The 61,585-nt window shown below is 39.1% G+C and overlaps 5 protein-coding genes across 5 annotated transcripts; 3 read left to right on the forward strand and 2 right to left on the reverse strand.

Moving 5' to 3' along the window:
- Positions 1 to 1,187: 1,187 nt before the first annotated feature.
- Positions 1,188 to 11,319, forward strand: LOC148215686 (vomeronasal type-2 receptor 26-like). The gene is made up of 6 exons (XM_088142380.1): positions 1,188 to 1,234; positions 4,147 to 4,438; positions 5,069 to 5,923; positions 6,689 to 6,916; positions 9,790 to 9,916; positions 10,397 to 11,319. Exons 1-6 carry the CDS (start codon positions 1,188 to 1,190, stop codon positions 11,317 to 11,319), a joined length of 2,472 nt encoding a protein of 823 aa, XP_087998506.1.
- A 482-nt stretch (positions 11,320 to 11,801) lies between these two features.
- On the forward strand, positions 11,802 to 20,984 carry LOC148215687 (vomeronasal type-2 receptor 26-like). The gene is made up of 6 exons (XM_088142381.1): positions 11,802 to 11,818; positions 14,092 to 14,383; positions 15,013 to 15,867; positions 16,675 to 16,902; positions 19,455 to 19,581; positions 20,062 to 20,984. Exons 1-6 carry the CDS (start codon positions 11,802 to 11,804, stop codon positions 20,982 to 20,984), a joined length of 2,442 nt encoding a protein of 813 aa, XP_087998507.1.
- Positions 20,985 to 21,466: 482 nt separating this feature from the next.
- On the forward strand, positions 21,467 to 31,859 carry LOC148215688 (vomeronasal type-2 receptor 26-like). The gene is made up of 6 exons (XM_088142382.1): positions 21,467 to 21,483; positions 23,739 to 24,030; positions 24,660 to 25,514; positions 27,219 to 27,446; positions 30,330 to 30,456; positions 30,937 to 31,859. The coding sequence occupies exons 1-6, from the start codon at positions 21,467 to 21,469 to the stop codon at positions 31,857 to 31,859; spliced, it is 2,442 nt and encodes an 813-aa protein (XP_087998508.1).
- Positions 31,860 to 33,899: 2,040 nt separating this feature from the next.
- On the reverse strand, positions 33,900 to 45,269 carry LOC148215689 (vomeronasal type-2 receptor 26-like). The gene is made up of 7 exons (XM_088142383.1): positions 45,265 to 45,269; positions 40,770 to 41,061; positions 39,544 to 40,398; positions 38,602 to 38,829; positions 37,046 to 37,172; positions 35,863 to 36,757; positions 33,900 to 33,948 (listed from the first exon to the last, which is right to left on the reverse strand). Exons 1-7 carry the CDS (start codon positions 45,267 to 45,269, stop codon positions 33,900 to 33,902), a joined length of 2,451 nt encoding a protein of 816 aa, XP_087998509.1.
- A 917-nt stretch (positions 45,270 to 46,186) lies between these two features.
- Positions 46,187 to 59,148, reverse strand: LOC112543117 (vomeronasal type-2 receptor 26-like). The gene is made up of 8 exons (XM_088142385.1): positions 59,088 to 59,148; positions 58,087 to 58,270; positions 55,842 to 56,133; positions 54,481 to 55,335; positions 53,541 to 53,768; positions 51,986 to 52,112; positions 50,803 to 51,697; positions 46,187 to 46,220 (listed from the first exon to the last, which is right to left on the reverse strand). Exons 1-8 carry the CDS (start codon positions 59,146 to 59,148, stop codon positions 46,187 to 46,189), a joined length of 2,676 nt encoding a protein of 891 aa, XP_087998511.1.
- Between the last annotated feature and the right edge of the window lie 2,437 nt (positions 59,149 to 61,585).

The following is a 61,585-nucleotide window of genomic DNA, read 5'->3' on the forward strand; positions in this document are numbered from 1 at the left end:
TTTCTCCCACCTCCTGTGCCTTCCACTTCACATTCTTGGTTTCCATGCCCTCTCCATTCACAAATACGTCAGCTACAGAGTCACTCTGTGCCCATCCCATTCTCAGACCAGGCAGTGTGGGAGTTCAACTTCTATATTCCCATATCCCCTTTTCTGTGCAGATCTTGTTCTCCAGCACGAAAACACCCATCATCCACATGAGGATCCAGGGACCATACTGATGGTTTAAAACCCTTTTGCAGACTCATTATCCAATATGGGCTGACACTAATCAATGTTTATATACCTACCTTACTGAGGTGGAAAGATCCTGCAGGCTACAGTGAAAATTGGACTAGCCTCAGCCCCAGGAGGATTTGAAGTGCAATGCAGGAAAGGCTGGATGACTGAAAAGATGTTTTGAGGAGAAGGGAGAAATCTAACTGAGCAATATAGATCAAACCCCAACTTTCCGGGCTGATGGAGGGAGAGAATGAAAAGGAAGAAAGGAAGGCAAGGGGGTTGGAACAGCCCAACTGTACTAAGAGAAAGCTCCCAACTGTACTAAGAGAAAGACTACTTGTGGGTAACGGATGCAGGCATGAAGGCACCAGGCTTGGTGAACAAAATTCAGGGGGCAAGAGAGGGACCACCTGAAGATCTTGCAGCTCCCACAAACTTTGATCCTTGCCCCACTGACCTTTTTAGGGTGGCATTTAATAGGAAATGAGTTGGAAAGGGGAAATTAATAAATACATCACCCTAAAGTCATCACATTAACATTCTATTGTAACTCAATATAAAGAAGATAAAATCTTATTGAATAATTAAGATTAGCTTTGGTGATGCCACCCACTACATTTCTGAGGGTAGTCTCCAGCTTATTAGTCAAAGACAAACAAGTCCTCAAGCTGGGAAAGGTTGTGCACAATTTTTTCCTTGATATTGTGTGTATGTGAAGCTTCTTACACCACAAAAGTAGAGAATAAAGACATCTACAGTATTCCTGAACAAAAACCCCTTGACCCATTCATTGTTATCTCTAGAGAAAAATGTGTAGGAATTAGGCCACTGTTCATGCTGTCCTTGAGATTGGATCATTCTTTCTTCTGACTAGCTGCTCTCTGGTGATCAGCTCTGGTCTCAGTACAATAAGGTAGCTCTTGGGCAGGAAAGTGCAACCTAGTAAGCGACCACATGAGGCCAAGATGGAGAAGACCTCCACGGCGACCATGAATTTCCCCTTGGTGCTCAGGTAGGTGGGCACAAAGGACACCCAGGCACTGCAGAAGACCAGCATGCTGAAGGTGATGAGCTTGGCTTCATTGAAACTGTCAGGCAACTTCCGGGCAAAGAAGGCCACCTTAAAGCTGACAATGGCCAGAAGTCACATGTAGCCCATCACAACATAGAACATAATTTCTGAGCTTTCATTGCATTGCAGTAAGAACTCATCCAATTGGGAGTGCATGTCCAACTCTTGGAAAGGGGGAGGAGGACAATTAAAGGCTTTTTTACTGATGGCTTGGAGGTGACATGAAGGCAGTAACTTGAGGCTATCACAGAATACACATTTTGCTTGGATTCATTTCTTGCAATAAGGCCAAGAGTTGTCAAGGTGGTATAATGGTTAAGACGTTAACCTTGGATTGTGGAAAGCCACATTCTAGTTTACCTCCGTCACTGAGATTGGCTTGGAGCCTTTGGCTGCCCCCTCCCCCCAATCTTCATCAAAGTATTTGATGTTGTAAAGATGGAAAAAGGAAAGAAATGAAATCTTCTTGAAGTCCAACCATGAAAGACAAAAGTACACATGGTCTAGAGTCTGTAAGCAATTTTTCCAATCATAATAAACATGATAGTGTTCTTTTTTTCCAATGAAGCAATTTTTTTTGTAAGGCTAGAGAACCTCATAGGGGACTATGAGAAAGGACCATGGCAGTTAGCAAAACATGAATTAAGCAAGGGAGTGGAGGAAGGGGTTACAAAGGAAGTGACTTCAACTTGACTCTTGCTGTAAAGAGGAGGGAAAGAAAAATGCTTTCAGGCTTTCAAGATTCTCATGCTGGATCCTACATCCATATAGCAGAGTTCTAGCATTTCTTGTGTTATCTGTTTCCTGACCTACCCACCTCCAATGGGTTCACAGAAATAAGCTTAGCTTAAATGATAAGTCAAAGCAAGTTGGTGCTATGAATAGATATTTCTCTGTGAAATAAGGGAGAACTTATCAGTCATAATGGCTACAAATCTACCACTTCTTGATTTAACCAACACTTTTTGTTGTATTTGGAAAGAAAGACTCAGTTCCCAACACCTGCTACAATCTCAAGGGAATCAATGCATGTCTCTCTTCATCTGATGAAGAGAGACAAAAGAAAAGTTTGGACCTTATAATTCTCCTAATTGGGAAAACAGCTTTCATTATCTACATCTTAATTACCAAAAACAGAATGATTTAACTTGTTTTCTGTGGAAGCCCAGAGGCTAGTGAGACTTACCAAATGTTAATGCTAACAGCAATCACGTGGTGCTCAGTATGTTATTTTATGAATCAGTCTGGTCATAACTATTAGAGGGCCCATAGAGATCACAGAAGGCCAATCGAGCTTCTATTCAATTGTTCCAGAGAAAGTGTAGTGACGAAGATGTGGCTGCACCACTGTGTTTGGGGCCAAATGACTTTCACATTCAAAGGCTGGGTATTTCTGCTCTCCCTCCTCATCTTGCCTCAGACTTCTTTCAGCAAGATCCTTAACTCTATGTGTGGTAGCAATCCAAGGTTTCAGTCTTATTCCCCTGCCCCTTCGAGTGATTTTGTCATTGCAGAATTTGTGTCTAGTGTATTTCCTGAATTGTCTTCTTTCAACTTTATGGAGCACCCAGATGGATCCGTCAAAGGATGGCAAGTAGTCCTTTGAAGAAAACAATGATCTGTATTTCAACTTTGCTTTACTGTGATTGAATTCAAGGGAATGTTGTCAAAATTCTTCCACTTTAGATGAGAATTAAAACTGGTTTAGACATGACTCTTATTTAATTTTCTCTCCTGGTAATCATAACACAGCTATTGGAATATTCCCTGATTTTTGATGTGAATGTTGCTATATATGAATTACCTGCTCATGGAAAAACTCCCAAGTCTAATTTTAATAACATTTTCTTCTACTTTTATTTTGTATGCAAAAAGAAAAGAAAGGAACTCCAACAGAAATTACAATACATAACTGTTAATCTAATCTAGTCATATATCTATCTATATCCTGCTATATAACTACACTCTTAACATTTATATCACTTTACTTCTCAAAGGGAAGAAAGAAAAAGATTGATATGGTAGAATATCAAGCTGAAATACTAACCATCATCAATTCTTTTCAGATAAATAAAAATATGTTTTCTTAAAACCTTTGTGTTCTTGATGAGAAAAAAATTCATTTCCTCCCCAGGATGTTGTTTTTACCTTCAATATCTGTTCCTGCTGCCATCTTATTAATTCATAAAAAGTTGCTATTGTGTTTAAAAGAAGAGAGACATCTACCAAATACAATTAATCCACTAGAACATAATTAACATTTCAAATTACTTCTATTTCAAATTGGGTTTATCCATAAATGATCCTCCGTAGCACAATCTCTCTTCATCTTAATGAATTCCTGTAACATCATTGTTTAGACTTATTGAATTTTTATTACCTTGATATTATTTCAGAGTAACTTTCACACTTTTCCATGATTATTGGATGCATAGAAAGGTGGGATATATTTCTGCTTAACAAATGGCATCATTGTCCAAGATACATGAAATAGTTATTTCTGTTGATTGACCTGTTTTAAATGTAGACAACCATGAGATAGATAGATAGATAGATAGATAGATAGATAGATAGATAGATAGATAGAGAGAGAGAGAGAGAGAGAGAGATTCAAATGGTTTTGCCTGACAGGGTTGTGCCATTCCCTCCGCCTCAACCTCTCATGTACTCTGTTTTAAACAATTAGGGCTTTCTCTGTTTCATGAAGTGCTTCAGAACTTGAGCACACACTCTGCTTCTCTAATATTTATTAAAACATTCAGGATCACACAAAAAATCACAAAAGAAATCTGTATAATGAAAATACTTGTCTTATTCTCAAATTTTAGAACTAAAAGAAACTCTTCTTGTAGGTCATTGCCTAAAAACTTCCAGCATGTGCTAGCCTTCACCTTTGCCATTCAGGAGATCAACATGAATGAGAACTTGTTACCAAACATCACTTTGGGCTTCAGAAACTATGACACTGCTTTTAATACATTGAAAGCCAGTGGGTATCTTTTGGGCCTCCTCTCTGTGGAACCCCACTGTCCTGCTAATTACAGGGGCAGAAAGAACCAGAAAGTCATGGCTGTCATTGGTGACCTCCCCACTGCAAACACCATCCAGATGGCCAACATCTTAAATGCCTACAAGATCCCACAGGTATCTGGGCTCACAGTAATGCACAGGAAAGAATAGGGTAGTGGCTAAAAAACTATATGAGGACAAAAAAAGGGGGGAACCCCTCAAAAGCAGCTGATGTAATGGGGAATTCAGTGGGATAGATTTTTTTTACCCCAGACAAATGCTAAGTAACCATTACCATGACAACAATAATTAGTATGTAAGAAACAGTGTAACTGTCATAGTTTCCATGTTGCCACCACAGTTTAAAGATGTTTATCATTACCGCACAAGATATCTTATGCTTATAACATAAAAAGCCAGATGAAAGTTATTGGACTGTCACAATGGGTAATCAATACTCTCAAATTCTTACTGAATAAGAATCCTCTCTTCCTATTCAGTTCATTCTGCTCTCTATTTCTGGTTAGCACAATCAAAGCCTGAGACGGCTTTGTCCCAAAAGTGCTGAATGGAATGCTAATGGGGGTCTGGTTGCAAAAGTTGTGGGGATGGACTTGTTGCTCCCCAAAGTTAGCATGTATCTCTCCCCACCAAGACTAGTTATGGAAGCAAGAGCCAAAAGAATTTGCTTACTCCTTCCTTTTGGTGTGCCTGCTGAAACAGATACCTAGTCTAAAGTACATGATTATTATTCCCAAACTGCAGCTCAGTTATGGCTCTTTCGACCTTGCCTTGAGTGATCAAATTCAGTTTCCCTCTTTCTTCTGGATGACTCCAAATGAAAGCCTCCAGTATGTTGGGATTATTCAGCTCTTGAAATATTTTGGATGGAATTGGATTGGCCTCCTCATCCCGGATGATGTCCCTGGAGAGAACTTTTTCCGAACTTTGAGACCACAGCTCCTCCAGAACGATGTGTGCATTTCATTAATTCTATTTCTTCCAAGAGTGAATAGCTATTTTTCCAATACTGTCCTGCAGAAGCAACTAGGTAGCATTGCAGCTGCCTTATGGTTCAGTAAAACCAATGTAATACTTGTTTATGGAGACATTCAGTCTATGGATGTTTTGCGAATGATTCTTGAAAGTCATGAAATTCATAGCAAAGTTCCATTAGAGAGGGTTTGGATCATATCAGCTCTGTGGGATGTCACTTCTGTCTTTGAAGCCCATAGGTTCACAGGACGTTCCTTCAATGGCAGCTTATCCTTTGCTCTACACACAAATGAGGTCCCAGGATTTCAGGAGTTCCTTGAGAACCTAAATCCACATGACTCTCAAGTGTATTTCATACATCAGTTCTGGTGTTCTGCATTTATCTGTTCACTTCCAATGTATAATATAAATGTGCCAGGCAAAGGAATCTGCACTGGGGAAGAGGATTTGGGGAGCCTCCCTGGGACAGTCTTTGAAATGCAAATGTCTGGCCAGAGCTATGCTATTTACAATGCTGTGCATGCTGTGGCACATGCTCTCCATGCCATGGATTCATCCAGAGCCAGACAGAAGACAGCGGAAAATGGAGAGAAGTGGAATTTGCTGAAAGTCCAACCTTGGCAGGTTAGTTATGGTGCCTTTCAATGGGAATGTAGCTGAAATAACATACTCATTTCAACTTATACAAACATCATTTCAATTTATCCAAGCGTCTATAATTTTTTTACCTCATTCCCATCCAATTTATCTGGAAGAGTCTGATTGAAGTAAACATGGTTTAATTTCAATTAGGCATGCAAGGAATAAAATCACCAAGCTCTTCATTGAGCTGCTCCTCTTGAGTGGAAGAATTACATGTGTAAGGTATGTTTTAAAATTGCTCTTCATACTGTATTTTTCCATGGTGAGTAATAGGATGGCAATACTTGTCTTACTCTAAGATATATCTTAGTATAAGCCTTTTCTGTCCCATGCCTGAAGAACAACTGATTTAATCAGCTGAACCCACAATCAAGTTTTCTGGGACAGAATTCCAACAAATATGATGTGACCTCCATTGTATGTACTGGCCATATTGCTCTGGAATTGTGGGAAAGCTCATTTTTGGGCAATCGGAATGCTTCGGGAGAAGTTTTCATTCTCTCATGACGTACAAACTTTGCTTGGGGAATCTATCAGACAAAATGTATTATTATTATGTTGTTGTTGTTGTTGTTGTCCTGCAAGGTAGAATTTTAGATTTGGAACATAGAAAACACTATTAACTCAAAAGTTTGGATGTTCATAAAAATCAGGCTGAGCTCAATTTGGAAAGTCACAGCATGGAACTGTTAATCCTGTTGCCTACTATTAGCACCAATTTGTCACTTCTATCTCTTCTCTTTTTAGCTTCGCTTATTTCTGAAAAACCTCCACTTCAACAATAGTGCTGGGGAAGAAATAGCTTTCAACGAGAATGGAAACGTGGCAGCAAAATACGATCTCATCAATCTGGTTACATTCCCCAATCAATCTTTCCAGAAAGTCCAAGTTGGAGGGATCAAGCCCCAGCGTTCTCAAAGGGAAGGGTTCAGCATAAACACATCTGCCATTGTCTGGAACCCCAAATTTAAGCGGGTGAGTTGAACAAACCAACTAAACAAAGAGGAGTTACTTTCTCAATTCCTAACACTCAAAACAAGTGATCTGGGAGTGGGGCTAAGGTCACTTGCTATCTTCCCACTGAATTGTGAATATCTGTTGCAGCCTAGAAAAATTATGATGACCTCAATGTTACATTACACTTTCAGGCCCTAGGAAAAGACACCTCTACTCACTGGACTTTGGACCTCCTGGGTCTAGAGGCCTCTGATGAGCTTATGGAAGTGGATGGTTCATCCCTTGAAAGCTGACACTAAAGGGAGGGTTTATCCTTTTTTCAATAGTAATTGTATTAAAAATTATTGTTACAAAGATAAAAACTAATACAAACTAAAAAAGAAAAAAAATAGAAGTTGAGAAAAAGAAAAATAGAAAGAAAAATACAAAAGGAAGGAAAAATAAGAATATATTATATGTATATGTATATGTATATGTATATGTATATGTATAAAGAAGTGACTTCCCTCTTCAGCACAAGTATAAACAATTTTAGCAACTTGTCACCTTCTCTTAAAATACAACAAATGGTCTCCTCTTCCCGTATCCCATTTCTTATCTGTAAACAAATCCTTAAGGCCTCATCATTTCATCGCCAAAAGTCCATTCAGGGTTACCAGAAATAACAACATATCTGTTTTAGCCTTCATCAAATAAACCAACTTTATATTCCTTCCTTATACTTTTAACAATCTTCAGCTTTAGTCCCTTCAAATAATGTCCTAGAACTTGATTTCTTTTCATTTTTTCTTTCTCCCTTCTCACAAAATTCTTCAAAGCTTTAACAAGCCTTTTTTGTAAATCCAATATAGGAAAATTATCCGAGTCACTCTTTTGTTTTGTTATTTCTATATATCCCTTTTAATTCTGAAGACATCAGCCAGTTTCTTTAGTCCAAGATAGCATCTTTTTCCATATCACTCTTGTAGCTGGTCATTGTTAAATCCACTTCAGATCAGCCTCAATCTTGTCACCTAAAAATTGTTCCTCTTTCATAATGTCTTTTAAACACAGTCTATCAATAGAAGCAGACACTCTTAAAATTAACTTCTGGGTCCATTGTTCAAAAATATCCTTCCATATGTCCATTGTTAAGATTTTTTCCTTCATTTTGTCTTTGTAAGTCAGATTTAAGTGTTGTTCTCATTTAATTGTAATTTTTAGTTCCTTCTGGATGTTTCTAACTCTCATCCTATCATGTTATTTTAAGAGAATTCAAAACAAAAGCTTTCCCCACAGGAAGGATTCTTATAATCAATTCCAAATCTTATTTCAAATATATCTGGACCCTTAGTGAAATTGTGACTTATCAAAGTCAAAGAACTCATCACCCTTTTGCTGTTTATTCTAAAAAAAAAAAAAGTCCTTAAACTTGTATTTAAAACGTCTTTCGCTAGGGATTGAAGGAACCTCATGCTGTAAAACCTTTTGATGCAAAGGTTCCTAATAGCTGAAAAGCAGTTAACAAACAATTTCTGAAAGTGATTAGAAAAGGAAGTAGGCAAACCCAATGTCCACCCAAGGTGCCACCGTGGTTTGAGCAAGATGGCTATTCCCTCTTGTCCCAGAGCTATAGCTCTTACCACACTTAACGATGTTACCCATAATGTCACTTGCTCATTTGCCACTTTGGTATATGCGAGGCTGTGAATGATGACCTATTGTGCTCTACATTGGAGAAACCAGCCACCTCTCTAATGAATCAGTGAGCACAGAACTGAAATCTGAAATGGCAATGTTGAAACAAGGAACCCTACTTCAGAATTTGAGTTCTCCTCAAATCTCTCCTTCAGCACTCTGCCTCTGCCTATCTGGTGGGCATCCTGGAACATGGGCTTTCTAACTGTGGGACTCACAAAGTCGGGAAACGCCTGTCTTCTACGGGCTCCCTAGGACACTGCCTTTGTCTGGTCCCCAGCCCATGAGTGAAAGTCATCTTTGTGTTCATGTGAAAATAGGGGTTTTCTCCTCTTCAGCTGGCCGAGACCACTGCAGTTCTAAACCACTCATGCATTTATCTGACTTTTTAGTCAATGGTTGAATCAGTTGACCCACAGAGCTTGGAAAAAATCCGAGCACTTCTTTTACACTTCAGGCTCATTTCAGCATCCTACTTCCCTGAAGTTCTTCAGGGGAGACTTTTCTGAGAGGAGTCCCTTATTGGCAAATAATGTCTTGCTTTAATTTTTTTCAAATACTGAAATATTTTTTCCCTTTTGGGGAGCATTTGCTCCATTTATATTCCGTGTTAAATATTTGTAACCCATAATCAGTTCAAAAATTTAGAGAAATCCTTCATCCGAACCCGAACAAGAACAATGTAAGTTAACTTGTGTCCCAATAAATCTGCAATATTCATCAGTCAATACAAGTTCTGGATTCAATAAAGGGTTAATATACCACACAACTCCATTTCTCTTTTTGGTATCTGCTGAAATACATTCTTCTCTCAAAGATTTATAGGTCAGATATTTTCTAACTTTTTTCTGAGATGAGTCTCTTGTAGGCAAAAAAAAGTCTTGCTTTAATAGTTTCAAATAATACTTTTTTTCCTACTTTGGGGGAGCATTTGCCCCATTTCTATTCCATATTTAACTTTTGAAATCCATAATCCATTCAGAAATTTAGAAAAATCCAAACCTGTCCTCATTTTGAACGTCTGTTAGAGGAGAATTCGGGGTTCACCCCGCCTTTGACTCAATCCAGCAAGCAGCCCTTCGGCTCCAAACTGTAGTATTATTAGAAATTAGAGGAAGGTGGTTGTTTTAAGGTTCATACTGAAAATGACTGCTGACTGAGTAAAAGCAAGGTTAGAATCTATCTTTATTCTTTATTTTTGCCATTCCCATTAGACACCACCTTCTGCTACCTGTGTGGAAAGTTGCCATCCTGGATACCGGAAATTACGTAAGGAAGGGAAACAGGTTTGCTGCTATGACTGTGTCCAGTGCTCAGAAGGAAGCATTTCCATCATGACTGGTAAGAAAAAATGATCTATATTTCTTTAAAAAGAAATGGTGCCCTGCTCTAAAGTTTGGGTTTTCTAATAGAGTTTTACAGAAAAGACTAGATTGATTGGGATGCCTCACCTGCTTCTTGTCTTAGTCCTTTTTCAAAGTAGGACCTTTTCTTTATCCTGGTGCGTAATGTGTTCTTCAGGAAATGTGGTCTATTGACAATTCTGCTTTAGGAAAACCTTTCTAAAATTTATGTTTCTCAAATAAATTTTAGAAATCTTTTCCTAAAGCAGAATTTTCAAAAGAGGGTTATTCAATTTATATTAAGCCAACTCCACTTACCAGAGTCACCTTTCAAAGAGCTAGCAGGGAAATCTGCTCAGAATACATCCACTCCTTTATGTGAGAAAATTCCAAAGAGAGCTGCAGCAAGGAATCCTCATTAAAACATGAATTACAGTTCAGTAAGTAGAATGTTTACCATCTTATTTATGGCTTACAGATTCCAACCAATGTGAGAAGTGCCCAGAAGAACAATATCCAGATGAGAAACAGCATCAATGTATTCCCAAAATGATCACCTACTTATCCTACACAGAAGTCCTGGGAGCAGTTCTAGCAACCTGTGCAGTATCTTTTTCTGCAATCACAATGGCGGTGATGGCCATTTTCCTTCACTACCACAACACTCCCATTGTCAAAGCCAACAACCGGGGCATCACCTGCACCCTGCTCTCCTCCCTGCTGCTGTGTTTTCTCTGCTCCTTCCTTTTCCTCGGTTGCCCAGGGACAGTCACTTGCCTTCTTCGGCAGGCAGTTTTCGGAGTGGTCTTCTCCATCGCAGTGTCTTGTGTGTTGGCCAAAACCATCACTGTGGTTCTGGCCTTCATGGCCACAAAACCAGGGAATCAGATCAGGAAATGGGTAGGGAAAAGGCTGGCCATCTCCGTCATTGTTCTCTGCTCCTTTATTCAAACGGCCACTTGTGCTGTGTGGCTGACAACCTCTCCCCCTTTCCCAGAGTTGGGCATGCACTCCCAGAAGGATGAGATCTTGGTGCAATGCAACGAAGGCTCAGAAATCATGTTCTATGTTGTGCTGGGCTACATGTGGCTTCTGGCCATCGTCAGCTTCACGGTGGCCTTCTTTGCTCGGAAGTTGCCCGACACTTTCAATGAAGCCAAGCTCATCACCTTCAGCATGCTGGTCTTCTGCAGCGTTTGGGTGTCCTTTGTGCCCACCTACTTGAGCACCAAGGGGAAATCCATGGTGGCCGTGGAGGTCTTCTCCATCTTGGCCTCAAGTGCTGGCTTATTGGCTTGCATTTTCCTGCCCAAGTGCTATATTATGATGCTGAGACCAGAGCTCAACACCAGAGAGCAGCTAGTCAGGAAGAAGCATGCTTTGATCTCAAGAACAAGATAAAAGATGATTTTGGCACTAGATATGGCAGTTAATGAGTCCAAAGATTTCAGTCATGAATAGATATTTTTACATGTTTTTATGATGCTATTTTTCAGGTACACGCATTCACTAGTGAAAGACGGGTGCATTATTTTTTCTAGGCTGAGAACCTAGTCTACTATGATCCTTCGGTTAGGAATCTTGCTCAAAAATGTGATGGACAGATGTGGAGAGCCATATTCTAGTTCACCTCCATCACTGAGACGGGCCTGGAGCCTTTGGTTGCCCCCCTTCCCCAACCTTCATCAAAATGTTTGATCTTGTAGAGATAGAAAATGGAAAGAAATGAAATCTTTTTGGGGTCCAATCATGAAAGACAAAAGTACTCATAGTATGGAGTCTGTCAGCAATGTTTCTAATCATAATAAATGTGATAGTGGGTTTTTTTCAATAAACCAACATTAATATATTTTAGGTAAAGCTAGAGAGCCATACAGGGGACCATGGAAAAGGTTTTGCAGTGAGCAAAACTGAATTTAGCTAGGGAAAGGAGGAACGGGTTAAAAAGAAAGTGACTCCACCTTGACTCTTGGTATCAAAAGGAGGGAAAGAAAAATGCTTTCAGGCTTTCAAGATTCTCATACTGGATCCAACATTGATATAGCGGAGTTCTAGCATTTCTTGTGTTATCTGTTTCCTGACCTACCCACCTCCAAAGGTCTACAGAAATAAGCTTAGCTTAAATGATAAGTCAAAGCAACTTGGCGCTATGAATAGATATTTCTCTGTGAAATAAGAAGGGAGAACTGCCGTGGTCATACTGGCTACAAATCCATCACTTCTTGATTTAACCAACATTTTCTTGTTGTGTTTGGAAAGAAAGACTCAGTTCCCAGCACCTGCTACAATCCCAAAGGAATCAATGCGTTTCTCTCTTCATCTCATGAAGAGAGACAAAAGAAAAGTTTGGACCTTATAATTCTCCTAATTGGGAAAACAGCTTTCATTATCTACATCTTAATTACCAAAAACAGAATGATTGAACTTGTTTTCTGTGGAAGCCCAGAGGCTAGTGAGACTTACCAAATGTTAATAATAACAGCAATCACATGGTGCTGAGTATGGTATTTTATGAATCAGTCTGGTCATAACTATTAGAGGACCCATAGAGATCACAGAGGGCCAATCGAGCTTCTATTCAATTGTTCCAGAGAAAGTGTAGTGACGAAGATGTGGCTCCACCACTGTGGTTGGGGCCAAATGACTTTCACATTCAAAGGCTGGGTATTTCTGCTCTCCCTCTTCATCCTGCCTCAGACTTCCTTCAGCAAGATCCTTAACTCCATGTGTGGTAGCCATCCAAGGTTTCAGTCTGATTCCCCTACCCCCTCCAATGATATTATCATTGCAGAATTTGTGTCTATTACGTTTCCTGAATTGTCTTCACTCAACTTTATAGGACAACTAACAGCAATCTTCAGAGGATGGCAAGTAGTCCACTGTTTGAACAAAACAATGATCTGTATTTCAACTTTGCTTTACTGTGATTGAATTCAAGTGAATCTAGTTGAAATTCTTCTACTTTAGATGAGAATTAAAACTGGTTTAGACAAGACTCTTAATTAAATTTCTCTCCTGGTTAATCATAACTCAGCGACTGGAACCAGCTTGTAAACTCCTGGTTTTCCATTTGGATGTTGCAATTTATGAATTACCTGCTCATGGGAAAACCTCCCAAGTCTGATTTTAATAACATTTTCTTCTACTTTCATTTTGTATGCAAAAAGAAAAGAAAGGAACTCCAACAAAAATTACAATACTTAACTGTTAATCAAAAGTCGTTATATATCTATATCCTGCTATATAACTACATTCTTAACGTTTATATCACTTTCCTTCTCAAAGGGAAGAAAGAAAAAGAGTGATATGGTAGAATATCAAGCTGAAACACAAACCCATCATCAATCTTTTTCAGATAAAAGAAAATATGTCTTCCTCAAACCTTTATGTTCTTGATGAGAAAAAAATTCATTTCCTCCTCAGGATGTTGTTTTTACCTTGAATATCTGTTCCTGCTGCCGTCTTATTAATTCACAAAAAGTTGCTATCGTGTTTAAAAGAAAAGAGAATTATTTTAAAAGAGAATTGTATTAAAATACAATTAATCCACCAGAACCTAATTAACATTTCAAATGACTTCTATTTCAAATTGGGTTTATCCATAAATGATCCTCCGTAGCACAATCTCTCTTCGTGTGAATGAATTCCTGTAACATGAATGTTTAGACTTATTGAATTTTTATTACCTTGATACTATTTCAGAGTAACTTTTGTATTTTTCCATGACTGTTGGATGCATAGAAAGGTGGGATATAGTTAAATAACTAAATGTGTTAAATTTTGAGGACCTGCATTTCAACCGTTAGCACAACCCATCAATTTCTGCTTAACAAACGGCATCATTGTCCAAGATACATGAAATAGTTATTTCCGTTGATTGACCTGTTTTAAATGTAGACAAGCATGATATATATCTATATCTATATATATTCAGATGGGTTTTGGCTGACAGGGTTGTGCCATTCCCTCCTCTTGAACATCTCATGTACTTTATTTTTAGCAATTATGGCTTTCTCTGTTTCATGAAGTGCTTCAGAATTTGAGCACACCCCCCGCTTCTCTAATATTCATTAAAACAGGCAGGGTCACACAAAATATCACAGAAGAAATCTGTATAATGAAAATACTTGTCTTATTCTCAAACTGTAGGACTAAATGAAACTTTTCTTGCAGGCGATTGCCTAAAAACTTCCAGCATATGCTGGCCTTCACCTTTGCCATTCAGGAGATCAACATGAATGAGAACTTGTTACCAAACATCACTTTGGGCTCCAGAAACTATGACACTGCTTTTAATACATTGAAAGCCAGTGGGTATCTTTTGGGCCTCCTCTCTGTGGAACCCCACTGTCCTGCTAATTACAGGGGCAGAAAGAACCAGAAAGTCATGGCTGTCATTGGTGACCTCCCCACTGCAAACACCATCCAGATGGCCAACATCTTAAATGCCTACAAGATCCCACAGGTATCTGGGCTCACATTAATGCACAGGAAAGAATAGGGTAGTGGCTAAAAAACTATATGAGGACAAAAAAAGGGGGGAACCCTCAAAAGCAGCTGATGTAATGGGGAATTCAGTGGGATAGATTTTTTTTCCCCAGACAAATGCTAAGTAACCATTACCATGACAACAATAATTAATATGTAAGAAACAGTGTAACTGTCATAGTTTCCATGTTGCCACCACAGTTTAAAGATGTTTATCATTAAAGCACTAGTTATCTTATGCTTATAACATAAAAAGCCAGATGAAAATTATTGGACTGTCACAATGGGTAATCAATACTCTCAAATTCTTACTGAATAAGAATCCTCTCTTCTTATTCAGTTCATTCTGCTCTCTATTTCTGGTTAACACAATCAAAGCCTGAGACAGCTTTGTCCCAAAAGTGGTGAATGGAATGCTAATGGGAGTCTGGTTGCAAAAGTTGTGGGGATGGACTTGTTGCTCCCCAAAGTTAGCATGTTTCTCTCCCCACCAAGACTAATTATGGAAGCAAGGGCCAAAAGAAATTTGCTTACTCCTTCCTTTTGGTGTGCCTGCTGAAACAGATACCTAGTCTAAAGAACATGATTATTATTCCCAAACTGCAGCTCAGTTATGGCTCTTTCGACCTTGCCTTGAGTGATCAAATTCAGTTTCCCTCTTTCTTCTGGATGACTCCAAATGAAAGCCTCCAGCATGTTGGGATTATTCAGCTCTTGAAATATTTTGGATGGAATTGGATTGGCCTCCTCATCCCGGATGATGTCCCTGGAGAGAACTTTTTCCGAACTTTGAGACCACAGCTCCTCCAAAACGATGTGTGCATTTCATTAATTCTATTTCTTCCAAGAGTGAATAGCTATTTCTCCAATACTTTCCTGCAGAAGAAACTAGACAGCATTGGAGCTGCCTTATGGTTCAGTAAAACCAATGTAATACTTGTTTATGGAGACATTCAGTCTATGGATATTTTGCGAATGATTCTTGAAAGTTATGAAATTCATAGCAAGGTTCCATTAGAGAGGGTTTGGATCATATCAGCTCTGTGGGATGTCACTTCTGTCTTTGAAGCCCATAGGTTCACAGGACGTTCCTTCAATGGCAGCTTATCCTTTGCTCTACACACAAATGAGGTCCCAGGATTTCAGGAGTTCCTTGAGAACCTAAATCCACATGACTCTCAAGTGTATTTCATACATCGGTTCTGGTGTTCTGCATTTATCTGTTCACTTCCAATGTGTAATATAAATACGCCAGACATAAGAAACTGCACTGGGAAAGAGGATCTGAGGAGTCTCCCTCGAACCGTCTTTGAAATGCAGATGTCTGGCCAGAGCTATGCTATTTACACTGCTGTGCATGCTGTGGCACATGCTCTCCATGCCATGGATTCATCCAGAGCCAGGCAGAAGAGAGCGGACAATGGAGAGAAGTGGAATTTGCTGAAAGTCCAACCTTGGCAGGTCAGTTTGGGTGCCTTTCAATGGGAATGTAGCTATAACAACATATTGATTTCAATTTATACAAACATCATTAACTATAGTATTTTTTTACTCCAATCCCATCCAATTTGTCTGAAGTTTCTGATTGAACTAAACCTGATTTAATGTCAAGTAGGCATGCAAGGAGTAACATCACCAGGCTCTTCATTGAGTTGCTCCTCTTGAGTGGAAGAATTATATGTTTAAGATATCTTCAAAAGTTGCTCTTTCTAATGTTTTTCTCCATGGTGAGTAATAGGGAGGATAGGATGGAAATACTTTTCTTACTCTAAGATATGTCTCAGTGTAACCCTTTTCTGTCTCATCCCTGGAGAAAAACTGATTCAATCTGCTGAGCCCACAATGGAACTTTTTGGTCATGTTTTCTGGGGCAGAATTCCAATGAATATGATGTGGCCTCCATTGTATGTCTTGGCCATTTTGCTCTGGAATTCTGGGGAAGCTTATTTTTTGGCCATCTGAATGCTTCAGGAGAAGTTTTTACTCTCTCCTGAAGCCCAAACTTTGCTTGGTGAGAATGTCTAATAACAACAACAACAACAATAGTAGTAGTAGTGGTAGTAGAGAAGGAGGAGGAGGAGGAGGAGGAGGAAGTAGTCTTGCAAGGTAGGTTTTTGCATTTGGAACATAGAAAACACTATTAACTCAAAAGTTTGGATGTTCATAAAAATCAGGCTGAGCTCAATTTGGAAAGTCACAGCATGGAACTGTTAATCCTATTGCCTACTATTAGCACCAATTTGTCACTTCTATCTCTTCTCTTTTTAGCTTCGCTTATTTCTGAAAAACCTCCACTTCAACAATAGTGCTGGGGAAGAAATAGCTTTCAACGAGAATGGAAACGTGGCAGCAAAATACGATCTCATCAACCTGGTTACATTCCCCAATCAATCCTTCCAGAAAGTCCAAGTTGGAGGGATCAGGCCCCAACATTCTCAAAGGGAAGGGTTCAGCATAAACACATCTGCCATTGTCTGGAACCCCAAATTTAAGCGGGTGAGTTGAACAAACCAACTAAACAAAGAGGAGTTACTTTCTCAATTCCTGACATTCAAAACAAGTAATCTGAGAGTGGTGCCAAGGTCACTTGCTATCTTCCCACTGAACTGAGATCATCTTTTGTCGCCTGGAAAAAGGATGACGTTCTCAATGTTACATTACACTTTCAGGCCCTAGGAAAAGAGAGCTCTGCTCACTGGGCTTTGAACCTCCTGGGTCTAGAGGCCTCTGATGAGCTTATGGAAGTGGACGGTTCATCCCTTGAAAGCTGACACTAAAAGGAGGGTTTATCCTTTTTTCAATAGTAATTTTATTAAAAATGACCATTACAAAGATAAAAACTAATACGAACTAAAAAAGAAAAAAAATAGAAGGTGAAAATAGAAAGAAAAATACGAAACAAAGAAAAAAATAAGAATATTCCATATATCTATATCTATATCTACTGTATATCTATATGTATAAAGAAGTGACTTCCCTCTTCATCACAAGTATAAAGAATTTTAGTAACTTATCACCTTCTTTTAAAATACAACAAACGGTCTCCTCTTCCAATATCCCATTGTGTGTCTATAAACACATCCTTATAGTCACATCACCTCAGTCCTGATCAGCAAAACTCCATTCCGAGTTAACAGAAATAACAACATATCTATTTTAACCTTCATGAAATAAAAAACTTTACACTCCTTCCTTTTAACAATTTTCAGCTTTACTCCCTTCAAACAATGTCCTAGAACTTGGTTTCTTTTAATTTTTTCTTTCTCCCTTCCCACAAAATTCTTCAAAGTTTTAACAAGCCTCTTTTGTAAATCCAATATAGGAAATTATCCAGGTCACCCTCTTCTTTTCTTATTTCTATGTATTCCTTTTAATTCTAAGGATATCAGTGGGTTCCTTTAGTCCAAGGTAGCATCTTTTTCCGTATCATTCTTGTAGCCTGTCATTTTTAAATCCACTTCAGATCTTCCTCAATATGGTCAGGTAAAACTTGTTCCTCTTTCATAACGTTTTTTAAACAAACTCTATCTATAGAAGCAGATACTCTTAAAATTAACTTCTGGGTCCATTCTTCAAAAATATCCTTCCATATGTCCATTGTAAAAACATTTTCCTTCATTTTGTCTTTGTAAGTCAAATTGAAGTCTTGTTCTCCTTTCATTGTAATTTTTAGTTCCTTCTGGATACCTCTAAGAGACTTCAAAGTCTCATCCTATCATCCTGTCTTAAGCGAATTCAAAACAAAAGCTTTTTCCCACAGGAAGGATTCTTATAATTAATTCCAAAATCTTATTCCAATTCAATCTGGACCCTTAGTCCATTTGTAACTTTCCAAAATCAAAGTTCTAATCACCTTTTTGATGTGTATTCTAAAAAATTGTTTTTAATGTCCTTAAACTTGTATCTAAAACTTTTTTCACTAGGGATTGAAGGAACCTCGGCTGATGCTGTAAACCCTTTGGATCCAAAGGTTCCTAAAAGCTGTACAGCATTTAACAAACAATTTCTGAAAGTGATTAGAAAAGGAACTATGCAAGCCCAATGTCCTTTTGAGGTGCCACCGTGGTTTGAGCAAAATGGCTATCCCCTCGTCTCCTGGAGCTATAGCCCTTACCCACTGTATGATGTTACCCATAATGTCACTTGCTCATTTGCCACATTGGTATATGCTAGGCTGGGAATGATGACCTATTGTGCTCTGCATTGGATAAACCAGATACCTCTCTCATGGAAAAGTGAGCACAGAACTAAACTCTGAAATGGCAATGTTGAAACAAGAAACCCTACTTCAGAATTTAAGTTCTCCTCAAATTCTCTCCTTCAGCACTCTGCCTCTGCCTTTCTGGTGGGCATCCTGGAACATCAGCTTCCAAACTGTGGGACCCACAAAGTCTGGAAATGTCTTCTGTCTACAGCCTCCCCAGGACACTGCCTTTGTCTGGTCCCCAGCCCATGAGTGAAAGTCATCTTTGTGGTTCATGTGAAAATAGGGGTTTTCTCCTCTTCAGCTGGCCAAAACCACTGCAGTTCTAAACCACAAATGGGTTTATCTGACTGTTTACTCAATGGTTGAATCAGCTGACCCACAGAGCCTGGAAAAACTCCCAGCCCCTCTTTTCCGCTTCAGGCTCATTTCGGCATCCTACTTCCCTGGAGTTCTGCAAAGGACACTTTTCTGAGATGAGTTTCTTCTTGGCAAATAATGTTTTGCTTTAATTTTTTTCAAGTATTGAAATAATTTTTTTCCTTTTGGGGAGCATTTGCTCCATTTATATTCTCTGTTAAATATTTGAAATCCATAATCTGTTCAAAAATTTAGAAAAATCCAAACCTGTCCCCATTTTCAACGGGTGTAACAGAAGAATTCAGGGGCTCACTTCTCCTTTGACTCAATCCAGCAAGCAGTCCTAGGAATTCAAAGTTTACTATTATTAGAAATTATAAGGAGCTGGTTGTTTTAGGGCTGATCCTGAGAATGACTGCTGACTGATTGAGTAAAACCTAGGTTACAATCCATCTTCATTCTTTATTTCTGCCACACCCATTAGACACCACCTTCTGCTACCTGTGTGGAAAGTTGCCATCCTGGATACCGGAAATTACGTAAGGAAGGGAACCAGGTTTGCTGCTATGACTGTGTCCAGTGCTCAGAAGGAAGCATTTCCATCATGATTGGTAAGAAAAAATTATCTATATTTCTTTAAAAAGTAATGGTGCCCTGCTCTACAGTTTGGGTTTTTTAATATAGTTTTACAGAAAAGACTAGATTGATTGGGATGCCTCACCAGCTTGTTGTCTTGGTCCTTTTTTAAAGTAGGACCTTTTCTTTATCCTGGTGCGTAATGCGTTCTTCAGGAAATGTGGTCTACTGACAATTCTGCTTTAGGAAAACCTTTCTAAAATTCATGTTTCTCAAATAAATTTTAGAAATCTTTTCCTAAAGCAGAATTTTCAAAAGAGGGTTATTCACTTTATATTAAGCCAACTCCACTTACCAGAGTCACCTTTCAAAGAGCTAGCAGGGAAATCTGCTCAGAATACATCCAGTCCTTTATGTGAGAAAATTCCAAAGAGAGCTGCAGCAAGGAATCCTCATTAAAACATGAATTACAGTTCAGTATGTAGCATGTTTACCATCTTATTTATGGCTTATAGATTCCAACCAATGTGAGAAGTGCCCAGAAGAACAATATCCAGATGAGAAACAGCATCAATGTATTCCCAAAATGATCACCTACTTATCCTACACAGAAGTCCTGGGAGCAGTTCTAGCAACCTGTGCAGTATCTTTTTCTGCAATCACAATGGCGGTGATGGCCATTTTCCTTCACTACCACAACACTCCCATTGTCAAAGCCAACAACCGGGGCATCACCTGCACCCTGCTCTCCTCCCTGCTGCTGTGTTTTCTCTGCTCCTCCCTTTTCCTCGGTTGCCCAGGGACAGTCACTTGCCTTCTTCGGCAGGCAGTTTTCGGAGTGGTCTTCTCCATCGCAGTGTCTTGTGTGTTGGCCAAAACCACCACTGTGGTTCTGGCCTTCATGGCCACAAAACCAGGGAATCAGGTCAGGAAGTGGGTAGGGAAAAGGCTGGCCATCTCCGTCATTGTTCTCTGCTCCTTTATTCAAACGGCCACTTGTGCTGTGTGGCTGACAACTTCTCCCCCTTTCCCAGAGTTGGACATGCACTCCCAGAAGGATGAGATCTTGGTGCAATGCAACGAAGGCTCAGAAATCATGTTCTATGTTGTGCTGGGCTACATGTGGCTTCTGGCCATCGTCAGCTTCACGGTGGCCTTCTTTGCTCGGAAGTTGCCCGACACTTTCAATGAAGCCAAGCTCATCACCTTCAGCATGCTGGTCTTCTGCAGCGTTTGGGTGTCCTTTGTGCCCACCTACTTGAGCACCAAGGGGAAATTCATGGTGGCCGTGGAGGTCTTCTCCATCTTGGCCTCAAGTGCTGGCTTATTGGCTTGCATTTTCCTGCCCAAGTGCTACATTATTGTGCTGAGACCAGAGCTCAACACCAGAGAGCAGCTAGTCAGGAAGAAGCATGCTTTGATCTCAAGAACAAGATAAAAGATGATTTTGGCACTAGATATGGCAATTAATGAGTCCAAAGATTTCAGTTATGAATAGATATTTTTACATGTTTTTATGATGCTATTTTTCAGGTACACGCATTCACTAGTGAAAGACGGGTGCATTATTTTTTCTAGGCTGAGAAACTAGTCTGCTATGATCCTTCGGTTAGGAATCTTCCTCAAAAATGTGATGGAAAGATGTGGAGAGCCATGTTCTAGTTCACCTCCATCACTGAGACGGGCCTGGAGCCTTTGGTTGCCCCCCTTCCCCAACCTTCATCAAAATGTTTGATCTTGTGGAGATAGAAAATGGAAAGAAATGAAATCTTCTTGGGGTCCAATCATGAAAGACAAAAGTACTCATAGTATGGAGTCTGTCAGCAATGTTTCTAATCATAATAAATGTGATAGTGGGTTTTTTTCAATAAACCAACATTAATATATTTTAGGTAAAGCTAGAGAACCATACAGGGGACCATGGAAAAGGTTTTGCAGTGAGCAAAACTGAATTTAGCTAGGGAAAGGAGGAACGGGTTAAAAAGAAAGTGACTCCACCTTGACTCTTGGTATCAAAAGGAGGGAAAGAAAAATGCTTTCAGGCTTTCAAGATTCTCATACTGGATCCTACATTGATATAGCAGAGTTCTAGCATTTCTTGTGTTATCTGTTTCCTGACCTACCCACCTCCAAAGGTCTACAGAAATAAGCTTAGCTTAAATGATAAGTCAAAGCAACTTGGCGCTATGAATAGATATTTCTCTGTGAAATAAGAAGGGAGAACTGCCATGGTCATACTGGCTACAAATCTATCACTTCTTGATTTAACCAACATTTTCTTGTTGTATTTGGAAAGAAAGACTCAGTTCCCAGCACCTGCTACAATCCCAAGGGAATCAATGCGTTTCTCTCTTCATCTCATGAAGAGAGACAAAAGAAAAGTTTGGACCTTATAATTCTCCTAATTGGGAAAACAGCTTTCATTATCTACATCTTAATTACCAAAAACAGAATGATTGAACTTGTTTTCTGTGGAAGCCCAGAGGCTAGTGAGACTTACCAAATGTTAATAATAACAGCAATCACATGGTGCTGAATATGGTATTTTATGAATCAGTCTGGTCATAACTATTAGAGGGCCCATAGAGATCACAGAAGGCCAATCGAGCTTCTATTCAATTGTTCCAGAGAAAGTGTAGTGACGAAGATGTGGCTCCACCACTGTGGTTGGGGCCAAATGACTTTCACATTCAAAGGCTGGGTATTTCTGCTCTCCCTCTTCATCCTGCCTCAGACTTCCTTCAGCAACATCCTTAACTCCATGTGTGGTAGCCATCCAAGATTTCAGTCTGATTCCCCTGCCCCCTCCAGTGATATTATCATTGCAGAATTTGTGTCTATTACGTTTCCTGAATTGTCTTCACTCAACTTTATAGGACAACTAACAGCAATCTTCAGAGGATGGCAAGTAGTCCACTGTTTGAACAAAACAATGATCTGTATTTCAACTTTGCTTTACTGTGATTGAATTCAAGTGAATCTAGTTGAAATTCTTCTACTTTAGATGAGAATTAAAACTGGCTTAGACAAGATTCTTAATTAAATTTCTCTCCTGGTTAATCATAACTCAGCGACTGGAACCAGCTTGTAAACTCCTGGTTTTCCATGTGGATGTTGCAATTTATCAATTACCTGCTCATGGGAAAACCTCCCACGTCTCATTTTAATAACATTTTCTTCTACTTTCATTTTGTATGCAAAAAGAAAAGAAAGGAACTCCAACAAAAATTACAATACTTAACTGTTATTCAAAAGTCGTTATATATCTATATCCTGCTATATAACTACATTCTTAACGTTTATATCACTTTCCTTCTCAAAGGGAAGAAAGAAAAAGAGTGATATAGTAGAATATCAAGCTGAAACACTAACCCATCATTAATCTTTTTCAGATAAAGGAAAATATGTCTTCCTCAAACCTTTATGTTCTTGATGAGAAAAAAATTCATTTCCTCCTCAGGATGTTGTTTTTACCTTCAATATCTGTTCCTGCTGCCGTCTTATTAATTCATAAAAAGTTGCTATCGTGTTTAAAAGAAAAGAGAATTATTCTAAATACAATTAATCCACCAGAACCTAATTAACATTTCAAATGACTTCTATTTCAAATTGAGTTTATCCATAAATGATCCTCCGTAGCACAATCTCTCTTCGTGTGAATGAATTCCTGTAACATGAATGTTTAGACTTATTGAATTTTTATTACCTTGATACTGTTTCAGAGTAACTTTTGTACTTTTCCATGACTGTTGGATGCATAGAAAGGTGGGATATAGTTAAATAACTAAATGTGTTAAATTTTGAGGACCTGCATTCCAACCGTTAGCACAACCCATCAATTTCTGCTTAACAAATGGCATCATTGTCCAAGATACATGAAATAGTTATTTCTGTTGATTGACCTGTTTTAAATGTAGACAAGCATGATATATATCTATATCTATATATATTCAAATGGTTTTTGGCTGACAGGGTTGTGCCATTCCCTCCTCTTGAACATCTCATGTACTTATTTTTAGCAATCATGGCTTTCTCTGTTTCATGAAGTGCTTCAGAATTTGAGCACACACCCCACTTCTCTAATATTCATTAAAACAGGCAGGGTCACACAAAATATCACAGAAGAAATCTGTATAATGAAAATACTTGTCTTATTCTCAAACTGTAGGACTAAATGAAACTTTTCTTGCAGGCGATTGCCTAAAAACTTCCAGCATATGCTGGCCTTCACCTTTGCCATTCAGGAGATCAACATGAATGAGAACTTGTTACCAAACATAACTTTGGACTCCAGAAACTATGACACTGCTTTTAATACATTGAAAGCCAGTGAGTATCTTTTGGGCCTCCTCTCTGTGGAACCCCACTGTCCTGCTAATTACAGAGGCAGAAAGAACCAGAAACTCGTGGCTGTCATTGGTGACCTCCCCACCGCAAACACCATCCAGATGGCCAACATCTTAAATGCCTACAAGATCCCACAGGTATCTGGGCTCACATTAATGCACAGGAAAGAATAGGGTAGTGGCTAAAAAACTATATGAGGACAAAAAGAGGGGGGAACCCTCAAAAGCAGCTGATGTAATGGGGAATTCAGTGGGATAGATTTTTTTTCCCCAGAAAAATGCTAAGTAACCATTACCATGACAACAATAATTAGTATGTAAGAAACAGTGTAACTGTCATAGTTTGCATGTTGCCACCAGAGTTTAAAGATGTTTAACATTAAAGCACTGGTTATCTTAAGCTTATAACATAAAATGCCAGATGAAAATTATTGGACTGTCACAATGGGTAATCAATACTCTCAAATTCTTACTAAATAAGAATCCTCTCTTCTTATTCAGTTCATTCTGCTCTCTATTTCTGGTTAGCACAATCAAAGCCTGAGACAGCTTTGTCCCAAAAGTGGTGAATGGAATGCTAATGGGGGTCTGGTTGCAAAAGTTGTGGGGATGGACTCGTTGTTCCCCAAAGTTAGCATGTATCTCTCCCCACCAAGACTAGTTATGGAAGCAAGGGCCAAAAGAAATTTGCTTACTCCTTCCTTTTGGTGTGCCTGCTGAAACAGATACCTAGTCTAAAGAACATGATTATTATTCCCAAACTGCAGCTCAGTTATGGCTCTTTCGACCTTGCCTTGAGTGATCAAATTCAGTTTCCCTCTTTCTTCTGGATGACTCCAAATGAAAACCTCCAGTATGTTGGGATTATTCAGCTCTTGAAATATTTTGGATGGAATTGGATTGGCCTCCTCATCCCGGATGATGTCCCTGGAGAGAACTTTTTCCGAACTTTGAGACCACAGCTCCTCCAAAACGATGTGTGCATTTCATTAATTCTATTTCTTCCAAGAGTGAATAGCTATTTCTCCAATACTTTCCTGCAGAAGAAACTAGACAGCATTGGAGCTGCCTTATGGTTCAGTAAAACCAATGTAATACTTGTTTATGGAGACATTCAGTCTATGGATATTTTGCGAATGATTCTTGAAAGTTATGAAATTCATAGCAAGGTTCCATTAGAGAGGGTTTGGATCATATCAGCTCTGTGGGATGTCACTTCTGTCTTTGAAGCCCATAGGTTCACAGGACGTTCCTTCAATGGCAGCTTATCCTTTGCTCTACACACAAATGAGGTCCCAGGATTTCAGGAGTTCCTTGAGAACCTAAATCCACATGACTCTCAAGTGTATTTCATACATCAGTTCTGGTGTTCTGCATTTATCTGTTCACTTCCAATGTGTAATATAAATACGCCAGACATAAGAAACTGCACTGGGAAAGAGGATCTGAGGAGTCTCCCTCGAACCGTCTTTGAAATGCAGATGTCTGGCCAGAGCTATGCTATTTACACTGCTGTGCATGCTGTGGCACATGCTCTCCATGCCATGGATTCATCCAGAGCCAGGCAGAAGAGAGCGGACAATGGAGAGAAGTGGAATTTGCTGAAAGTCCAACCTTGGCAGGTCAGTTTGGGTGCCTTTCAATGGGAATGTAGCTATAACAACATACTGATTTCAATTTATACAAACATCATTAACTATAGTATTTTTTTACTCCAATCCCATCCAATTTGTCTGAAGTTTCTGATTGAACTAAACCTGATTTAATGTCAAGTAGGCATGCAAGGAGTAACATCACCAGGCTCTTCATTGAGTTGCTCCTCTTGAGTGGAAGAATTATATGTTTAAGATATCTTCAAAAGTTGCTCTTTCTAATGTTTTTCTCCATGGTGAGTAATAGGGAGGATAGGATGGAAATACTTTTCTTACTCTAAGTTATGTCTCAGTGTAACCCTTTTCTGTCTCATCCCTGGAGAAAAACTGATTCAATCTGCTGAGCCCACAATGGAACTTTTTGGTCATGTTTTCTGGGGCAGAATTCCAATGAATATGATGTGGCCTCCATTGTATGTCTTGGCCATTTTGCTCTGGAATTCTGGGGAAGCTTATTTTTTGGCCATCTGAATGCTTCAGGAGAAGTTTTTACTCTCTCCTGAAGCCCAAACTTTGCTTGGTGAAAATGTCTAACAACAACAACAACAATGGAGAGAAGTGGAATTTGCTGAAAGTCCAACCTTGGCAGGTCAGTTTGGGTGCCTTTCAATGGGAATGTAGCTATAACAACATATTGATTTCAATTTATACAAACAACATTAACTATAGTATTTTTTTACTCCAATCCCATCCAATTTTTCTGAAGTTTCTGATTGAACTAAACCTGATTTAATTTCAAGAAGGCATGCAAGGAATAATGTCACCAGGCTCTTCATTGAGCTGCTCCTCTTGAGTGGAAGAATTATAAGTCTAAGGTATGCTCTAATGTTGTTCTTTCTAAAGGTGGTAGCCTGAAGGCCAGGAAGAACTGTGTTATCAAGGGGAGGAATGTACAAGGCCACCATCCTGTGAGAAAGAAATTTGGCACCAATATAACAAGGGGGGTGGGGGGAATAAGTAGAGGGAAATTTAGACAGGCTTTAGTTTTAGCAATGCTTTGCTTCAAGCTGCATGTACCAACTAATAAAGGAGCATTTATCTGAACCAGGCCTGGTTTCATGTGAATTCTTCTAAACTGGGGTTTGGACTTTGTGGACTTGACAATATATCTCAGTGTAAGCCTTTTCTGTCTCATCCCTGGAGAAAAACTGATTCAGTCTGCTGAGCCCACAATGGAACTTTTTGGTCATGTTTTCAGGGACAGAATTCCAATGAATATGATGTGACCTCCATTGTATGTCTTGGCCATTTTGCTCTGGAATTGTGGGGAAGCTCATTTTTTGAATGCTTCAGGAGAAGTTTTTACTCTCTCCTGAAGTCCAAATTTCCTTGGGGAATCTATCAGGCAAGATGTATAATAATAATAATAATAATAATAATAATAATAATAATAACAACAACAACAACAACAACAACAACAACGGCGATGGCGATGACGACGATGATGATGATGATGATGATGATGATGATGATGATGATGAAAGTAGTAGAAGTAGTAGTCCTGAAAAGTAGAATTTTACATTTGAAACATGTGTAGAAAACACTATTAAGACAAATGTTTGAATGTTCATAAATATCAAGCTGAGCTCAGTTTGGAAGGTCACAACATGGAACTATTAATCCTATTGCCTACTATAAGCACCAATTTGTCATTTCTATCTCTTCTCTTTTTAGCTTCGCTTATTTCTGAAAAACCTTCACTTCAACAATAGTGCTGGGGAAGAAATAGCTTTCAACGAGAATGGAAACATGGCAGCAAAATACGACCTCATCAACCTGGTTACATTCCCCAATCAATCCTTCCAGAAAGTCCAAGTTGGAGGGATCAGGCCCCAGCATTCTCAAAGAGAAGGGTTTAGCATAAACACATCTGCCATTGTCTGGAACCCCACATTTAAGTGGGTGAGTTGAACAAACTAACTAAACAAAGAGGAGTTACTTTCTCAATTCCTGACATTCAAAACAAGTAATCTGAGAGTGGTGCCAAGGTCACCTGCTATCTTCCCACTGAACTGAGATCATCTTTTGTCGCCTGGAAAAAGGATGACATTCTCAATGTTACATTACACTTTCAGGCCCTAGGAAAAGAGAGCTCTGCTCACTGGGCTTTGAACCTCCTGGGTCTAGAGGCCTCTGATGAGCTTATGGAAGTGGACAGTTCATCCCTTGAAAGCTGACACTGAAAGGAGGGTTTATCCTTTTTTCACTAGTAATTTTATTAAAAATGACCATTACAAAGATAAAAACAAATACAAACTAAAAAAGAAAAAAATAGAAGGTGAAGAAAAGAAAAAAAGAAAGAAAAATACAAAACAAAGAAAAAATAAGAATATAGTGTATGTATGTGTATATGTATAAAGAAGTGACTTCCCTCTTCATCACAAGTATAAAGAATTTTAGTAACTTATCACCTTCTCTTAAAATACAACAAATGGTCTCCTCTTCCAATATCCCATTGTGTGTCTATAAACAATTCCTTAAAGCCATATCACTTCAGTCCTGATCAACAAAGTCCATTAAGGTTTACCAGAAATAACAACATATCTATTTTAACCTTCATCAAATAAACCAACTTTATATTTCTTCCTTTTACTTTTAACAATCTTCAGCTTTAGTCCCTTCAAATAATGTCCTAGAACATGGTTTCTTTTCGCTTTTTCTTTCTGCCTTCCCACAAAATTCTTCAAAGCTTTAACAAGCCTCTTTTGTAAATCCAATATAAGGAAATTATCCAGGTCACTCTCTTGTTTTCTTATTTCTATGTATCCTTTTTAATTCTGAAGACATCAGTGGCTTTCCTTAGTCCAAGGTGGTATCTTTTTGTATATCATTCTTGTAGCCTGTCATTTTTAAATCAACTTCAGATCAGCCTCAATCATGTCACCTAAAACTTGTTCCTCCTTCATAATGTTTTTTAAACATGGTACATCTATACAGGCAGACGCTCTTAAAATTAACTGTTGGGCCCATTATTTAAAAATATCCCTCCATATGTCCATTGTTAAAATATATTGTTTCATTCTATATTAGTAAGTCAAACTGAATGTTCTTCTCCTTTAATTGTAATTTTTAGTTCCTTCTGGATACCTCTAGGAGACTTCAAAGTCTTATCCTATCATGCTTTTTTAAGAGAATTCAAAACAAAAGCTTTTTCCCATGGGAAGGATTCTTATAATTAATTCCAAAATCTTATTTCAAATCAATCTGGACCCTTAGTCCATTTGTAACTTTCCAAAATCAAAGTTCTAATCACCCTCTTGCTGGTTTATTCTAAAACAAAACAAAAAAAATTAAGTCCTTAAACTTGTATTTAAAATGTTTTTCAGTAGGGATTGAAGGAACCTCAGCTGATGCTGTAAAACCTCGATCCAAAAGTTCCTAATAGCTGAAAAGCAATTAGCAAACAATTTCTGAAACTGATTAGAAAAGGAAGTATGCAAATCCAATGTCCTTTTCAAGGTGCCAACCATGGTTTGAGCAAGATGGCTATTCCCCCCGTCCCAGAGCTATAGCTCTTACCACACTTAATGATGTTACCCATAATGTCACTTGCTCATTTGCCACTTTGGTACGCTAGGCTATGTCATGGTGCCCTAATGTGCTCTGCATTGGAGAAACCAGACACCTCTCTAATGAATCAGTGAGCACAGAACTGAAATCTGAAATGGCAATGTTGAAACAAGGAACCCTACTTTGAGTTCTCCTCAAATCTCTCCTTCAGCACTCTGCCTCTGCCTATCTGGTGGGCATCCTGGAACATGGGCTTTCTAACTGTGGGACTCACAAAGTCTGAAAACGCCTGTCTTCTACGGACTCCCTAGGACACTGCCTTTGTCTGGTCCCCAGCCCATGAGTGAAAGTCATCTTTGTGGTTCATATGAAAATAGGGGTTTTCTCCTCTTCAGCTGGTCTGCCAACTGCAGTTCTAAACCACTCATGCATTTATCTGACTTTTCAGTCAATGCTTGAATCAGGTGACCCACAGAGCCTGGAAAATATCCGAGCACCTCTTTTCCGCTGCAGGCTCATTTCGGCATCCTACTTCCCTGGAGTTCTGCAGAGGACACTTTTCTTTGATGAGTCTGTTATTGGCAAATTATGTCTTGCTTCAATAAATTTTAAATATTGAAATATTTTTTCCCTTCTGGGAAACATTTGCTCCATTTATGTTCCATGTTGTATATTTGTAACCCATAATCATTTCAAATTTTTTTTTAAATCCCTAATCCTAACCTGAACCAGAACCATGTAAATTAACTTCTGTCCCAATAAATCTGCCATGTCCATCAGTTAATACAAGTACTGGATTTAATATGGAGTTAATATACAAAACAACTCCATTCCTCTTTTTCGTTTCTGCTGAAATACATTCTTCTCTCAAAGATTTATAGGTCAGATATTTCATATCTCTTTCTTTGAAATGAGTCTCTTGTAGTCAAATAATCTCTTGCTTTAATTTTTTCAAATAATGATTTTTTTTCCCTCTTTTGGAGAGCATTTGCCCCATTTATATTCCATGTTAAACATTTGAAATCTAAAATCTGTTCAAAATTTGGAAAAATCCAAACCTCTCCTCATTTTCAACGGGTGTAACAGAAGAATTCAGGGGCTCACTTCTCCTTTGACTCAATCCAGCAAGCAGTCCTAGGAATTCAAAGTTTACTATTATTAGAAATTATAAGGAGCTGGTTGTTTTAGGGCTGATCCTGAGAATGACTGCTGACTGACTGAGTAAAACCTAGGTTACAATCCATCTTCATTCTTTATTTCTGCCACACCCATTAGACACCACCTTCTGCTACCTGTGTGGAAAGTTGCCATCCTGGATACCGGAAATTACGTAAGGAAGGGAACCAGGTTTGCTGCTATGACTGTGTCCAGTGCTCAGAAGGAAGCATTTCCATCATGATTGGTAAGAAAAAATTATCTATATTTCTTTAAAAAGAAATGGTGCCCTGCTCTACAGTTTGGGTTTTTTAATATAGTTTTACAGAAAAGACTAGATTGATTGGGATGCCTCACCAGCTTGTTGTCTTGGTCCTTTTTTAAAGTAGGACCTTTTCTTTATCCTGGTGCGTAATGCGTTCTTCAGGAAATGTGGTCTACTGACAATTCTGCTTTAGGAAAACCTTTCTAAAATTCATGTTTCTCAAATAAATTTTAGAAATCTTTTCCTAAAGCAGAATTTTCAAAAGAGGGTTATTCACTTTATATTAAGCCAACTCCACTTACCAGAGTCACCTTTCAAAGAGCTAGCAGGGAAATTTGCTCAGAATACATCCAGTCCTTTATGTGAGAAAATTCCAAAGAGAGCTGCAGCAAGGAATCCTCATTAAAACATGAATTACAGTTCAGTATGTAGCATGTTTACCATCTTATTTATGGCTTATAGATTCCAACCAATGTGAGAAGTGCCCAGAAGAACAATATCCAGATGAGAAACAGCATCAATGTATTCCCAAAATGATCACCTACTTATCCTACACAGAAGTCCTGGGAGCAGTTCTAGCAACCTGTGCGGTATCTTTTTCTGCAATCACAATGGCGGTGATGGCCATTTTCCTTCACTACCACAACACTCCCATTGTCAAAGCCAACAACCGGGGCATCACCTGCACCCTGCTCTCCTCCCTGCTGCTGTGTTTTCTCTGCTCCTCCCTTTTCCTCGGTTGCCCAGGGACAGTCACTTGCCTTCTTCGGCAGGCAGTTTTCGGAGTGGTCTTCTCCATCGCAGTGTCTTGTGTGTTGGCCAAAACCACCACTGTGGTTCTGGCCTTCATGGCCACAAAACCAGGGAATCAGGTCAGGAAGTGGGTAGGGAAAAGGCTGGCCATCTCCGTCATTGTTCTCTGCTCCTTTATTCAAACGGCCACTTGTGCTGTGTGGCTGACAACTTCTCCCCCTTTCCCAGAGTTGGACATGCACTCCCAGAAGGATGAGATCTTGGTGCAATGCAACGAAGGCTCAGAAATCATGTTCTATGTTGTGCTGGGCTACATGTGGCTTCTGGCCATCGTCAGCTTCACGGTGGCCTTCTTTGCTCGGAAGTTGCCCGACACTTTCAATGAAGCCAAGCTCATCACCTTCAGCATGCTGGTCTTCTGCAGCGTTTGGGTGTCCTTTGTGCCCACCTACTTGAGCACCAAGGGGAAATCCATGGTGGCCGTGGAGGTCTTCTCCATCTTGGCCTCAAGTGCTGGCTTATTGGCTTGCATTTTCCTGCCCAAGTGCTATATTATGATGCTGAGACCAGAGCTCAACACCAGAGAGCAGCTAGTCAGGAAGAAGCATGCTTTGATCTCAAGAACAAGATAAAAGATGATTTTGGCACTAGATATGGCAGTTAATGAGTCCAAAGATTTCAGTCATGAATAGATATTTTTACATGTTTCTATGATGCTATTTTTCAGGTACACACATTAACTAGTGAAAGAGGGGTACATGATTTTTTCTAGACTGATGACCTAGTGTATTATGATCCTTTGATTAGGAATCTGGCTTAAAAATATAATGGATGGTGTTAGGACAAAACTAAATTTCATTTTGTTTATTTCTACTTAATTAAGGTTTATATTCTTTATATGATGATATTCCTGTTACCTCATTAATAATTTGCTGTTTGACACTCTATTACTTTCACACTTATTCTGCTTGTCAATGTTTTGAAATGTCAGAGTAACAGAAGCAAATTCCGTGCTATTCCTGTTTTTATGATGGTGCCGTAATTTGTAAAATGTTAAATTGCCTTCGCTGACTATATTCATCATTCTCTGGAAAGGAAACATATACAGAAGGTGGAAGCAGTGGAATGTGCAAGTGTTCTTAGTTAGTGCTAAGAAGGAGATGAGGATTGTGTGCACTTTCCTGTCCAAGGTCTACATTATTATCCTGAAACCAGAAATGATTTCAAAGGCAGCATAAATGGTGGCCTAATTCCTATGATTTGGCTGTAAATAACATGACAAGTTATAGGTCAAGGAACTTCATTCAGGAATAGTTGTCTTTTTTCAATGTTTCATTTTTTTTTCTAATGTAAGAAACTTCAGCATACACATAATAGTGAGGAAAAGAACTGTGCACAATTTTTCCTAGCTTGAAGACTTCTCTGCCTTTGAACAATGAGCTGGAAACTACAGTGAAAAATATAGTGGGTGGCATCACCAAAAATAATCTTATTTATTAAATAAGATATCTTATTTACATTGAATTAAAATAAAATGTTAATATCATGAGTTTATAGTCATATATTTATTGATGTTCTCTTTCCAACACATTTACTATTTAATACCATATTTTAAAGTTTTGGGGATCATATTCAGAGTTTGTGGGAATTGCAGGAGCCTCAAATGGTTTCCCTCTGCCATAAAAAATACTGACTGGGGCTTTCCAAAGCCGCAATGAATTCTGAAGTCCTCCTAAATGGGTTTACAGTGACCAAGGTCCAGTCTCTCCAAACTGTCTTTACCAGTGCAACTTTGATGGCTGGTTGTAAAGAAATGTTGAGTTAACCTTGATGAAGGAATGATGTCCTGGGAAAGTAGAAAGTGAGAAAGAATCTCAGAATATCCCCACCTTGATTCTGCTTAATACAGAAAGGGTCAAAGAAATTCAGGCAGGCTTTCAAGATAGCCTACAACAAGAAGAATAGAGCGCTGTTGGAGTAAGACAAAGAGTGAATCCGATGGAATACAAGGAAGAGTCCATATCTGGGATTATATTGTGGTGGAAATGGCAGCAAAACGTCATTATTACTCTACCCTCATGGTGTCTGCTGATAGCCATCCAGCTAATATAAATATAAATATAGCCACCCAGGTAATGTTGACAATGTCCTGACTCAGGGTGCATTCAGGGCTGGATGGAGAGGAACAGACTCAGATTAAATTCTGGCCAGACTGAGTGGCTCTAGATGTGGACATTTCTTACCTTTGATCCTGAATGTTGCAGCACTTTCACTTTCAAGACTAGTGTACAAGTTTGGGGTTCTCCTGGATCATAGCTGCTGTTTGAAGAGCAGGTGGTAACTGTGGCCAGGAGGGCCTTTGCACAAGTCCCTTGTTTGCCAACTGCACCATTCCTAAAATGGGAGGCCCTCCCATTTTCCCACTCACACTCTAGTCACCTCATGCCTGGACTCTACATGGGGCTGCCCTTGAAGACCATTGAGAAGCTACAGCTGGTCCAAAACACAGCAGCTCAGGCAGTCAAGGGTGTACCTCAATACTGGCATCTCTATTCAACAATGTCATCTAGTGAGACCCCAGAAGCACACTTTAGCTGTCACAATGCCAGCCCTCTTGAAGAGCAATCCTAGAGGCTTGTTTGGTTCCCACCCTATGAGGGTGCCAAAAGTCTTTAAAAACCTGGCTGTGCTTCCAGACCTAGGTTAGACTGTTGGTTGGCCCTGGTGTAATGGTCTATGGAAATGACCTTGGGAGCCAGGAGGAAGAGCCACAATCTAGACAACCATCATGCAAAAGGTATCTCAGCCCACAGGAGGAAAAGAAGCATGGGAAGCATCTCAGAAGGGACCCTCTACTTTTCTGGAAAGTAGAATTAAAGGAAGGGATAGGTACTTTCAGACTTGCAAGATGCTGTTGCTGTGACCTTACTAGTGTTATTACTCATGGTTTGGGCTTCTTGTCTGGACAACCTTGAAGAGCCGACACCTGGTGAGTTTTTTTGGCAATTATTGGGTGTTTTTGTTCTTTTCTTTCTTTTCTTCCTTTTAACTCCCAGAGTCACCTGGGAGATGGGCTGTCTTCCAAATCTAAATAAATAAATAAATATTCCTGGAACCCTTACATTGGCTGTTCCCTGACCTGGCCTTCCTTGAACGGCTTCCACTGATATGGCTCTTTCTTCACAACCCCAGAATTGCAAGGAAGGGGGTTTCTTCCCCAGATGGAGAGGAGTTTGCATTGGGAGAAGTGTTCATCTCTTCTTGATGTGGCCTTTGAACGCTCCTGAAGCCAGTGGTACAGCCAGAGCTGGGCCTTGGGGCAGAGAGTATAAGGCAAGTATTAAAATACCTTAAGAAAATAAGATATAAGGGAAAAAAAGAGTCTTTGGGTTGGGAATCATAACAATGCCTTTTAAAGTATACATGTACTTCAACAAAACGATGATTCATTCTTAGCAATATTACTTCAACTTGCAATATTTATGCAGTTTCATTATATTGTCAAAACACTCTCCTTGCCATCTTCTCTCTTGCATGGTGTCATGTAGGAATGACTGAGATCCAAACTGAAGCCCAAACTAAAAATAAATAAGGACCCACAGAGACACATTTACTCACTTAGGTTAGAATACATAGTTCGAGCTCAGTCACTCTTGATGCAAACATTTCTATGAAGCTCTAGCTGCCATTTCTCAACCAGGACACTATTGCGGCAGCGACACTACAAAGAAAGGGAAAGGAAGCATATTTTGGTCCTTATGTCCATAATATACCCTGACTGGGAGGGAGAAAAACCAAATTTGTGATGAATGTGGCCATTCTTATATCAAACCTGACCTTTGCAGCCAAACCATCATTAACATTCCAGGCACTGTCTTTTGCACACTATCATGGAAACAAGGTCTCTCAAGCTCTAATTGGGCTGATCAGAATTAAGGAACAGACAAGACTGAATAACAAGGGAAGACTCTTCTTTATTAAAAATGTGAGTGAGAGAATTGATTACACAGAGTGAAAGTCTAATAACTTTAAATTAGTGTTTTACATCACAAGGGCAAGATATATGGTGCTTTAATAATCATGGGAAGCAAGGCCACAGTAACAAACATCCATCAGAAGGAACTCCAAAGAAAGTGACTCTGTTAATGAAATAATGTATCCTTGTCCTCTCAATACACCTTTGTTTTTGTAGCTCCAATTCCCTGCCTTATAAAATCTACCCTCTACCGGACCTCACTAACCACCTGCATCAGTCACAAGCATCATCAATCCAATGGCAATGGTCAATCCTGCATGTCATCTAATTAGCGCCCCCACCCTTTTCAGGTTCACCCTTCAATAATACAATCAATCAAGACTGAATGGAATCAAATACATTGCCAAGATTTCCACAAAAGCTACAAAATAGCTTTATAAAGAGTTAGAAAGATAGATAGTCACTCTAATGGATGAATCCATTAACATTCTTTCTTTAGCAAACAGGCACATAATTAACCTTCCATCATACTAAATTTTGCACATAACACATGGACCAGTCTTAACTCTGAAACTTTCAGGGATGGTAGCAATCTTCTTTTCTTTTTTACATCTATCACATGCTACTCCTAGCTCCTTCTCATGCAGTATCAATCATACCTTTTCCTTACCATTTGCTCCTTCTTATTTAATTCAGGATGCATTATAATAATGTAGCATTTGGGAAGGAAAATACAACCCAATAAACCCAAAGCAGAGGCTAATATGGAGAAGATCTCCACAGCTACCATGAATTTCCCCTTTGTGCTCAAGTAGGTGGGGATGAAGGACAACCAAACACTGCAAAACACCAACATGCTGAAAGTGATGAACTTGGCTTCATTGAAAGTGTCAGGCAGTTTCCTGGCAAAGAAAGCCACCGTGAAGCTGACAATGGCCAGAAGACCCATGTAGCCCAGCACAACATAGAACATGATCTCTGAGCCTTCGTGGCACTGCACTATGATCTCACCCACTTGGGAATGCTTCTCTAATTCTGGAAAGGGGGGCTGGGTCGCCAGCCAAACAGCACAGATGCAAATCTGAATCAAACAACAAACCACAATGACCAAGTCTGCTAGCCTCTTTCCCACCCATTTCCTCATCTTATTCCCTGGTTTCGTAGCCACAAAGGCCAAAACCACAGTGATTGTTTTGGCTAGTACGCAGGAAACAGCAGTGGAGAAGGTGATGCCAAACACAGCCTGCCTTAAAAGGCAGGTTACCTTCCTAGGTCTTCCTATGAAGAAGAAGGGGCAGAGAAAACATAGGAGCAGAGAGGAGAGCAGGATACACGTGATGCTCCAGTTGTTGGCTTTAACAATGGGAGTGTTTGAGTGTAACCTGAAGATCCCCATCACAATGACTGTGGCCATAGAAAGGAAAAGAGCCAAAACTGTCAAAGCTGCTCCCAGGCCATCTTCATAGGACAGGTAAGTCATTACTTTGGGAATGCATTCATGCTGATTCGTGCTCGGATACTGATCTTCTGGGCACAGCTCACATTCAGCTGCATCTGAAGATCACAAGCAAAGATTCAGTAATCAGATAAAACTTGCAGAAATATTATCCACACCTTGTTATCTTTATACATTACCTGATGGAGAAAAACAAGTTTGGAAGTCTACAAAAGTCATTTAAAAACCACAAAACAATATGAGGATAACCTTTTACTACACTATTCAAGAAAATAGATGGTAATAAAGTAACTAAATGTAGGTAAGGGAGAAAAATACTCCACTAGAACAAAACTCAAAATATCTGCACGTTCTCCTACGTAAGTAGCTCTGAGTCCTTCACTTACCCATTTGTGTTGAGATCCTCCCTGAAGGGCACTGAATACAATCATAGCAACAGATCTGTTTCCCCTGCTGAATAAGCATGCTCTGTCCAGGATGGCAGCTCTCAACACAGGTCGAATTTGGCACCATCTGTTAATATTCTCCAAAAAATAAAAGAATATTTAGAATGAGAATTAGAGGAATTTTCTCCTCTCCGTGCTAAATCTGAAGTACATATGTTTGGAGCAGATAGATCTTGGAAATTATGTCAGTAGAAAATACCTGAGGAAGGCATCCAGGCATTAATGTCTTTCAAAGATTCATGACACCACAATCCTCTGATGACCATAATTCTTCAGCAAATATTTACTGCCAACGTGAGCAGAGGTTAGATGACTGAAGAAGCAGCATTGTAGGAAGAGAGCCATCAGTTGCATTGGTTGATGTAGGATTTATATTAGGGTAAGGAAAGCGGAAGGGATGGGAAGTTTGGTTATGAAGATGGAGGCTGCACATGACACAGATTGTAAGTTCCTTATCAATGAACAATTGTAATGTGTAACAATCTATTATGTTTGTTGATACCTTCTGACATGGGCTGAAACCTTTTAATGTATGTGAGGTCACCAAATCTCTCATTCAATAGTGGTCTTAAAACTCAGTTTTCCCAAAAAAATCACTTTGAAGTCTGCCATAGAGTGCCCTGGGAGGTGGAATTGCTCTGTCATTACTTTGCTCTCCTTTTGAGACATTAATGTTTTTCTACAAAATGAGTCCCAATTGTCCTATTGGGGCACGGCTGGCAGATTAAGGCATTCATCGTATTAGAGGAAGAGTATGTGAAGGTGCCTCTAAACTTGTGTGTCCACTAGTTGGGCCTGTAACTGTTGGTGTGGATTGTAGAGGGATAAAGCCTGGGTTTGTTGCAGGGCCTGGTTCTCATGTCAGAAAAAGCCCTACCAGACTCCTTCGGAAGGAGCAGCCATGGATAGATTTTCTTTTTTAACAGTTCCTTCCCAACTTTTTCAAACTTTCTTGGATTGTTTAACTAGTAGTTTTTTCAATGAGTGAAACGTTACACTAACAGGCTTAAACCACTCATTTCAATTACAAATGGTTAAGCTTCACAGATTTCTCCTCTCTTAGGTTAAAATTCAACCAAACACTCCCCTAAAAACAACAGTCCCCAAAGAGTAAAGAACATATGGATCTTGGAGATACCATCATGTAACTATTTCTCCCTCATTACAAATAAGAAATTCATTCCCATGTCAAATTATCTAATCAGTGCTCTTCCTTTCTACTTTCTGCAAAAGAGACACGCCTTCCTTTCCATCTTTTTCCCTAAAAGCCCAGAGCTTCGATGCTCCAGACATTTTAGTCTTCCTCTACATTTCAGGACCAGATCAAATCTAGTTGTGAAATAGAAGTATGAGAACAATATAGTCAAAATTGTGTTTTTCTCTTTTCTGATACATCTTCCAAATTCACATAGCTCTTGTCACTTTCCAGACTGTGGTTTTGAAACACCACTCAGAGGAAACTAATATTAAGAACAGGAAAATATAATAGTTCCAACCTGATGAAACTTGGGATTCCAGGTAATGGTACTTGCATTAATGGTGAATTCTTTTCCAACTGGAACATGGGAATCAATTCTTCCTACTTGGACTCTCTGGAAGGTTTCATTAGGGAACGTCACCAAATTGATGAGGTCATAGCCTATTGCTAAGTCTCTATTTTCATCCAGAAATATTTCATCTCCAGCATTATTGTTAAAGCGGACTTGTCTCAAAAAATAATTAAGCTAGATGGAAAAGGGAAAAGTTGATTACCATTCTAAATTGTAGAAAATATCACCTGAAATGTCAGTGATCTGACATTTAAATAGAGATTTCCCACAATACTGCAAATTTGTGCTTTTGAAGAATGCCAAGAATTGAAAAGGTTTATCCAAAGAGACATGAAAGTTTAGCCATATCAGCAATATTTTTCACCTGAGCCTCTCCAGCTCACCATAGATTCATCCCACTTGCTCTAAACCATGTAAGATGACAGAAACAGTGTCCTCATAGTGGAATTAAGCAATTGATTGTTTTAGTTAATTCAATAAGGAAGAGATTCATAATGCATTAAATTATCCACTTTGGCATCAATTTCACTGGCACATCTGCATTCTCAATTTCTAAATCACTTTAAGTATTTCTTTAAAGAAATCTCTCTTTTCTTTGATAATTTATCACCAAAAATGTGGCACTCCCAATTTAGATAGCTCTCAACATTCTTCTACATTTTTTAACTGAAAAGTGCAAAAACTGCATCACCTTATTAGAGGATAATTAATAACCAATTAATAAGGTCACCTTTTTTTCTTTTTCCTTTGTAATTTCCAAAGCTGATTATGCTTACTAGCTTTTATCTGTTGTTCCATCATGTATGCTTTTGTTTTAGTTCTATTTTGATTTTTTTTTTAAATATATTTTGGCATTTTAAATTAGTTGACCAATTTAGTTGTAAGTACCTGCCATGGGTGATCTTTTTGGAGATTCCATTGGCCTTGCTTTCTGCTTCCCCTCCATTTCCATCTCCTGGAAGACAAAGCATGGAGAGAATGTGCTACAGCATAAACAGCATTGTAGATGCTGTAGCTCCAGCCAGACATGCCCATTTCAAAGACAGATCCAGGGAGGCTCTCCAGCTTCTCTTCCCCAGTGCAATTTTCCATTTTCTCAACATACCGTCTGTGAGCATTGAGTGAGCAGAAGAATGTCGATGTCCAGAATTCAGAGAGGAAATAAAATGAAGACTTCAGGGGATTTATTGTCCCAACAAACTCTTGGAATCCTGGCACTACGTTTGTATGGAGTGAGAAGGACAATGTCCCATTGAAGGATTTTTTGCTAAAACCTCCCCCAGGGATCAGAGCAGTGAAATCCCACTCACATGTTGTGATCCACACCTTCTCCAGAGGCTTCTTATAGCCAATTTCCTTTGAATATAAAACCAGTTGTAACCCCTCCAGAGACTGACCATCTCCATATACAAGGAACACATTGATTTCACTCTGGGAGATAACAGATTGAATTGGAATGATTTGTCTCTCCAGTATATTCCTCGATGAAAACGTTGACATTATTGGGATCAACTGTATCCACGCTATGCAAATATTATTTTGCAAGAGCTTGGGCCTCAGAGTTCGAAGAAAGCTTTCACTACTCTCATTATCTGAAACAATGAGACTAATCCAGTTCCATCCAAAATATTTGAGGAGTCCAACAATCCCCACGTACTGAAGAGCTTCATTGGGGACCATACGGTAGAAAGAAGGAAACCCAATTTTGTCTCTCAGCATGGGGTCAAAGGAGCCATAACTAGCCTGGGGAAAATCATAGAACAATTTTAAATCCAAGAAAAGCATTTTATTCTGTATAAAATGTTTCCAAATATCTGCTAATATCACATTACCAATTTACTGTAAATTCTAGAAAACTGTTTTACAATATTCATCAGATAACAGAAGTACTTAAGCTGGGAGTTGTAAAGAAGATATGGAAGAAATTTGACTTCTCAAGTTTACATTGCTACCCTGCAGGAATCAAAGGGTAGTTTCTTAGTGTTTTCTTTCCTTAGTTGGGAATCATCATCGATGTAAAATGACAATTCAAGCAATAGAGAAATGTGTTTTTAATGTGGAGACTTAACAGTCACTCTCCTTCTAGTTCTATACATTTATTTCCAAACACTCACCTGTGGAACCTTGTAAGTACTTAAGATGTTGGCCATGTGAATCGAATTCTCGGAGGTGAGTCCCCCAATGATGGCCATGATTTTCTCTTCAGTGACACAGTGGTAATTGAGTGGATTCCCTCGTCTTAGGAAGAGAAGGTCCAAAGTGGTCCAAGTAGTTCTCCATGAATTGTAAGCATTGTCATAAATCTGGGACCCTAATGTGGTGTTGGGTAAAAGATCAGGATTTGTGTTGATCTCTTGAATGGCAAAAAGAAAAGCAAGGACATGCTGGTAGTTCTTAGAGATCAGACTGCAAAGTGAATGTTGAATAATGTTAAATTTTAACACCTGAGAATCAAATGGCTTGCATCTTAGATCATTGCTTGCCCATAGAAGTAAATTCAGTGTTGTTCCCTATATGATGGGAAACTCTTTCTGAAACAAATGGTCCAGGTATTCCCCTAAGGCAAGATGAATAGGTTTATTCCTTCTGTTGTATCGCTTATGTGCATACTATATATGTATATTAGATTCCTTTCTTAAATTTATATTATTTTCATTTGTCCTTTATTATATGTCTCACTTGTGTAATTCATACAGCTCTTTAAGGTGTCGTAAAGAAGCATCTGCTATTAAATCAGAGATTATGGGGGAGACAGACAGGCAGATAGGATCCAGTCTTCCAGGTATGGAAGGATCTTGTCTGTCTGTCTGTCTGTCTGTCTGTCTCCCCCATAATCTCAGGATCCAGTAATAGACATATTTTGTAAGGGTTCCCAATCAGAATTCTTGATAGGAATTAGGGAGGTAAGAATTCCTATCTCCTATTATTCCACCTAGCCCAAGGTACTATGCCCTACAATGAAAACAGTATCTTAGAATTAATATTGTTTGCTGTAGTGGTTAAGGCTCCAGACTAGAAAGCAGGAGATTGTGAGTTCTAGTCCCACCTTAGGCATGAAAGCTGGCTGGGTGACTTTGGGCCAGTTACTCTCTCTCAGCCCAACCCACCTCACAGGGTTGTGTTGTGGGGCAAGTAGGAGGACGAAGGAGTATTAGGCTTGTTCACCACCTTGAGTTACTTATAAAGTAGTAAAGGCAGGATGAAAATAAATAAATAAATAAAAATAAATTATTTAATATTATTATTATTTCTTCCATATTTGTACCAATGGCTCTAAATTGTACAGGAAGTACTACCATCATGGTTCTTAGCAAATCCATCTTCACACAGAGATCAATAAGCTATCTATGTATTTTCCATCAAAAGTTAAGAACTGAGACCTGGAAAGATTTCCTAAGTCACGTGTAATGCAAGTTTGCCCCAGCTCAATTTCTCCTATAAGAGTACTGGGGATTAGTTGGCATATAAAATATCAGGGAAAAAATGGAGAAGTATGGAAGACAGAAAAAGAGCTCTATCAATATTTGGAAATAGTCATTTATTTCTAAATATTGATAGATATTCAGAGGGGAAATCTGGAGACGGGGGGATTTGCCATAACTGCTGCAGACGCAGACGCAGACACAGCCTTTCAGAGGGCACTAAGTTAGACCACTTCTCTTGCTAACGACTTCAGAGAGTGCTCATTAACTGCTTCACTGAACTTAGACAAGTGGACAAGGTTGGAAAAACCAAGCGAGTGAGTATCTTCAAATCTTAATATAAGAAAATGAACATTTATTTTTATAACCTTTAAGAATGTAAAATACACAGCAAAAAGCAAGGCAAAGTTTTGGCTACAGAAAGTTTTTAAAAGACCAAGGGCTCAGAAAACATTGGAACGTCGAATTTTGAATATTAAGACTTTTTGAAAAATTATTTTTAAAGAATAAATGCATGTTTGTGGGGGGGGGGAAATATCTTGGCATTGAGAAATATCTTTGAGGAACTCCACCGAGGATTGCACTGAGACTTTGAATCAATTATGGCAGCTATAGACAGGCAATCTATCTATTTGGGAACAGTCTGCCTTCAGAACAAGATGTCATAGAACAAGATACACAACAAATTCCACTTGAGAACAATATGAATGAAACTTTCGATAAGAACCTGCCATTGGATGCAAAAAGAAAACTGTATGAGATTTTAAAAATTAAGAAAGAAATAAAAAAGACAATCCATAGGGTAATGGGAATAATTCTTTTTTTGTTGTTGTTGAATTTACAAGAGATTGCTTAAAGTATGGAAGAAATTCATAATAAGCATCAACAACTACTGTTGAGAAAGACTGTTCTATATAAAAAAAGGGAATACAGAGTTGGCTTATTTGACCAGGGTTCAAATGGCACATGTTGTTATTCTGGGTGGCTCTTTTTGGATTTACGGATATTTTGACTGGAAAATGTGATGTGCTGGATATGCTTATTTGGTGGTTACATTTTTTTACATTATAGCTATTTTCTGTATCCTATTGGTTTAGTATCTCAATGCTTAGTATGTAATTCTGTAAAAAAAAATTTAAAGGCGAAACTAGCTCTTTTTGTTAGATTAAATTTTAGTCCTTTTTTCATTAGGATGCTGGGATTACTGTATATTTGTGAATAGTTTAGAGTTTAGATATGAAAAGTTTATTTGGATGCGATAGGTTGTCATTTGGGGTGATTATTTCTGGAATGGTGGGCATTTGGAATGGGTTGTGTATTGGAGTTTGCTACTTTTAAGGAGAAATGGTCTCTTTTTGTTATGTTAGACCTTAGTTTTTGTTTCTTTATGTTAGCATAATATAAACCATTTTATGCCTTCTAAATGGGTTTTGTGATAGCTAAGACTCGAGACGTGGAAAGTTGAGTTTTATATTTGTTAATTAATTTTAATATTTTAGAGCTCTATTTAGACATTGTGCTGACAATTGGATAAGGAGAAGATGTTACTTATTTGTTTTGCTTATTACTAAGAGATGAGTTATGGGATGAAGAAATGTATATTGTTAAGAGGGGTGAAGAGATTATGAAATTGTTTATATTGTCATGATGAGGGTGGGGAGTCGCATTCTTAAAAGAGGGGGATTCTTCGCATTTTTTCTTTCTTTTCTTTCTCCCCCCCCCCTTTTACTTTGTATTATATTTTATTGTTCTGTCCAAAAACCTTAATAAAATTATTGTAAAAAAAGAAGAAGTCATTTATTTGGTGAAAGTGAGAATGATCATCAGGCCCTAACAGAATCTTCCAAGAATGAAATACCACTGAATAAGGTTTTTAATTAAAGAATTTCATGGGGTCAGGTACAACTTAAAAAAAAAACAAAAACAAAGAATTACTTACTAAGCTTCTGTTGCAGAAGAAATTGGATGTTCCACATACTTCTGTTCCCTGAAATTACCAAGTGTCAGGGATACAAATTCTCCAATTATAATTTCAACTGAAGGATTTGATGGATTTGTAGAAAGTTTTCTCCTCTGAGCATCCTTTAGCTCTAAACATTTTCTCAAATAGTCATTGAGCATTACAAGCAGGAAGATTAGAAGAAGAGCTAGGCGCTCTTGAGATAAGCCCCAACCCAATCTTGCTATCATGATAGACAACAACCCTCAGTCTTGGCCCAGAATTCAGGAAACAAAAGGAAAGAATTGTGCTGTTGTCAAATGCCGCTCACAGACAAGGGTGCAAAAGACCTTTGGACAGGGCTTTTATGTACTAAGCACAACTTCTCGGAGTTGAAGTGGCTTGCACTCATTGACTTTCCACCTGCAGCCTATTTCTCAAATTTCTTCCACTAATCACAGTCATTGTAGTAATTGCAGGGTATCAAATCCCTTTTGACAAAGAAAACAATCTCATCATAAACTAAGATTAAGTTGCGATCTGGCTTTTTTCCAAGGCCATTGGGGCTGGCTGAGTGGAGTCCCATGGTGCTTGGTCACCATTTTATTTTGGACATTCATATTTTATTTTGTGTATGTTTTAACATTATATATGGGGGGGGGGGAGTTTTTGGTTGCTTTTTCTTTTTTATTCTATGCCACCCAGACTCACATTGCTTGAGTTGGCTGACCTTATAAATCTACTAAATAAATAAATAAATCAACAAAGAGAAGATGCTGACATGATCCCCAGAGAGGATATAGCCTTCTTGCTTTTGAACAGGAAAACAGATACTGGAAACTGTATTGAGACAAAAAGTCTCTTGGACAATCAAGGGTGCCATATGCTGAATGGAAAGAAAACAGATGATGAAAGTCCAAACTATATAGGAGAACTATATTCTCCTAGTCAATGATCAAAGAATCCGCCAGCAATTAACCAACATTAGTTGACCCTGAAAAGTCAGGCAAGGTGGGACCTGTTAGCACTTTGACAGGAGATCACCAGGATACTCTGGGAAATTTAAAACAAAAGCAAAAACCCACCATCTGCCAACTTCTCATCTTGAGACAGGTGAATGAGGGCCAAAGCCAGCTGTGATTTCTCTCCAATGGGTCTACATAGCAGAGGAACATCCAAGGGTAGATTTCAGGTTCCCAAACAAATGAACATCTGAATGCCTTCCACTGCAATTGATTCTCTCCCAACCTCATTTTGGCATGGAAGTTGCCTGATAGTTCTATGATGCAGGGCTATCAATAGGAAGCCTTTCCCCCTTCCAGTACACACTTAACAATGGACTTATATTTCCTTTTCCTTTCAATGTAAACACAATTGCATTGTGGACCACCACAGCTTCCAAATGTTTTTGAAGGGCAACCACAATGAACAGCCCATTGCAGTAGTCCAACTCATCATGAGCAGTGCCCCCACTCCAGCAATAAGCACAAGTGGCACACCAGATGATTTCATGCAAAGCCCTCCTGGCCACAGATGCCCCCAGCCACTTCCTCTTCCAGAAGGAGTCCTTAGCCATACAGGCAGCAGCCATCTTGTCTCTCTGGAATTTTTGACTTTGGGGGACTAGACTGATTTTAAAAGCAAACCACATGGTCTCCACAGAGAACAAAGTCTCTCAATCCATAACTTTCCTGGAGGTAAGACTGAACTAAATGCCTTCTACAATAGACTCACCAACTGTCAACTTCCCAAAGAATGCTGGACAATTTCCATTGTTCTTAATTTGGTCAATAATTATCATTTTTCTGAGCATATCAGAAAACAATCCAAAAAGTAACTGCTGTATGCCATAAATTACTGAAGCATGCTTAGTTAGTCAGAGCCTTTCCTCAAAGATGTTTGCCTAAAAAATTATGTTTTTAAAAAGATTTTTCAATAGAAATTGAAAGTTTTATTTGCAGAGTTTTGCTTTTCTTTTGAGACTACGGTATCGTCTAGCCCTCTGAAGGGTGGAACATTCTGCTGTGGTGGGTAGGTAGAAAAGACTATTGACTCCCTGGGTCATGGAAAATTAGGAAGTAAGGAGCACAACTCTGAGGAGAAATAACCTGGGAGTTGGCTCCCAGTTTACAAGAAAGAAGAACTCAGAATCCTGAGAGGGCAAAGATTTTTATAGGATTTGGGAATTGTAAGAGTGGGAAATCCTGAGAGTCTGTTTTGCTGGCAAATTTTCGGGAAAGTAGGCAGGCCCCTGTCAATGTACATGGGTCATTTCTATCATTAGCAAAAGCTGTGCTTTAGGATACACCCATAGACCTAGGAAAGTCCACTGTTAAGGAGATGGATGGAGAGAGGGAGAGAGGGAGGGAGGGAGGGAGGGAGGGAGGGAAGGTGGGATGGAGGGAGGGAGGGAGGAGTGGAGGGGTGGAGGGATGGAGGAATGGATGGAGAAGGGAATGTTGTGGTTCCTCACCTTGCTCTGGATTACATCCTTGTTAAAGTTGCCTTCTGGCTGAACTGTGAGCAATAGTGAGGCTTCTATTCTTTAGCTTAATTAGGATTATTGGGCTTTTTGCTTCCGGGGAAGAAATGGCAAACTGAAGATAGCTCTGCTAAAAGCAGAGCCTCAGTAAAATGAAGAGCTGGTGAGTAGGCTGGCTCTTTATAGTTCCTCTCTGGACAAGGAGAGGCCATGAGATCTCCCACAAGTGGTCCAGACAGTTGTTCCTCACAAGGGCACCACAAGTCAGTGGTCTCCAGAAGGTTTAGAGCTCTGGAAGATGAGGAAATCGCCATCTTGCTCTCTCAGAAGTTAGCACTTTTGAAAGGAAACAAAATTCTCATACTTCCTTTTCTAATCATTTATCACTTTCTAATCACTTTTGGAAGTTGCTTTTTAACTAACAAGTTTAACAGTACCAGGTGAGTTTCATTCTAAGGGTCCAGACCGATTTGAAGTAACATTTTGGAATTAATTCTAAGAATCCTTCCCATGGAAAAATGTCTTTGTTTTGAATTCTCTTTTTAAAAAAGGATAGGGTGAAACTTTGAAAGTTGGACACTAGAGGGAACCACGATGAACTAAAAATTACAATTAAAGTAGAAGAACACTTAAATTTGACTTATGAATACAGAATGAAGCAAAATATTTTAACACTGGGCAAACTGAAGGATATTCTTGAACAATGGACTCAGAAGTTAATTTTAAGAGTGTCTGCCTCAGTAGATACACTGTGTTTCAAAGATGTTATGAAGGAGGAGACAAGACTGAGACTGAAATGAAAGTAGATTTAAAAATGACAGGCTACAAGAATGATATGGAAAGAGACGGTACATTGGATATACAAGTGAAACTGTTGGTTGTCTTAAAAATTAAAAGGGATATACAAATAACAAACCAAAAGAGTGACTTGGATAATTTCCCTATATTGGATTTATGAAAGAGACCTGCTGAAGTTTTAAAGGATTTTGTGAGAAGAGACAAAAAATGAAAAGAAATCAAGTTCTATGACATTATTTGAAGGGATTAAAGATCAAGAATGTTAAAAGCAAAAGGAAGGAATATAAAGTTGGTTTATTTGATCAAGGTTAAAATAGATATGTTGTTATCTCTGGTAACCCTTAATGGACTTTTGCTAACTAGGCCTGAACGAGGAGGTTTTAAGGATTTGTTTATAGACGAGAGATGAGATATGAGAAGAAGAAATCATCTGTTGTATTTTAGGAGAGGGTGATAAGTTACTAAAATTGTTTATACCTCTGATGAAAGGGAAAGTCATTTCTTTATTTCTTTTCTTTTTCATTACTATATTCTTATTTTTTCTTTCTTTTCTATTTTCTTTCTATTATTTTTCTTTCTTCTTTTCCGCACTTTCTACTGTTTCTTTTTATTCTCTTATTTGTTTTAGTTTGTATTAGTTTTATTTTTTAATTACAATGTTTCATAACATTATTATTTTTTTAAAATCCCATTTTTTTAAAAGTCATCGGAGAACAATCCAAAAAATAAGATCAATGACTTGTAATTTAGCAAGGGTCATATTTGGTGGATTGATATCTCCCTTTCTGGAACTTCATGAAAAGAAGGTCAATTTTTAAATGATATTTAGTGGAACATTAAGAGAGTTTTATTGTCAGCTTTTTGCTTATGATTAATATTTAATTTTTTTGTGCCTAGGGCAGGTCATGCCTGAAATGTTGATGTTCTGACTAGATGGAAAAGGTCATTCTTTATGTAACAGGACAGTTAATCATTTATGATGAACAATGAAAACAAATTGCATTTATTGGAAAAATGAGCTACCTTCGGTCAAAATCAGTTTTCTCCAATCTGCATTCCTCCCACTACATTAGCATTTCAGATTCCCAGCTAGAATATCAGTGCGCAATTTCAGATATGAAAAATACGTAATTCAAAGGAAATCAGTAAAAATGGACCTAATTTCTATTTAATTTTTGTTATTGACAGTATCCCTGAAATAATAACAGAAATTATAAAACACCATACCAAACAATTCAAACTTAAACTTAAGGGTCATCTTGAAAGTCTGAGGGCTGAAAATTACCAAATCAGTTTTGGAAAAAGGTCCTAGAATGGTTGTATGATTCACTAAGATGATGTAATCTCACACCAAAATGCACTTGACACTAAATTAACGTTATGCTGTTGATGTCTTATCCGGTGGCTGGAGTCTGTGGGGATCTGGATGAGGAACCATAGGCTTCAACTGAACCCTGATAAGACTGAGTGGCTCTGGGTTTGGTGCCTTCTCATTCTGGGACTATACCATCCTTGGTACTGAATGGGGTTGCACTGCCCCAGACAGACCGGTGTGCAACTTTGGCATCCCCCTGGGCTTGCAATTCCTGCTCAAAGAGCAGGTGGCAGTCATGACTAGGGGGGCCTTTGCACAGCTTCGAGTTGTGCATCAGTTGCACCTGTTCTTGGATCAGGAATCTCTGTTCATGGTCACTCATGCCCCGGTCACCTCTTTGGTAGACTACTGTAATATGCTGTACATGGTGCTGCCCTTGAAGAGTATCCAGAAGCTTCAGCTGGTACAAAACACAGTGGCATGGGCAGTTTTATGTGTGCCCCTAGAATGGCACACATTACACCTCTGCTCCATAAGCTGCATTGGCTTCCAGTTTGTTTCCGAGTCCAATTCAAGGTGTTGGTTTTAATCTTTAAAGCCTTTCATGGCATGGGGCCGGGTTATTTGAGGGATTGCCTCTTCCCAATTACTTCTGCCCATCCCATCAGGTCCAGCAGAAAAGGCATGCTCCAGGTCGTGTCTGCTAGGAACTACATTTGGCAGGACTCAGGAGATAGGCCTTTTCTGCCCTGGTCCCCACCCTGTGCAACATCATCCCCCCACCAAATGAGACTGGCCCCCACTTTGATGTCCTTCTGAAAGACACGTAACACTTGGTTATGTCAACAGGCTTGGGGGTCTCATGGAAACGGGCATTTAATGAGATGGCTACATCTGTGAGATGGGTGGCATACAAATATGATAAATAAACAAACAAACAAAGACAAAGGGAAGGAGACGATGAGCCTAGGATGCAGCAGGGAACAGTGCGAGAGGACAGGGCCTGCCAAGAGATGGGGTGACATAAAGAAAGGACGGTGATCAAAAGTACAAGAAAGCAGTAGAGACCCATGTAAAGGTAACAGAAGTTGATTAGAGAGGAAGGTTGAGACACTGAGAAAAGCAGAAAAATATCACTGGCTATCTTCCTTTGTTGTTTACTTAATAAACATTCTCTGCATATACTTGGGCGTTCCAAAGTTTAGGATCAGTGGTAGCAATTTTCATTTTTTTTTTCTGTTTTTCCAAAAATCTTCCAATATTGTCATAAACAAAGAATAATTTTTTTTCATCAAAGTGTGAGCCAAGAGTTGTAGGGAGAGTGGAGAATAATCAACAGGAAAAAATGCGTATGCAAGTAAACGGCCTAGGTTAGGGCAAGCAAAACATCCCCCTCCCTGCTTTGAATTTCTAACATTCTATTCTTTATTTAATGAATGTTTTTAGATTCCCAGAGTTCTCTGAGATCCCTTAGCTAACTACATAAACTGAACTTGAGATATTATGCTATAAAGAAAAATAAACCCGCTAGCCTGGGGATCAAATATTTCATACAGACTGGTTGCAACCAAAATGTTTGATTCCGTACATTAGTTCCAGTGAAATGATACATCTAGGATTTAATTCCAACACTCTACAACTGACCGCTATCCAAGATAATGTGAAGGAAGAACTGATCACATATTGGGATTCTGTTAAGTAGCAATATTGTTAAAACAGACTGTCTTCAGGAGTGGGCCATTAACAGCCACAGCATTTATTTATGCAGCTACAAGCGAGTTCTTCACACGGGAGTAGAGAATATACAATTACTTGCTAACATTCTCAATAATATGGGGTTAAAGAGACCTTTTCAATACAAGGAAGATAGAGATTTCTTTCTCATGGATTGTGATCCGGCAGTTAGGTTTGCACTTTGTTTCTTCTTCTACAACTAAGATCAAACATTTATTAATGTCAAAACTCATGAATTATTTGTAATGAGATAGTTAGAGAGATAGAAAGCTACAGAGATGAATGAATCATTAAGATTTTTTTACTTAGCAAAAAGCCACAATTAGCATTCAACCATTCTGAGCCAATCTGAATCTTTCCGAGACAGTCCTTTTCAGCCACATTGGCAACCTTATTTCTCTATTTTACATCTATCACATGCTACTCCTAGCTCCTTCTCATGCAGTATCAATCATACCTTTTCCTTACCATTTGCTCCTTCTTATTTAATTCAGGATGCATTATAATAATGTAGCATTTGGGAAGGAAAATACAACCCAATAAACCCAAAGCAGAGGCTAATATGGAGAAGATCTCCACGGCTACCATGAATTTCCCCTTTGTGCTCAGGTAGGTGGGGATGAAGGACAACCAAACACTGCAAAACACCAACATGCTGAAAGTGATGAACTTGGCTTCATTGAAAGTGTCAGGCAGTTTCCTGGCAAAGAAAGCCATCGTGAAGCTGACGATGGCTAAAAGACCCATGTAGCCCAGCACAACATAGAACATGATCTCTGAGCCTTCATGGCACTGCACTATGATCTCACCCACTTGGGAATGCTTCTCTAATTCTGGAAAGGGGGGCTGGGTCGCCAGCCAAACAGCACAGATGCAAATCTGAATCAAAGAACAAACCACAATGACCAAGTCTGCTAGCCTCTTTCCCACCCATTTCCTCATCTTATTCCCTGGTTTCGTAGCCACAAAAGCCAGAACCACAGTGATTGTTTTGGCCAGTACGCAGGAAACAGCAGTGGAGAAGGTGATGCCAAACACAGCCTGCCTTAAAAGGCAGGTTACCTTCCTAGGTCTTCCTATGAAGAAGAAAGGGCAGAGAAAACATAGGAGCAGAGAGGAGAGCAGGATACACGTGATGCTCCAGTTGTTGGCTTTAACAATGGGAGTGTTTGAGTGTAACCTGAAGATCCCCATCACAATGACTGTGGCCATAGAAAGGAAAAGAGCCAAAACTGTCAAAGCTGCTCCCAGGCCATCTTCATAGGACAGGTAAGTCATTACTTTGGGAATGCATTCATGCTGATTCGTGCTCGGATACTGATCTTCTGGGCACAGCTCACATTCAGCTGCATCTGAAGATCACAAGCAAAGATTCAGTAATCAGATAAAACTTGCAGAAATATTATCCACACCTTGTTATCTTTATACATTACCTGATGGAGAAAAACAAGTTTGGAAGTCTACAAAAGTCATTTAAAAACCACAAAACAATATGAGGATAACCTTTTACTACACTATTCAAGAAAATAGATGGTAATAAAGTAACTAAATGTAGGTAAGGGAGAAAAATACTCCACTAGAACAAAACTCAAAATATCTGCACGTTCTCCTACGTAAGTAGCTCTGAGTCCTTCACTTACCCATTTGTGTTGAGATCCTCCCTGAAGGGCACTGAATACAATCATAGCAACAGATCTGTTTCCCCTGCTGAATAAGCATGCTCTGTCCAGGATGGCAGCTCTCAACACAGGTCGAATTTGGCACCATCTGTTAATATTCTCCAAAAATAAAAGAGTATTTAGAATGAGAATTAGAGGAATTTTCTCCTCTCCGTGCTAAATCTGAAGTACATATGTTTGGAGCAGATAGATCTTGGAAATTATGTCAGTAGAAAATACCTGAGGAAGGCATCCAGGCATTAATGTCTTTCAAAGATTCATGACACCACAATCCTCTGATGACCATAATTCTTCAGCAAATATTTACTGCCAACGTGAGCAGAGGTTAGATGACTGAAGAAGCAGCATTGTAGGAAGAGAGCCATCAGTTGCATTGGTTGATGTAGGATTTATATTAGGGTAAGGAAAGCGGAAGGGATGGGAAGTTTGGTTATGAAGATGGAGGCTGCACATGACACAGATTGTAAGTTCCTTATCAATGAACAATTGTAATGTGTAACAATCTATTATGTTTGTTGATACCTTCTGACATGGGCTGAAACCTTTTAATGTATGTGAGGTCACCAAATCTCTCATTCAATAGTGGTCTTAAAACTCAGTTTTCCCAAAAAAATCACTTTGAAGTCTGCCATAGAGTGCCCTGGGAGGTGGAATTGCTCTGTCATTACTTTGCTCTCCTTTTGAGACATTAATGTTTTTCTACAAAATGAGTCCCAATTGTCCTATTGGGGCACGGCTGGCAGATTAAGGCATTCATCGTATTAGAGGAAGAGTATGTGAAGGTGCCTCTAAACTTGTGTGTCCACTAGTTGGGCCTGTAACTGTTGGTGTGGATTGTAGAGGGATAAAGCCTGGGTTTGTTGCAGGGCCTGGTTCTCATGTCAGAAAAAGCCCTACCAGACTCCTTCGGAAGGAGCAGCCATGGATAGATTTTCTTTTTTAACAGTTCCTTCCCAACTTTTTCAAACTTTCTTGGATTGTTTAACTAGTAGTTTTTTCAATGAGTGAAACGTTACACTAACAGGCTTAAACCACTCATTTCAATTACAAATGGTTAAGCTTCACAGATTTCTCCTCTCTTAGGTTAAAATTCAACCAAACACTCCCCTAAAAACAACAGTCCCCAAAGAGTAAAGAACATATGGATCTTGGAGATACCATCATGTAACTATTTCTCCCTCATTACAAATAAGAAATTCATTCCCATGTCAAATTATCTAATCAGTGCTCTTCCTTTCTACTTTCTGCAAAAGAGACACGCCTTCCTTTCCATCTTTTTCCCTAAAAGCCCAGAGCTTCGATGCTCCAGACATTTTAGTCTTCCTCTACATTTCAGGACCAGATCAAATCTAGTTGTGAAATAGAAGTATGAGAACAATATAGTCAAAATTGTGTTTTTCTCTTTTCTGATACATCTTCCAAATTCACATAGCTCTTGTCACTTTCCAGACTGTGGTTTTGAAACACCACTCAGAGGAAACTAATATTAAGAACAGGAAAATATAATAGTTCCAACCTGATGAAACTTGGGATTCCAGGTAATGGTACTTGCATTAATGGTGAATTCTTTTCCAACTGGAACATGGGAATCAATTCTTCCTACTTGGACTCTCTGGAAGGTTTCATTAGGGAACGTCACCAAATTGATGAGGTCATAGCCTATTGCTAAGTCTCTATTTTCATCCAGAAATATTTCATCTCCAGCATTATTGTTAAAGCGGACTTGTCTCAAAAAATAATTAAGCTAGATGGAAAAGGGAAAAGTTGATTACCATTCTAAATTGTAGAAAATATCACCTGAAATGTCAGTGATCTGACATTTAAATAGAGATTTCCCACAATACTGCAAATTTGTGCTTTTGAAGAATGCCAAGAATTGAAAAGGTTTATCCAAAGAGACATGAAAGTTTAGCCATATCAGCAATATTTTTCACCTGAGCCTCTCCAGCTCACCATAGATTCATCCCACTTGCTCTAAACCATGTAAGATGACAGAAACAGTGTCCTCATAGTGGAATTAAGCAATTGATTGTTTTAGTTAATTCAATAAGGAAGAGATTCATAATGCATTAAATTATCCACTTTGGCATCAATTTCACTGGCACATCTGCATTCTCAATTTCTAAATCACTTTAAGTATTTCTTTAAAGAAATCTCTCTTTTCTTTGATAATTTATCACCAAAAATGTGGCACTCCCAATTTAGATAGCTCTCAACATTCTTCTACATTTTTTAACTGAAAAGTGCAAAAACTGCATCACCTTATTAGAGGATAATTAATAACCAATTAATAAGGTCACCTTTTTTTCTTTTTCCTTTGTAATTTCCAAAGCTGATTATGCTTACTAGCTTTTATCTGTAGTTCCATCATGTATGCTTTTGTTTTAGTTCTATTTTGATTTTTTTTAAATATATTTTGGCATTTTAAATTAGTTGACCAATTTAGTTGTAAGTACCTGCCATGGGTGATCTTTTTGGAGATTCCATTGGCCTTGCTTTCTGCTTCCCCTCCATTTCCATCTCCTGGAAGACAAAGCATGGAGAGAATGTGCTACAGCATAAACAGCATTGTAGATGCTGTAGCTCCAGCCAGACATGCCCATTTCAAAGACAGATCCAGGGAGGCTCTCCAGCTTCTCTTCCCCAGTGCAATTTTCCATTTTCTCAACATACCGTCTGTGAGCATTGAGTGAGCAGAAGAATGTCGATGTCCAGAATTCAGAGAGGAAATAAAATGAAGACTTCAGGGGATTTATTGTCCCAACAAACTCTTGGAATCCTGGCACTACGTTTGTATGGAGTGAGAAGGACAATGTCCCATTGAAGGAAATTTTGCTAAATCTTCTCGCAGGGTTCTGAGCAGTGAAATCCCACTCACATGTTGTGATCCACACCTTCTCAAGAGGCTTCTTATAGCCAATTTCCTTTGAGTATAAAACCATTTGTAACCCCTCCAGAGACTGACCATCTCCATATACAAGGAACACATTGATTTCACTCTGGGAGATAACAGATTGAATTGGAATGATTTGTCTCTCCAGTATCTCCCTCGATAGAAATAGCGACATTATTGGGATTAACTGTATCCAAGCTATGCAAATATTATTTTGCAAGAGCTTGGGCCTCAGAGTTCGAAGAAAGTTTTCACCACTCTCATTATCTGAAACAATGAGACTAATCCAGTTCCATCCAAAATATTTGAGGAGTCCAACAATCCCCACGTACTGAAGAGCTTCATTGGGGATCATGCGGTAGAAAGAAGGAAACCCAATTTTGTCTCTCAACATGGGGTCAAAGGAGCCATAACTAGCCTGGGGGGTGGGGGATTTAATTCAAAGAAAAACATTCATTTTTGAATAAACTGTTTCTAAAGAACCTGCTAATATTACATTACAAATTTACTGAATATTCTAGAAAACCCATTTCAGTATATTCTTTTGGTGGAAGGATAGACCCGGCTACATTGTTCATGGGTGCTTGTTTGGAAGACTTGAAGTACCAGGTTAGGGAGATTTCATATCTATTTAGGCACTAAGAGTCAACACTGACTTGAATGCATTTAATCAGTCAATCAAGCAATTAATCAATCAGAGTATTTAAGTTGGGAGTTGAAAAGAAGGTATGAAAGAAATTTGACTTCTCACGTTTACACTGCTACCCTGCACCAATCAAAGGGTAGTTTCTTAGTGTTTTCTTTCCTTAGTTGGGAATCATCATAGATGTAAAATGACAATTCAAGCAATAAAGAAATGTGTTTTTACGTGGAGACTTCAAGAACAATCTTTCTAGTTCTATATATCTATTTTGAAACACTTACCTGTGGAACTTTGTAAGTACTTAAGATGTTGGCCATGTGAATTGAATTCTGAGAGGTGAGTCCACCAATGATGGCCATGATTTTCTCTTCGGTGACACAGTGGTAATTGAGTGGGTTCCCTCGTCGGAGGAAGAGAAGGTCCAAAGTGGTCCATGTAGTTCTCCATGAATTGTACACATTGTCATAAATCTGGGATCCTAATGTGGTGTTGGGTAAGAGATCAGGATTCTTGTTGATCTCTTGAATGGTGAAAAGAAAAGCAAGGACATGCTGGTAGTTTTTAGGGATTAGGCTGCAAAAAAAAAGAAGAAAGAAATCTGTAATCTTAAATCTTATCTGAAGATCAGATGGCTTACAGCTGAGATCATCATTTGTCTTTCTACACTAAATGCATGTTTTCTATATGATCAGGAAATCTTTTTCTACTAATGACCCAGTTATTCTCTAAAGGCAAAATGAATAAATGGTTATTCTTTCTTAATTCTCCTCATCCTCTCAGTGTGTTCATTTGTGTGTGATATATGTTGTATTTTAAAAATTCATTGTTTCCCATTCTTTTCAGTCTGGAGCTCCTGTTTCAACACAGTAGCTGGTCCTGATCCACTGCAGGGAGGGGTCCTCAGAGTTAGCAGTCAACTTCTCCACTGGAGAAGGAACACTCTCCTTGAAGGAACAGACGTTTGAAAAACACAGACATATTCAAACAAGCCACTTCTCTTACCTCCCTCAGTAAAAATGCTCACAGCCATCCCTCTAACATTCATCTTTGCAAGCTCTCTGCTTTTTGAGCTGCTCAATATCCTGGCCCATCTGGACCAAGTCTGCTTTTCTTTCTCTCAGCCTCTGGAAGCCATAATCTTCCCCCAGCCAAACTCACTCACTGCTCTTCCCTGGGGAAATTTTCTCAGTTTCTTTATCCACCTTGACCAAGTATGTTAAGCAACGCAAACCCCTTGCACCCACCAGACTGCCCACTCATCCTGTAGTGGCGAGGAAGGAAATGCCAACCTGGCAGAGTCACAGTGCTGCAGGAAAAAAAGCTTCATGCTTCTCCCCTGTACCTCTGACTCACATGTAATCTTCTGGCCTTTCCTTACAGGATCTGCACAGTCCACCAGCAGCCCCTTCTCCCTTCCCTCATCTCAACTATCTTGATTTCTCTGAGCACCCACAGATTCCCTTCTACCTTTCTGACTCCCTTTAGTGACAGATCTATGCAACCAAATCTGTAGCACTGAAGGCAACTCCTTTACTTTTCTCCACAAAGTTTTCATCAAACATCCTTCCCATTTGTACTAGATGTATCTAGTACTAGATGTATCTCTATGGTGACTTTCTGGGCTGCCTGCATGTTACATGCACATCTGTAAGGTGTTTTAACAAAGGAATATGCACCGAAATGAGAGAAGAACTGGAATGGATCCAAAGTACCATGTATGAATCTGTTACTTAACTTTGACTCTTGACTTTAGAAAACAGAAGAGCTTTCCTTTTCACCCATCAAAGTTATTCAGCTTTCTTTCCTATGTATAAAAACGAATAGCTGCTCTTTTAGAAATATTCCCAATACCAGCCTATCATTCTGTCCATACCCTTTGAAAGGGGTCTTGAAAAATGTGATGCCCTTCGACAGTTCTGTCATAATATTCTTAAACCTGGTGCTCTCAGGTTGTACCAGGGGTACAATCTGAGGCCAGCCTATCCCATGGACCAATAGAATTTCAAGCAAAAATTGTACATTTCAGTGAGAAAATGATAAGTAATCCTCAGTGAATATAATGCCTCAAGATAACTTTTTTATTATCATTCCTTTCACATTGGGTGTCTGTTTCTAAATCTTACAAGACAGACACTCGCGTTCATTAGCAAATTCATCTTCACCTAACAGGTTAAGCTGCCGGTAGCATCAAAACATTTCCCCCCAAAAAATCATAAACTGAGACCTAAAGAGAGTTCTTAATAGCCAGATGTGAAACAAGTTTGCTCTTGGCTGAATTGGTGGTGCTGGAGTGGTGAGGAAATAGTTGAGATATAAATACTCAAAAACTGGACAAGCGTGGAAGAGAGAGGAAAGAGAGATGCCTGTTTTTAAATACAGTGATTTATTTTGTGAAATTAAAAATCAAGGGGCACACCTAATACATTATTTTCAAGGAACAAAGAACTACTGCATAGACGTTTTAGTGGAAGATAATCATCAGGACAAGTCCGGCATTCAAAAATAAATCAATGAAGAATTACTTACTAAGCAGCTTCAGTAAAAGAATGTGGATTTTCCACAAAGCGCTGCAGCTTGAAATTACCAAGAATCAGGGATACAAATTCACCAATTATAATTTCATCAGAAGGAACGGATGGATTGGAAGAAGTTTGCCTCCTCCAAGGATCGTTCAGGTTCAGACATTTGCTGGAAGAATCACTCAGTCCTCCTATGAGCACAATTAGATGAAGAGATAAGCCCCAACCCAACCTAGTCATGCTGATAGTCAGTCCCCACCTGGAACATTTGTCTTGGCAGAAGCTTTCGGGAAAAGAAGGGGAGAACTGTGGTGCCATCAAATCAGCTCATGGGTGGGGTGGGAGAAGATCTTTGAACAAGGTTTTTATAGACTCACCACAATTTACTAGAGTTGAAGTGGGCCTGGGGAGACCATTATTTTATACCTAACAGCTAGTTCTGAAATTTGTTCCACTAAATACCATAATTGTAGTAATGATAGGGCACAGAATCAGTTTTGATAAAGAAAACAATCTCAGCATAAGCCAGTAGGAGATGCTGACGGTAACCCCACAGAGGAGATAGATAGAAATTTATAATTTAATATAATTTAGAGGCCTCCCACGTCCAAATGGTTTTGGGAAGTTTATGCTTAAAAAAAAAGTGGGAACAAAAAAAAAATAAAGAGAGAAATCATTAGCATCCAGAAGGCAAGCTCTCTAGAACAAACAAAACACCCCACAGAAGCTCAACCACTATCTTGCCCCGAGGCCTGGGAGGATAGCGAAATCTTTAGTGATTTTATGAATGGCATCAGGATGGGAGTCATAGAGATCTCTGGTAGGGTTCTATTCCACAGCATAGGCACCACAGCAGATAAGTCCTGATAAGCCATACTGTTTAATGGAAGGGGCCCAAAGTGCACCCACATTGTCCAACTCTGTGAAGATCTCCTTGCAGTCCCTCAAATAGCCAGGACACATACTGTGAAGGGCTTTATTGGTGATACTCAGCACCTCAAATTGTACCTGGAAGCCAATTGATGGCCAGCTGACTGAGGTAGGAGGCTATCAAAGGTGCCACCCCCATGGGTGAATTATGATATTAAGGAATAGAAGATCTTTTCCCAGAGGAAGAGAATTGTATTTTAACCAGAGTGACTCCTGGAGCCATATCATGGGAAAAGGCCACCCACAAAGAGGGGTCCAGGTCAGAAAGATTACCAGTTGGTTCCCTGGATGATCTTTTATACACACACATCCCTCCTTAGCAAAGACCAGTAAAATTTCCAGGAAAGATTTTTCCGACCCATCCAAATAAATCCCTTGGTGGTACAATATGTTTTGACATCCAATTTACACAATAAACACCTTCCTGACAAATTTACAGTAGTATGATCACTAAGTAAAAAAAGTATGCTGTCTTCATTGTACTCTAATTGGGCCAGAGAACAAGTAAGAAATAAGAAGAAAACTGTAGAACAGAAAAAGGTTGTAGCAGTATCAATTAATAAAGGAGTTTCCTGGCCAGGAACAGACAAATCACACAAAGAGATGTGGCTGGTTAACAGACACCAAAGCACACTCATGGCTAGTAGAACTGGGGCTTCAGCTAACCTAACAAAACAGAGTTGATGCAAAGTGATCTTATACAGTCCCTAGCACTGGAGGCAGAGTGTTCAGTTGTGCTTGTGTTGGCACAGATGGTGCAAAAGTGAAGGCTTGCGGATCAATATGTAGGTCCTCGTAAATGCCATTTATGCTACGGCATTGGTTTCTCCTGTGTCCCGGCTTTTTACATTAAAAACATGACATCTCAGGGTTCTCTCCCTCAGCTTAACCTACGACACTGGATGACCCTTTGGTTGAAGTTGTTGGATTTGCAGGGCAACACAACAATTATGGCTGGTCCAAGCCTTAAGATTCATGCCTTCCCAAAACAAAAGCACCTCTGTGTCTAAATGACTTCATGATTTACAGCTAGTACACTATTGTTTTACCGCTCGCTGCCAGGCAGTTATAATAAATTAGAACCCCAAGATTCTCATAACTGAACATGGATCTTCTATTGTTATTTCCTGCCTTCTCAGTTCTTCTCCTAGTAATGTAATAATTCAGGCTGAGTGGGATACAGGCTGATTATATTCTATCTCCTTTATTCAGAGGATCAGTTACTTATGAAGAATTAAAACATTAAGAATAACATTGTATGAAGAGTTAGTATAGTATAGATGCAGCATTAAAACTTCTTCTTTATGTTTTATTGCAAATGGCTTCCTGATTAGTTACAAGAGCTACCGGAGTCTCTTTCCTTCTGGTTTAACATAGATATTGGCTACCTTCATTTCCTTTCTCTCCTTTATATATCATCCAACTTCCACTTGCTTGTCAGGTTTCATCCAGACCATCTATTATTACAGATACTAGAAAATCCAAAATGAAGCAGAAAACTGGCAGCTGCCAATTATGAATCTCAATCCATATATATAGCAGTCTCACAGTTGAGATCTTATGTCTCAACATCCCAATGGACTGACAGTGGGTGGACCAGCTGACATCCATGGATTTTTATTGCAGTGGATATCTAGGTCTCAGCCTCCTGGCATCTCACCTTCGTCCTTCTAGCCCTCACACTGCTGTCTTCTCTCTTTCACCCTCTTTTTCCCCTAATTTCCTGAGCCGTCTGGTAGCCTCCCTTCTAAGGGAATGACCAGTGAATCCTTTACTTGCGTTCTACCAGAATAATCAACTTAGCTTTCCTGTCAGGGCTCTCCCCTTGTTTTGAATAAATCTATCTCCAACTCTGAGTTATTCCAGAGTTAAGCATAACATCTCCCACTGGAATCTACTAGAATTCATTCTGCTGCACAGATATGTGCACTAGAACTCCAACCTCATGAAGAGATGAAACCAACTGATATAATTGGAAGATTACCTAAGGAAGACTGGTTTCCTTACTGCTGATTTCTTAAAAGCAGCTTTTATCTCTTTATTCCACAAACTGTAAATGATGGGGTTTAAGGTTGGAGTCACTGCTATGTAGAGGAGGCTGAACATCCTGTTACTGTCCACAGAATATGCTGAGTTGGGCTGAATGTAGGTAACAATGATGGTTTCATAGTAAAGGAAGACAACAATGAAATGTGAGGAACAAGTAGAAAATGCTTTGCGCCTATTATTAGCCACCAGCATCATGAGAATAGTGGAGATTATGAGGATATTGGAAAAGAGGAAGAGCAAAGTGGTACCAGGACAATTACCACAGTTATTGTGGCAATGGCCACTTCATTTTTAAAAGTATTAGTGGAAGCCAGTCTCAGAACAAGCATCAGATCACAGAAGAAATGGCTAATTTGATTCAACCTACAGAAGGGAAGGGTGAAGTTTGAAATAGATTGACCCAAACTCAGGGAAATACCAATGACCCATGAGGCAGCAGTGAGCTTAACACATTCCCTGTAGTTCATGATTCATGGTATTTCAAGGTTTTGTAAATGGCAGCATAGCAGTCATACACCATAGGCAAA

The sequence above is a fragment of the Python bivittatus genome, unplaced genomic scaffold, assembly GCF_059951505.1.
Source record: "Python bivittatus isolate LINGU-HERP-01145 unplaced genomic scaffold, Pbiv_v1 ctg000440_np1212, whole genome shotgun sequence".
Taxonomy (NCBI): domain Eukaryota; kingdom Metazoa; phylum Chordata; class Lepidosauria; order Squamata; family Pythonidae; genus Python; species Python bivittatus.

Bases quoted from the DNA above. Each gene is read 5' to 3' on its own strand.
- LOC148215686 (XM_088142380.1), top strand. From the start codon at position 1,188: ATGGAGAAGACCTCCACGGCGACCATGAATTTCCCCTTGGTGCTCAG. The intron at 4,439-5,068 runs GTATCTGGGCTC...CCCAAACTGCAG, and splicing joins ATGCCTACAAGATCCCACAG to CTCAGTTATGGCTCTTTCGA. The intron at 6,917-9,789 runs GTGAGTTGAACA...CATTCCCATTAG, and splicing joins GGAACCCCAAATTTAAGCGG to ACACCACCTTCTGCTACCTG.
- LOC148215687 (XM_088142381.1), top strand. The intron at 14,384-15,012 runs GTATCTGGGCTC...CCCAAACTGCAG, and splicing joins ATGCCTACAAGATCCCACAG to CTCAGTTATGGCTCTTTCGA. The intron at 15,868-16,674 runs GTCAGTTTGGGT...TTCTCTTTTTAG, and splicing joins TGAAAGTCCAACCTTGGCAG to CTTCGCTTATTTCTGAAAAA.
- LOC148215688 (XM_088142382.1), top strand. The intron at 24,031-24,659 runs GTATCTGGGCTC...CCCAAACTGCAG, and splicing joins ATGCCTACAAGATCCCACAG to CTCAGTTATGGCTCTTTCGA. The intron at 25,515-27,218 runs GTCAGTTTGGGT...TTCTCTTTTTAG, and splicing joins TGAAAGTCCAACCTTGGCAG to CTTCGCTTATTTCTGAAAAA.
- LOC148215689 (XM_088142383.1), bottom strand. The intron at 38,830-39,543 runs GTACTTACAACT...TTTTCCATCTAG, and splicing joins AAAAAGATCACCCATGGCAG to CTTAATTATTTTTTGAGACA. The intron at 33,949-35,862 runs GTATGATTGATA...CCATTACACCAG, and splicing joins GAGCAAATGGTAAGGAAAAG to GGCCAACCAACAGTCTAACC.
- LOC112543117 (XM_088142385.1), bottom strand. From the start codon at position 59,148: ATGGGGGTGGCACCTTTGATAGCCTCCTACCTCAGTCAGCTGGCCATC. The intron at 58,271-59,087 runs GTACAATTTGAG...TTGTGCTCATAG, and splicing joins GGCCATCAATTGGCTTCCAG to GAGGACTGAGTGATTCTTCC. The intron at 53,769-54,480 runs GTACTTACAACT...TTTTCCATCTAG, and splicing joins AAAAAGATCACCCATGGCAG to CTTAATTATTTTTTGAGACA.